At 43.2% G+C, this 72089-nt stretch overlaps 1 pseudogene; it reads right to left on the reverse strand.

Annotated features, from left to right (window-relative positions):
* Positions 1–42547: 42547 nt before the first annotated feature.
* Positions 42548–42678, reverse strand: LOC136121799 (U2 spliceosomal RNA; annotated as a pseudogene).
* Positions 42679–72089: the final 29411 nt, after the last annotated feature.

Raw genomic sequence — 72089 nt, forward strand, 5'->3', positions numbered from 1 at the left:
TGAGACCCTTTATGTTCTGTAAGCTCCACCTCATCCCCACATCATCCTCTTCCTTCATTCTCTGACTTTCCCTCCTATACTCCCCAGTTTGTCCACTTAGCTCAACCTTTTCACTGTTCCTGACCGGCTCCTGCCCCAGGGCCTCTCTCAGAAGGCACTTCCTTGTGACATGCTTCTTTACATCCTTCAGGTCTTTTGTCACATGTCAACTCCCAGGTAGAGTTTTCCCTTTATAAAATGTCTATCCACCTCCCACCTGCCAATACTCTCCATTCCCCTTTCCTGCATTTTGGGGTCTTCTTAGCATTTAGCAGTTAGCCTGCTATGCACTTACCTATTCACCTTGCTTCTTGTCTATGTCTTTCCCCTCAAGATCAGGCAGAGATTTTGTCTGTGTTCTTCAGTGCTGTATCCTGAGTCTGTAGAACACAACCTGGCACATAGCGGGCACTCAGTAAATATTTGTTGAAATAATGAATGAAGTAACTACCTGTAGGTGGGGGGGAAAAACAGATGAAGAGCTAATATCTTCACGGCAAACCCTTTTATAAGAAAGTGGGGGCTTGGAGGGGTGGAGGCTGTGGTGGGATAGGGGTGGTGGGGAAAACTGGGAGAGGTGGGTTAGCCTTCTCCCACTCTCCAGTGTGGACCATTCAGGTACGTATGAGGTCCCAAAGCCTATGGCTTCTTCTGAGAAAGACTTACTGTTGCAGAAGTAATTGGTGGGAGGGAATGCCTGATGAGGAAATGGCTAATTTGTTGTTATAAATCAGGGATGACAGATAGGTTTCGATGCCAGTACCAATTCCATTTGCTTGGTAGTGGTTGCTTGGAAGGCTATGTTGAAAAGGATTCTGAGGCTGTTTCTAGGTCTAATAGAAAAGGGTGTTGTGATCAGAGATGTCTTGGGCTTGGGAAAGGGGACATGGCAGCATTTGTATCATGCATTTTTATCCTGACCCCTAAGCTTGGAGTTGGTTCTGGTCTTTTCCATGGAAATCCAGGCTTACAGAGGGACTAATGATAGCCTCGTGTTAGTCTATTTGTTTTATGATTCTAGTGAAAGCTAAAGGTTAAGGTATTCAGGAGAGACCTAACAATCCAGACCCTTTAGGGATTTGGGTATATCCTTGGGTTGATTGATTTTTTTATTCTCCCGGGGATGAAATGGCTGAGCTATATTGGTGGTGCTTATAGCTTAGGTGCTCTAATTTGGAGGGCAGAATTCTTCTAGCCTCACTTCTTTAGATTGGCCATTCAGACCAATCCCCTGTTGCTAAGACAGTCTGCAGAAAATGACCCAAGGCAGACTGTTATGTAAAATCTTGGCCTGAAGGAGAGACTTGACCCTAATGTGATTAGCTCAGCACACCAACCCTGTGAGCTCACTGGCCCATAAAAGCTATCGCTTCCACTCCCAGTGCTGCCATCAACCTGATCTCAGCTCCCCATTCTACCAATTGTAATTAATGACATTGCTTCTTTTCAGCAAGGCTTCCGTGTCCCTACACTGATACGCTTCCCTTCTCTGAACATTCCCTTAGCAGAGCTGCTTCCTTGCATTTATCTCAGCATGTGTCTGATCCAGTTTCTTATGCTAGGTGTTTATGTATTTTTAGTATTTTGAGGTCTCTTTTCTCTCCCTCACTAGATTTAAGCTCATTAAGAGGGACCATTATAAAAATGTCTAGGGTCTTAGCACATATTTTTGTTTAAAAGGATCACTGTTCAATACACTGTTGGCTGGCTTCAATGGGTCACCAGTTCAATGGTATAATTGGTGTAATCTTTTTTAAGAGTCATATGGCATTATCTATGAAATTTTTGAATATGTATGCCTTTTCCCCTAGCAATTCTACTTCTTGGAGTTTATTCTACAGAAATACCATAGGAGTTTGCAGATATCTATATCTACATGTAAAAGAATGATTAGTACAGAATTATTTGTGATGGTGAGAATGTTCATCCTGGGAGAGACTGTGTTATAAATTATGTAATATACACACAATGGAATACTGTGTAATCATTAAGAAGTAAAGTACTTCACTATATATTTACAAGCAAAAATGTCCAAAATACCATGTATAATTGTGTAAAATGGTAGTTTTTTCAATTAACCACAAATACATGTACAAATGTACATATGTGTATAGACATGTGAATATATATAGTACATAGAAAAGGACTGGAGGACATACACCATATTATTAGTGAGTTATCTATGGTGGGTAGGAATGGGAAAACCGAGGTTTTTTTTTAACTTTTAATGATTTGGAAATTAAAAATATTCCCCTCCCCCAGCTTTACTGAGATATAATTGACATATAAGATTTTATAAGTTTAAAGTGCATGATGATTTGATACATTTATATATTTCAAAAAGATTACCACCATAGCATTAGCTAACACCTTCATCCCATCACAAAATTACCATTTGTTTTTTATGGTGAAAACATTTAAGATCTACTCTCACAGTAGCATTCAAATATGTAACACAGTATGGCAAAAAATTTTAATGGACATGTAATCATTCTAAGATGAAAAGATATTTTTAAAAAGAGTTGATTATAAACAGGGCATGGCAGTTGTGTTTCCTAAAATATCCTAGAGTTCAGAGATGTTTTCAAAACAATTCAGTAGGGAATTCCCTGGGGGTCCAGTGGTTAGGACTCAGTGCTCTCACTACCAGGGCACCAGGTTTGATCCCTGATCGGGGAACTAAGATCCTGCAAGCTGTGCGGTGTGGCCAAAAACAAACAAGCAAACAAACAACAACAATTCAGTAGCCCTCTTAGTTATCCACGGTGCTTAAATATTTCTTAGAAGCATTAAATATAAACTAAATGTGGTGTTTATGTAACGAAATTGTCATTTTTCCCCTTCTCACTGATATGAAACTATCAAGCTAGACTGTGTGACTTGCTCTAGTTAATGAAATGTGAATGAAGGTGATATGTGTAATTTCTGAACAGAAGTTTTAAGAACCAGTTCAGGGTTTGCCATGCTCTCTTTTTCTCTTTGTCACAAAACCAGCAATATTCCATAAAAGAGTTTGTCCATTACCCTGGGTCCCTGGAGCAGAACTTCAGCCAACCCTGATGGCCATGTTACAAAATAAGAAAGAGAAACTTGCTGTTGTAAACCACTGAGATTTGGGGGTTGTTTCTTACTGCAGCATAACCTAGATTTATACAGCTATTCACACACTTCATCAGTCCTGTAAGTAGAGGCCTTCACTGGCCTGGAAATCATGACAGCTGGTTCTAATCCCAGCTCTGCCAAAAACTTTCTGTGATTGTATTAGCTAGGATGCTTCAGATTGCAAGAAATTGAGAGTACGGTAAAAAGTAGCTTAAACAGGGCTTCCCTGGTGGCGCAGTGGTTGGGAGTCCGCCTGCCGATGCAGGGGAAGCGGGTTCATGCCCGGGTCCGGGAAGATCCCCCATGCCACGGAGCGGCTGGGCCCGTGAGCCATGGCTGCTGAGCCTGTGCGTCTGGAGCCTGTGCTCCGCGATGGGAGAGGCCACTGCAGTGAGAGGCCCGCGTACCGCAAAAAAAAAAAATAAAAAAAATAAAAACGGAGCTTAAACATCAAGGATACTTCCTATCGTGCGTAACAAGTCCAGAGTTGCAGCTTCATGACATCATTGAGCACATAGCATCTGCCATCTTTGTGCTTGCCCTTCCTGTCATGGTTGTACAGTGGCTATAGAAGTTTCCGGTGTCATATATAGACCTTATAGTATCCCGTGAAGAAGAAGAGTGTTTCTTTTTCTTCTTTCTTGTTTTTACTCGAGGAAAGTACTTCTTAGAAATTCCTTAGCAGACTATCTCCAGGTCCTATTGGCCCGGATTGGTCATATATCTGTGCCTAACCAATCACTGCTAAGGGTATTGAGAGGCTATGATTGGCTTTGACCAGCCATGGTTCATTTCCTCTGGGGGTAGCAGTGGACTCCGATTCTGAGCACATGGCTGTGTGGCAAATGATTACCCAAACAAAATTGGGGTTTTGTCATCCAGGAAGAAGGGGAGGATGGAATTAGTGTTTACTTCAGTGACCTTAAGCAAGTACATCCCGCCTTAGACTTTATAGTTCCCCCATCGATAAACTGAGGGTATTGGACAAACTGGCTTCTAATGCAGGGATTATTATCATAGAGCCCACAGACTTTATCCCCTGAAGAAATGGAGTCCAAACTTACTTACAGGGCCTTGGGTATGGCAGAGCTATTGTCTGTGCCCCAGGGTGCCACAGACTGAGGTCATCAAAAGTCTTGTTTTATCAGCTTCCTGACAGGCAGACATATCATGTGTTCCAGCGCCCATGAAATCTCGCATTTTGGATTTTACATGCCCAGTGTGAATGAGGTCTAGGTGTAGGATATACATGTGCGATTTCGTTAGCTTTTAGTTAGTTACATGTCAGATTGACTTTAAAAGTGCTTTGAAGACTTACAAAGTGCTTTGTATTTAGAGATTTCTTTCTAATAGCTCCCTCTTCTCCCATGCTCCACACTCCCAAATCTCTGCATTCCCTTACAATTTACCTTGACTCAAGGCACTTTATTGGCCAATTTAATATAAGCCAGTCCCAAGTGTTCTTGAGCCATGAACTTCAAAAATAATTTGTCATCATCATTATTAAAAATAATGGTCAGAAATTATTTGGGGGCAGGGAGCTACAAAACCAAGTGGGTAGACCTCATGGGATCAAAGCCGAGGTCTTCACTGCTGCTTTCAAGGCACCAGTTCTCTTGCATCCAGGCATTGGCTGCCAACTGCCTGAGAATGAGATGGGCTCATCTGAGGAAAATGCCAGAGCTCTTATTTTATTGGGCCAAGTAGACACATATGCAGCCAAGGCCTGCTCAGGCAGTGAAAGGGGGCTGGATAGGGATCTGTAGAAACTGATACAGTTGAAGTCATCCTGTCTCCCCTGTTCTTCAGGGTATTTTAGCACCAACCTCCCCAACCCTACTACATGCCCTGGAAGGCTTTTATGAACTGTTTGTAGCTTTGCTACTTGGTACTGGAAGCAGGAATCCTAAACAGTGCTTAATTTCTTGACTAGCTTTTATGAGATCATTTTTCTCATCTTGATAAGGTACTGGGATGCTGACATCACTCTCCTTTTCCCAACAGACACATTGCCACCACACTCTGGTCCGTGGGAGGGAGGATTGTTAAAGACAGTAACTTCAGCCATCTCAAACTACCGGTCCTATTTGTCACCACTGAGATATAAAGCCTAGTAGGTCTCCTGAGTTGGCTTTGTATTTCTGGAGGACCTCTTAGAAATGTTGCTTTGGGGCCAGAGTAGCCCCAAGAGGTGTCAGTCAAGGAGAGACCCAAATCACCAAACTAAAATGGACATAGCCCGTCATGTAATTGTTCCAAAATATTTTGACGTTGGGCAGTGATTGGCTGAGTCTCTTATAATAGAGGGTGTCAAGCCTTCCTCAGGCCCAGGTACCCATAAAACAAAGCCAAAGAGAAAGAGGAAGAGTAGATTGCCCATTCTGCAAACCCTTGATTGTTAAATCAAACAGATATAAAAAGTAACACAAAATAGCTGTGTAGTTTAATGAGTTAGAAGGCAACACCCTTCTAACCACCATGAGGTCAAGAGATAAAACTATGTCACTTACTGCAGGAAGCTCTCTATGTGCCCCATCTGATCTTTTCCCCTTCCCCCAAAGAAACTACTATCCTGACTTTTATAGCAATCTCTTCCTTGCATCCTTTATAGTTTTACCATCCAAGTGAGCATCGCTAGACATTCTAGTTTAGTCTTGCCCATTAAAAAATTTGACATGTCTTTCAAGCCTCTTGTAATCTACAGGTTTCTCATACATTCCTTTCTTTTTCTTCCAATTTACCTTTTCATCTGTAGATTTTCCTATACTATGGATGTTGCTGATTATATACTCACTGTACAGTTCCTATGTTCTCTGTATTTTCTCAAATTGGGAACTATATTCAGAGACCCCATTAGATTCAGGTTCAATCCATTTGGTAGGTGGCATTGAGTTCTTTCACCAGGAGGCACATGAAGTCTGATATTTGCACTTTTTTAGATGTTAACATCAGCCAATGCTCAATGCCTGGGAATTGCTAAATGGGGATGTCTAATTCTATCATTTCCCTTTCATTTATTAGCTAGAAAATTTATAAACAGATGCTTCCCCTCATCTACTCTTTGATTACCAAATTGTACGGTTCATATAGGAGATGCTTGATTCTCTTTATCTACCATAAAGATAATGAATTGGTTCCTAACATCCTCTGTCTGTAACCAATTTGTTTTTTACAAAATGTCATTATAAATTCAAGGACTTGAGCATAAATTGCTGGATTCCTAGATTGCACTTTTAATCTGTCTTTTGTGTCTTTACTGTTCTGAATACATGGATCTGTGCTTATGCTTGCGAACTTGGCTATTTCCCTGCCTCCAAATCATCTGGAAAGGAAGCAGCTAAACTTTCTGTGGACTGCTCAGAGACCAGTGGAAGATGCTTGATTTTAGTTTTTTGTTTCTTTATGTTTGGTTCTAGTGGCAGGTTAGAGCTAGTGTGGCAATGAACGTAAGGAGCTCTAGCTGAAGGGCTTTGACAACGTATGGTCCATTTGGCAAGATCTTTGTCACTGTCACATGGAGGCCATTAAAGATCCCATTTATCCAGCTTTTTCCCTTATGATTTCATGAGCTCCAGGTCCCCTTCTAATCCCCAAGTCTGACTTTCCAAGTGGCTTGATGGCAGGAAGAGAATGCCCCAATCACACTGGCACAAATATTTTCTTTTTGCTCAGTAGTTAGGTTTTTCACAAGAAATGGATAAATTGGCATTTTGTTGTCAAAATTATATTTCATGTTCTTCTCTAAGGAAATGTGAGCCCTGGAAATGCTTTCCTTATAACCTTGCTTCTTTACAATTGGCTTTGTCCAGTTTTAGGGTAACCCTGTACTAGATTGTTCTTTCTTTTTGTTTTTTTAGGTTTCTTCCGAGGCAGAGACTTACACTTATTCTAGGTAACTGAAGAAAAGCACATTCTTTTCAAGCTGAGTCCACTCACCCACATGGCCCTGAGGCAGGCCATTGATTTCTCTCGTTCTCTCATTCCAACTAGAATGAGGTACTACTGTTAGAAACCAGGTACCTTTCCTTGGCAACAGTAGCTGCTAACTAACAAGTAGGTCATTTACTAAGGGTAATGATGGATATAACCAGACTGCTTTGTTGGCCTTTAAAACTTTTTTCCCTTTGGAATGAAGGAGAATGCCATCTTGATACTTGAATCTGTAAATCAGCATTTAGAATCCACAGATGAACTAAAACACATTCTCACCCCATCTCTCCGTGGGTGGAAAAACAAAATTTGTGTTTCACTTTCTTGCTCTTCATTGTTTGCTTGGGGCGTACCTAGGCCCAGTTTATGAAATTGCTCACTCCTGACAATGAATCTAATGCTTTCTTTTATCAGTGGAGAATCGGTTTGTAAAATTTCAAAGCCCTATTCTCCTAGACTGGCTGAGTCATATGGAAAATAAAAATTAATAATAAATATTAATTAATACTGATTTTCTGTAGCCCACTAAGCAAAGTCCAAATTAGATGACTTCATTTAAAGCTTTGGTGGCAGAGACCTAATTAATGAAAAACACCAGGCTTAAACAATTGGCTATCCATCTTTAAGCATAAGGAAAGGACAGAATCCATATGACATTTCACTGAGGATGAAAAATGAACAATTGCGTGGGTCCTGGATAATCCCGATTTGACAGGGCACTCTGGAGACTTTTAAATATCCCACTTTTCCTGAGACATATGGACTCTACACCATTGTCATATTTAACTGAGAAACTGGGTTCCCATGCATTCTGTTTGTTTCCTTGCTTGAGGCCTGTGGCTGGGACCTCATGAGTTTGTAGCCATTGGAGTCAGCTTTTGTTCAGCCTTTAAGATGAAAACCATAAACATGCTACAAAACACCAGAATATAAAGGGGATTATTGGTCCATAATTAGAGAACTAGGAGGTGGTTATTCTAGTTGTCCCTTCACTCTCCCAACCACATGCCTGTCTGCTAGACCAGGAACAAAAGAGATTTAAAAATCAGACAGCCTTGGGCTTCCCTGGTTGCGCAGTGGTTAAGAATCCGCCTGCCAATGCAGGGGACACGGGTTCGAGCCCTGGTCTGGGAAGATCCCACATACCGTGGAGCAACTAAGCCCGCGAGCCACAACTACTGAGCCCGTGTGCCACAGCTACTGAAGCTTGCGCGCCTAGAGCCCGTGCTCCGCAACAAGAGAAGCCACCGCAATGAGAAACCCATGCACCACAACAAAGAGTAGCCCCGCTTGCTGCAACTAGAGAAAGCTCGTGTGCAGCAACGAAGACTCAACGCAGCCAAAAATAAACTAAATAAATAAATTTGTATATATATAAAAAAATCAGACAGCCTTGAGTTTATTTTAATGGGAGCCCTCATGTCTGGGCATAGTTGGAGGCCATTTAGTTGACAAATAAAGAACGCTTATTCTGTCTTGGAGCCTCAGAAATCAGAGAATCATCGAAATAAATCAGCCTCAGATAACCAAAGAATCTGAGCATCTTGTTATGCAAACCTGTAAGTTATGTGAGAAAACACACCCACCTATGTGCATATTTCCTCAATTATTTGAATGTCCAGGTCCTCCCTTCAACTCTCATTTCAGAAGAATGACAGCTGGAGGGAACTGCTTTCTCCAGATCAAGTTAGTTGTCCATCACTGGAGGTGTTTAACCAGAGATCCAAGGGCCATCTGTCAGGGCCACTGCACCGAGGATTCACTCATCACAGAGGGTAGATATTTGAACAAGATAACCGAAGACATTTTCCAACTCTGAGAAGTTATGTGTTAGAGTGCAAACATGCAAATTTAAAGGGAAATTAACTTTTGAAAACCATAGCAAGGAAATATTTTCCCAGGGAGTGAGTGCTTTTCGAGACTAGGATAAAGCCTAAGACTTGAAGCAAGTGTGGTCTTAATGGGAATCAGTTGGTCATTGAATTAAGTTTTAATATTTCTGTGTACCTCCTGTTCCTACCAGTTTCTCTTCCTGTACATTGTGGTCATTTGACAGAGCAGCCTTATTTGACCTTCAGTGCAAATGAAATAACTGTACAAAAGATATATTTATATATGCAAATGTGTATTATCAGTCTTGACTCCCAGGGAATAGGGAGACAGGAAATGCAAGTGTGCACTGTATAGGCAAATGTTGATTTTTCTACCCTTTCTAAGCCCCTTTGCTTAGTAAATTATTCAGAGAGATGTGATCTCTTTTTAAGACATCCTGAGTTCTTTCAGGATACTGCAGTATCTCATAAATTGCTTTACATGGTACACTGGAAACTGGTTTAAAACTATCCAACTAAAGTATATAATTTAATAAAACATCCTTTTATACTCAAGAACATCTAGATGTTGAAAAACTAGCAGTTTATTGGAACAATATTAAATTAACTGTTAATGAGTGCCTCAAATGGATGATAGCATAAAATGGTGTGTAGAAAGTATGGAATGAGTCACTATATATCCTGGAACAAGAATAGTAAATATGTATAATAAATACCACAGTTTTCCTATCCTGTACTCATGGCAGACATCACTAATTGAGCACAGCACTCTTTGAAGTTGGGCTTAACTTCAGAGTCTTAACCCAAAACTTCAGGCCATTCTGTTATTCAACTGGAGTTCCCCTTCTGCCATTCTTTCGTGAACTCTTCCATGAAGGCTTTTGTCCCCACCACTGACAAAAACAGCTCTTGTTAAAGTTGCTGGTAATTAAGTTCCATATTGCCAAGTCCAAATGTCAATTCTTAGGGTACATCTTGCTCAATTGATTAACAGTTGATCTTTCCCTTTTTCATAATATACTTCCTTTACCTGGCTTCAGGGACACCATACTTACTTGGTTTTCTTCCTATCTCCTTATTGTTCCTTCTCAGTATCCTTTCCTTGTTCCTTCTTACCACCTACATTCCTAAATACTGGAGTATTCCCAGGCCCTGAATTCTCTGTCTACACTCACATTCTTGATAACCTCATCAGACTCACAGCTTTAAATACCATGTATGCCAATAACGACCAAATTCATGTCTTCAGCTTGGACCTTTCTTTTTAACTCCAGTCCCAACTCCCTATTCAAAGCTCCATTTAAGTGTCTAAATGTGACTCAAACTTAGCACGCTTAAAATTTAACAATTTTGTTTTTTCCCTTAAAGCCATCTCTCCCCATAGTATCTTTTTTTTTTTTTTTTTTGCGGTACGTGGGCCTCTCATTGTTGTGGCCTCTCCCGTTGCGGAGCACAGGCTCCGGACGCGCAGGCTCAGCGGCCATGGCTCATGGGCCTAGCCGCTCCGTGGCACGTGGGATCTTCCCGGACCGGGGCATGAACCCGTGTCCCCTGCATCGGCAGGCGGACTCTCAACCACTGCACCACCAGGGAAGCCCTCCCCATAGTATCTTTTATCTTAGTTGCTCAGACTAAATCTTGGAGTTATTGTTTACTCCTTCCTTCCATCTCTCCCTCCTTCCCTCCCTATCGTTCCCTCCCTCCCTCCCTCCCTTCCTTCCTTTCTTCCTTCCTTCCTTCCTTCCTCTTTTTCAAAACCATGTCTAATCCATCAGCAAATCTTGCCACTACCTTAATTATATATATCTGGAGTCAGATTACTTAGCACCTTTGTAACTATTTTGTCCTTGGATCTTTTGGTAAATACCTGCTGTGATGGATAACTCACTTCTGGAGAAAGTAGTTTCCTCCAGCTGGTAATCTTCTGAAATGTGGGTTGAAGGGTATAATATTGTGATTTATAATAAAAAATGTATATTTGGTATTTGTCCCCATTTCTGGCACAGAGCTTCTAAAACCCTTGGAATTTCCTAAGTGAAGAGAACATAAAGGTGTCTTTCGTTAGGTTAATGAAGTGACTTTTGGAATTCACTTAAGGATGGGGGCTGGTTGCCAGTGAAGTCAAAGGTGATTAGAGGGTTGAAACTGTCAGTGTCCCCCCAACCTCTGGCGATAGAAGAGGGGCTGGAGATGGAGTTCAGTCACCAATCACCATTGACTTAATCAATCATGCCTATGTGATCAAGCCTTCATGAAAACTCAGAAGGACAGGGTTCAGAAAGATTGTGTGTTGGTGAACATGTGGAGATTTGGGGAGAGTGGCATGGAAGCCCCACGATCCATATACCTTGCCCTATGTGTCTCTTCCATCTGGATGTTCATTTGTATTCTAAGTTATATACTTTTTATAATAAACTGGTAATCTAGTAAGTAAAATGTTTCTTTGAGTTCTCTGAGCCACTCCAGCAAATTAATTGAACCCAAAGTGGGTGTCATTGGAACCTCTGATCTGTAGCTGGTTTGTCAGAAGCACAGGTCAGTCAGAAGCATCTGGGCTTGTGAATGGTCTCTAAAGTTGAGGGGGCAGTCCTGTGGGCATGAGCCCTTAACCTATGGAATCTGCTGCTAAGTCCATGTAGATAGTATGAGAATTGAGTTGAATTGTAGGACACCTATCTGGTGTAGGACACCTATCTGGTGTTGGATGTATGGAGGACTCCCCGCTACCCCACCCAATCCAACGCACCCACACACCCACACACCCACCCACCCCCACCACACACAAACACACACACATTAGAAGTGGTGACCAGAACCTTTAAAGGGGGACCTGAACTTTTAACTAACTGGGGCATGTACACAGGCGGGTGTGTTTTCTTGCATAACTTACAGATTTGCATGTAAGAAGATGCACAGATTCTTTGGTTATCTGGAGCTGGTTATCTCTTGTCTGAGTATTATATTAACCACCTAACTGGTCTTTCTGCTTCCATCCTTGCCCCCTGTCCCAATCTGTTTTTCATATAGCAGCCAGAAGAATCATTAAAAACATACCATACAACTTGTTCTTCCCTTCTCTTTTTAAAACATTTATTTATTTTTATTTATTTGTTTTTGGCTGCATTGGGTCTTCATTGCTGTGTGTGGGCTTTCTCTAGTTGTGGCGAGTGGGAGCTACTCTTTGTTGCCGTGCACAGGCTTCTCATTGCAGTGGCTTCTCTTGTTGCGGAGCACAGGCTCTAGGTGCCCGGGCTTCAGTAGTTTAGCACGTGGGCTCAGTAGTGGTGGCACATGGGCTTAGTTGCTCCACGGCATGTGGGATCTTCCCGGACCAGAGCTCGAACTGTGTCCCCTGCATTGGCAGGCGGATTCTTAACCACTGCGCCACCAGGGAAGCCCCTCTTCCCTTCTCTTACTCTGTCCAGCCACTCACGTTTTTCTCACTATTCTGCAAATACGCTAAACACATCTCCTCAGGCCCTTTGCACTTGCCTTTGCCTCTGCCTGAAATATTCTTTCAGATATCGACATGCTTCACTCACTTCATTCAGGTCTCTGCTCAAATGCCCCTTATCAAAGAGGCCTACCCTGATGAGACTACCAGAAAACAGCACCCCCTTCATTTTTCATTCTCCTTACTTTGTTTCATTTGTTTTCATTGTATTTATCCGTGACATATTGTATTTTTATCTGTTTCTGTTTCTCTCACATATTCCCTTCGTCTTTCTTCCCCTCAATGTAAGGTCCATGAGAATTCTGTGTTATTCACTGCAGTATCTCTGACACTTAAAACAGTTCTGTCTTAGGTCAGATTTCCTGGAAGTGGACTCCGTGACTAGTGTGCAGGAGATTTCCTGGGGCTTGTTCACGGGAGCAACACATGTGAGGCAATGAAGAGGTGGGATGGGGTGGAGGTAGGTGTAGAACTGACTGGTGATCGCAGCAGAGTCTGCGGCCTCAGCACTAGGATAGTCCTTGGCTTGCCCCAAATTAAGGCCAGGAGACTAAATCCCAGAAATGAGCAGTCATTGGATGTGGGCTGCTACTGGAGAACAATCAAAATTTGGGGCAAGGCAGCTTCCTTCTGCTGAGAGCAATTCTCAGAGAGGGACTCAGCTTAAAGCTTTTAGTAGCCAGTATTCCCAGCGGCTATGGGAGTGAATACGCTGGTCCTGAAGAAGGAGGAGGGCTGGTGTTCCACAGCACCCGCTCCATGTGCTGAGTGCCTGGATACTGAAAGCTTGAATACCATGCTTGCTCTGACACTGCTGCTCGGTCTGAGGTGTCCTCTCTGCTATCCCACTGCTCTCAACCCTGAGAACTCAGTGCATCCTGTGGCCCCCGCTGATACCAACCAACCACTTGCAACAGCTTCCCAAGGCTGGGAGATGGAGAGGGTCAGCTGAGGCCCAGCCCCAGAAGTCAGAGCCGGCCTTTCAGCTTTGAAAAGCTGATAACAGGCATGAAAGTAGGAGGCATCTCTGCTCTGTGTCCTTGGGGACAAGAGCAAGAAGAGAATGCTTTCTAAGAAGACAACACATTGCTTTTGGGCAGATCTTTCCTAGACATTGGTAAAAATGGCTAAGGAACCATTACATTTGATACAAAGCAGCTGAAAAGTCTATGATTCTAAAAGTTACATCACACCGCAAGCTGATTTTCAGTGTCTCAAGCCTCTAAGATTTATGCCTCCTGGGATACTCAAAGCAATAGAGGCAAAGCACTTATTCATTCCTCCATTGTCTCACTGATTCATTCAACAATCTATTATTAAAGACAAGATGTATTCTAGGTGGGTGGTGAATATGTAAAACTAATACTACTAACTTCCTTAAAAAATTCTTACATTGTGCTAGGTACCGTGCTAAGTACTTTACTACATGGATTATCTCAGTTTATCTTACAACATTTCTATAAAGTAGGTATTATAGTACCTACTATTTGTCTTAGTTTTTTTTTAATAGAGTGGTTAAATACTTGCTCAAGGTCATACAACTAGTAAGCGGCAGAGCCTGGATTCCAATCAAGATGTTTGAGTTTGTAAAAGACTCTAGTATACTCTCTCTCCAAACAAGGAATGATTAGACTCTTAAGAAGCTTACAGTCCAGTAGGGAGACAGATAAATAAATCAAGTTGAGCTACTGAGGGAGTTAAGATGTGCATCCAAGGTCCAAGTATCAAATCCGTGTTCATTCTTCTCTACTTATTTGTATACTTTGAGAATGGAAGATTGTAGCATTTCTAGCAATTTAATCAGGGTGCTTTGGCTGCGTGTAACAGGATATCCAATGAAAAGGGGTTTAGATAATAGAATTATTTGCACACAAGAACAGTTCTGAAGGTAGGTGATGCCCTAGTTGGTTGATTTGGTAGCTCAGTGAGTTCAAGACTCTGGGTCAGCTTCCCCATGACCATACTTGCCCCAGCTGTATATTCAGCCATTATGAAGGATAGAGCTCTGGGCTCCATAGACCTTGGTGAGGTCTGTGAGGGGCAGCAGAAAGGACCCCACACCGAAGACCCTATATATGCACAGGAATTGAGTAGGGTCAGCTGCCTCGGTTAATTTTACTTTTTACCTGAAACCTCCTCTCCTCAAAAATGTTGCCCGAACTTCAGACAGTTGGAGTCCTTAGGCCACTGGGCCTAGGCTCAGGTTCCATGGGATAGGTTGGGAGTGACCCAAGGGCTGTAGAACAATCCTAAGGTGAGTATCTGAGTTAAAGCCAGACTGAGAGCTAAGCAGAGAAGTTGACCAGAGCCACAACCTAGGGAGCTGAAGAGCAACACATAAATGAGAGAAATTAGCGAGACTGAGGCCAAGCAAGCAAGTGTGGAGCAGAGTTAGGAAGTGCCTGGGGTCATTCCTGGAAGTGGGACCTCTTTGAGCTGGCTTCCTTCGATGGCTAGGGAACAGAGCTGCACTAGTTCAGACACAAATAGAATAAAGAAACAAACGTGAGAACAAATGACGAAGATGTCTTCACTTTCCATCTCCAAACAGCTGGTAGGAGGGATGAGGCTACCTGGGTTTGGTTCTTTAAAATGTTCAGAAATGTAACATAGATTGTCCACTGCCGAGACACACTACTTTTAATGGAAAATTATTTTTGATTAAAATATAGGGTAGGGCTTCCCTGGTGGCGCAGTGGTTGAGAGTCCACCTGCCGATGCAGGGGACGCGGGTTCGTGCCCCAGTCCCGGAAGATCCCACATGCCGCGGGGCGGCTAGGCCCGTGAGCCGTGGCCACTGAGCCTGCGCGTCCGGAGCCTGTACTCAGCAACGGGAGAGGCCACGACAGTGAGAGGCCCGCGTACCGCAAAAGAAAATAATATATATATGGTAATATATATATATATATATATGGTAATATGTAGCATTAAAGCACTCTTTTTTAATATAAATTTAATTAATTAATTAATTTATTTTCAGCTGCATTGGGTCTTTGTTGCTGCGTGCGGGCTTTTCTCTGGTTGCGGCAAGCAGGGGCTACTCTTCGTTGCCGGGCGCGGGCTTATCATTGCGGTGGCTTCTCTTGTTGTGGAGCATGGGCTCTAGATGCGTGGGCTTCAGTAGTTGTGGCACATGGGCTCAGTAGTTGTGGGGTGCAGACTCTAGAGCTCAGGCTTAGTAGTTGTGGCGTACAGGCTTAGTTGCTCCGCGGCATGTGGGATCTTCCCAGACCAGGGCTCAAACCTGTGTCCCCTGCATTGGCAGGCGGATTCTTAACCACTGCGCCACCAGGGAAGCCCCCGTCTCTTTTGTTTTTGAGGGTTTTGATGGAGTATGCAAAGCATTTGCCCATTAGTCCTGTAATTACAGACACGTAATTGCAGACACGCTGTTTCTAGTACTTACTGAAGGCAGTTGCCCAGTGTTTCTTCTTCCTGGAATAAAGTGTTACTTACCACTGTGAATATCTTTCACTGAGTTCATGAACAATGTAGCAGAACTGAGTAATAAACAGAATGCTGTCAAATATATATCTTCCCATAATATATCCTATACCTTAAAATGCCTACAGGGAATCACTTTTTAAAGTCTATAACATGCAGTAGTTTTGATACGACTGGTTGAGCCATGCAGAAATGATTAAAAAAAGAGTAATAAATTCAGATTTTACACCAGGCACCGAGCATTAAGCCAAAATGAAACTACCATACTCAAATCTTCTGCAGCTTAGAGCTAATTAGACCTACATTTCCGGATGGCATGAGCATCATGCAATGCAGCAATTGTTATAATAAGTATATTCTCATTGAGTGCCGTGTGGTGATTTACACCAGCGATGCCTGCCAAGGCTAATGGACTTTCTAGGAGGAAGTCTCTGGGGGCTCTGGAGCAGGAATGGGAGTTTTGCCCCTGGGCATCTCTCCCCGTTGGATTCCTGATGATAGTGCTGGATGTTTGGCAGGGCAGAGATATAGCCTAGGGGGCAGTAATATCCCTGTGCATTTTAATTACCTCTGAAACACACTATTTCAGATAATGCCTGGGTTTTGTACAGATTTGAAGAGAAGCGATAGTTTGTACTACCACTGGGGGTTGTTGGGAGGATAAAGTATGACTATGTCTATTAAATTCTTAGCATAGTGCCTAGCATATAGTAAGCTCTCAATAAATAGGTGCTTTTTAAAAAAATGAATGCTCCATCTATGGCTTGGAATGTATGGTTTATCCTAGATTGACTTTTAGCTCTAAAAGCAGGCACTATGTCAACTGATGCCGGGTGGTTAGTGATTTTAATGCCCTGGATTTCCCCAGAAAATTACATAAGCAAGGGTAATCCAGGGTCACTGTTGATACTGGCTGATGTTTCACACGTCTAAGTATGCTAAGCTCCCGCTTGAGAAATACAGGCTTGATTCAGTGGAAAGCATGTTTGAACTCTCCAGTCCCCACTCCTACTTCATGAAGAGAGCCTATTGTGCTCGTGGGAAGAGCTCCAAGTTACCTGCCAAGGGGGTGGCGAGAGGGCAGAGCATTTCCTGGAGGGTCATGCTAGAGGCCAAGTGGGAGGAGAAGAAGGGGTTCCTCACAAAAGCTACACAGGCATGATCCAAGGAGGATTTGATATGGACTGTCTTCCAGGAAAACCAGATTGCCATACGATGATGACAACAAAATGCTGATGTTATTAGTACTTTCTGAATTCTTTTCAAATTCATTATTCATATCTTAAAATGAAACTCAGATGCACTTAATGCTGCTTCTCTGCCCAGAGCTGGACCAAGTCTTTTATATGTTTGATTTTTTTCTAATCCTCTCAATGATCCTGCAGTCTGGATATTGCTAGTCCCATTGTTTTTGGACAGGGAAACTGAGATTTAGTGTGGTTACATGACTTGGCCATAAGGCCACCCATTTAATAGGTGGGCTGAAGTCTAACCCAGTTTTGTCTAACTCAAAAAGTCACGATCTCACCACTGTCCCCATGTTCCCTGCTGAGAAGGTTGTGGGATTGCATTTGTTCATTGTCCCCAGATGCTCTCAGTTTGTAGTACATGACCTCATGCTTTTTGGCTACCAGTCAAGGAATGAATTTCATCCTCCTACCAGCCTTGATTGATCCCCTGCCTTGTGCTCAGCACCACACTAGAGTGGGACAGAAATAAAAAGCATGAGATGGCGTTCCTGGTTTCAAGGGAAGAGCACACATGGAACATTTAGTGAACAGTCCAACACATTGTGCAATCAAAGAGTAGGCATCACAACCACGTGCCAAGTAGGTCACAGCACTTACTTCTTGCACCCTTGCCAGAAACTCTGATTCTTATGGCACTCTTGCCTGCTGATTCTGGACCTGGCCTCAGTCTCAGAATTCCTTTCAGCGCAGCACCCCAGGTGGCCACAACTATTGGATGGCCACACCATCTCTCCTGTAAGGGTTGCTGTCACTCAGAGGAGCAGGAGATCTGGAGGGGTTCGACGAAGCCTTACTGGGGGTGATGGGTTGAAACCCAGCTCTGAAGGGGTTAGAATTTAGGAGTGGGATCGCAAGAAATGAGGGTATTCCAGGTGGAAAGAAGCACATTAGCAAAGACCCTGAGTTGAGAGTGAGGGAGTAGCCTCCTGGGGATGGGGACAAGAGTGACTTTCCCGATGTGGATGCTCTTGGGGCAGAAAGAATGAGATTGAATAGAACTTTTTTTGACCTATTTATGAACGTCATAGCCTCTCTCAGAGATAATAAGATAGTAAGAATATTAACTCCTATTTATTGAGGTTATTGTGCCAGTTTTACTGCTACTGCATACATGCATTGTCTTTTTTTTATTCTTCAAGCAAAGTAGGTATTGGTATTCCCATTTTATAAGTGAGAGTAACCAAAGATTAGAGATAATAGGCTATATAGCTAGTTACATAGCTGGTAGGGAATGTTACCGAAATTCAAAAACATCTTAAAAACTTTCCCAAACTTTATCTTCCCAGCATGTTCTTCCCTGCACATGTGCATGTGTACATATAAACACACATTACACGTCCATATCCAACAATCTCACACATACAGAATCATACACATATACCAGATACAGATGTAGCTACACATACGTACGTAAATGCACATACATGCATGTGCCATACACACATACATATTTGTGCATACTTATATACCACATACATACATATACACACATATACATAGACTGTATACACACCATTCTTCTGGGAAGAGTCACTGCTCTTGGATCTCAAGGGTAAGTTTATGACCCAGAACAGGCCAATCAGCCTTTTTCTCCCCAGCATTTGAATCTTGAGCAGAGACACATCGAGATAGAAGAAAGCTGAGTCGTCTGATAGCAACGCTCTTGAGAAAACATCCTGAGTGACTGATATCCCTGAGCTGCCTGGTTCTTGTCCTTCTTGTGCTCGGTTAACCAACTCTTCCTTTTATTCTGCAAGCTGCACAATAGATTTACAATTGCTTTTTTTTTTCTCCCCTTAAGTCAATTTCTGTTGCTTTCTACCAAAGAGACCTGATTGATACAAATCATCTCTTCAGTTTAGCCAGTGCCAGTGAGCATTGTGGCCAGAGAAATGCTGAAAGCAAGGAAGGAGCTTTTTGTTGCTTTGCTACAAAACTGTCCATGGGGTAGGGTCATGACATAAATAAGACTGCTATATGAGGGCCTTCTAGAATTTACAGTAATAAACCACTTACAGGTGGGGGCCAAGAGAGAGTGTCCTTGTTCTGAATCCATGAATTACAGTGTCGTGGTCTGATGTTAATTTTCTTGGTTGTAGCTTGCCTTATGTTTTCCCCACCCCTTCCTTTCTGGCACTGATATGATGGCTAGATAATATATTGTTTCTTCACCCTTCAATCCTTTTGCGGATATTTATTGAAACACTGCACATAGTGGTAGATACTTGGGAATACAGAAACAGAAATTTAGAGTTTGAAGATACATTTGAAATGGCGTAGTCCAACCCTTCTTATTCTCATAGAAAACAGAGGTTTAGAACAGTTCAGTGACTTAAGTAGGATCACAGAGCTTAGTGGTAAGTGTATGTTTTGGGACCTGTGATGTAGGTCTTGTCTCCTAGGTCCATATATTAATGGTTCCTGATCAGACTCTTCGAATTTAGATGGAGAGATGGGACATGCAAATAGGAAGCAATTGGCAAACTCAGCCCTGCATCAGGTAACCTTCCTCTTTCTCGACTGAGTAGTTCTACAGTAAACAAATAACCCCAAACACAAAATTAACAGTGGTCTCCAGTCTAAGCTGGAAACTTAGTTTGGAAACTTAGTATGGGAGTCCTTCTATAGCATCACTAGGTACCTCTGTCTTTCATTCCCAAACTGAGACTTTTGAAGGTGATATCACCCAAAGGAAGAGTAGGATCTGTTGTGCCAATGGTACCCCAATGAGCCACATAAAGTATGGAGCCCTGCTTTTACTCTGTAGGCACAGAAAACCCCAGTAGTTGAGAAAAAGAGCTAGGTGCCTTGTATTCAGTGACTTTTGATGTATTAAATCTACCCAATAGAGAAATGTGGACCAATGGATGTCAGAATCGTGCCATCTCATCAGTCAAATAAAGACCCTAGATTTTAATTACTACCTTAGGCTACCTTGATCTCTGCAGCATAGGCTAGAATGGGCCATTTCTTCCTCCTTGAAATTCGATTTTTCCTTGACTTCTGTGACACCCGTGACTTGATTTTCTTATTTCTATTTGCTTCTCACTATGTGCTTTGAGGCTTCTTCTTCACCCACCTTTTCTTTCACTGTTGGTGTCCTACAGGATTTCTCTTTGATATATCTCTCCTCTTGGTTTATGAACACTTCCTGGTCAACTTTACTATGGCGGTCATCAGCTGTTTTTGTTCTCCCAGTATCTATCCACCCTTCCTTTAGTAAAAGCAAATTGATTACTTTTGGTGGAATGAACAAAATCTCTACCGCTCTCAGTACATGTGATTCTGATGTGCTGGTAAATATTTAACAACCAGCATTTGGGGGGGAAAACCATAATTTGTGGCATTTCATTGGTGTAAATACTCTCACTGCGATCAGAGCCTATTAATTCAGTGCATATTTAATGAGCACCTAATATGTGCCAGGAGGTACTGTTTTAGAGACTGGGAAACCACAATGTGAATAGGACCAAAATTATCTCTGAGCTCATGGAGTTTATATTCTAGTTGTGCAGATATGTAATAGATAAAGTAACAAGATAATATCAGGTAGTGATAAAGTGGAATAAAGGTGAGATAAGTGACTGAGGTAGGGAGCTATCTTAGACTGTGTGGTCAGAGAAGTCTTCACTAGAAACTGATATTTAAGTCGAGACCTGAGTGAGGAGAAGTGAACCACATAAGAGCTAGGGGAACAGCCCAAAATTTCAGCTATGGAACTTTTGCTCGATCTATTTGGAAAGAGATGTTGTTTTCTTATGGAGGGTACTAAACTTGTAGGATGTCAGCCAGGAGGCGCTGGTGTCCATTTCCCCACCTCAAAGGGAGAGAAACACTGAGATGAGAGATGGAGAGAGACTGATTGCTGGTAGTAACATTTGGATGGTTGAACATTTGAACATTTGGACATCTTTACCCAGCTGTATCTAATGCCAGCATATCCTGCACTTTTAGACATATGAGCCAATAAATACCCTCCAGACAGTTTGTGTCTTAACTAATGTCTTAACTAATATACATATCTCCCGCCATGTCTTCAAATACTATTTATATATGAATGACTCCAAAATCTCCATCTAGGTTGGATCTGATTCTAAAATCCAGGCACATGTGCATACATACAGCTGCATAGCTGCCTAGTAGGTATCCTCACCTGCAGATTTTTGCAAACATCACAGATGTAATATGTATACATTTCAATTCATCACCTTTCCTTCCCAAACTGCTCACTCTATTTACTGTTTGTACTCAACAAGCCAAAACCGTGGGTGTAGTTTTGTACTCCTTCCCCTCCTTCAACCTCCTTAACAAAGTAACAGGGAATTCCCATGGAATTACCTAGATTACAGATCTTTTACTGTGTCTCTTTGAATCCACTCTTCCTTCCCTTTATTATTAGTTTCCATTTGTGGCCAGAGTAAACACTGTCTTTTTTTATATTAAGTTTATTTAATAGTAAATGCGACTTTAGACGTTGTTTAGTCAGGATTCTCCAGAGAAACCAAACCTCTAGGAGGTACCAATAGGAGTTATTTTTATATATATATATATATATATATATATATATATATATATATATATATGCATATGTTTGTATATATATGCATGTATATATGCAGATATAAATACATATATGCGTATCTGTATAAATATATATACATCTGCATGCATATACATACAAATATATAAAAGATTTATTTTAAGAAATTGGCTCATATGATTATGGGGGCTGGCAAGTCTGTAATGTGTAGGGCAGGCTGGCAGGCTGGCTGCTTAGGCAGGATTTCTATTAGTCTTGAGTCAGAATTTCTTCTTCTAGAAACCTTAGTCTTCTCAGTCTTTGCTCTTAAGACCCTCAACTGATTGGATGCATCCCACTCATAAAGTGTAATCTGCTTTACTTAAAGACAACTGGTTTTAATAGTTAATCACATTTACAGAATGCCTAAACAAAACATCTAGATTAGTGTTTGACCAAACAACTGGACACCATAGCCTAGCCAAGTTGCCACATAAAATTAACTGTCACGGACCAAGACTAGGCATTATGGAGTTGGCCACCTCCAGACAGACATTGAGAATTCCTGGATGATGTAAAGTTTCTTTTTTTTTTTCCTTAATTGAATTGCCTTTTTTTTTTAGTTAATTTTTTTATTGGAGTATAGTTGATTTACAATGTTGTGTTAGCTTCTGCTGTACAGCAAAGTGAGTCAGTTATACATATACATATATCCAGTCTTTTGTAGATTCTACTCCCAAATAGGTCATTACAGTGTATTGAATAGGGCTCCCTGTGCTATACGGTAGGTTCTTATTAGTTATCTATTTTATGTATAGTAGTTTCTTGAGAAGGCAAGTTGAGGCAGCTGAGGGTTGAAGGCATAGTTTTTTGTGTGCAAGAGAACCATTGGGGTACTTGTTGTCAAAACTGTTGGTTCCCTGACTTCATTCTGAGAGGATTCTTATTTCCAAGGTCTAAGGTGGGTATGAAGTTAATTTTATGGGTCCTCACCAAGATTTTTTTTTTTTTTTTTTTTGCGGTACGCGGTCCTCTCACCGTTGTGGCTTCTCCCGTCGCGGAGCACAGGCTCCGGACGCGCAGGCTCAGCGTCCATGGCTCACGGGCCCAGCCACTCCGCGGCATGTGGGATCTTCCCGGACCGCGGCACCAACCCGTGTCCCCTGCATTGGCAGGCGGACTCTCAACCACTGCGCCACCAGGGAAGCCCTCACCAAGGTTTTTTTTAAAAAGAAAATTATAAGAAAGTATCAGAGGACATCCCATGTGGTAAAAGTGAGTATTGTTTCAGTGAAAATTTTGTTTCACTTATGAGTGTGTGCATGGAGGTCTGCAGCGTGCTGTAAAATGTATTTCTAACTATGGGGTATAGTCAAGGTCAGAAAAAGTTCGAAAGCCCTCAGTGAGAGATGTGGTCAGTACTCACCCTTGTGGCAAGTGTCTCTTTCTTCTTATTACATGGACTTTTATTGCCACTGACAGCTCCATCCATCCTTCCTTGGGCAATTTCTTCATCTTCTGGTCTCATTGAGTCCAGTGTGTATGGAGTAATGAAAGGTTAAGGCAGAGAGGGTATAAAACAAAGGTACAAAATCCCCATTTCCACCAGCCCCAGCGTCCTCTTCCTTCTTGCCACTTCCTCTTCATTCATCCCTGGAGTCCCTCTTTGCAATTTGTACGACTTTCTGTTGCCTGTACTGTAGGGACAGCAGAAGCCTGAAGTCAGATGTAGGGTCAAGCACCTCACAGAGCAGTTAGCAATAGCAAAGTATACTTTAATAACTCTCAGTTCCCACGCAGCTCTGGGAACTAAGAACGAGATTTCTACTGCCTTTGCTCCTCGGCTTCCTGGCCTGGGGGAAGACCTGACTGATGGCTTTGAATATCCATCAACAAATAAATAATAATAATAACCTGCCTGCCGCAGGCTTGTTGGAGCCAGGGAGGCTGGGTTTACTGATGCTTTCTTGCTTTTTAATACAACCTCAGAGTCACTTTTAAGCAGAAACCCTAGCAGCTTTGCACTGCAGGAATTTCTCCTTGATGCTGTCCTTAAGTCTGATTCCCAGGGTCGGGACCCATCTGGGGGAAATTGTGAAATGGGTGGTGTGTCTGTAGTGATGCGGGATTCTAAGATCTGCAAGTTTTTTCTTTCCTCAGGTGTGCCTCGCAGGTACCACGGTGTTCTCAAATGTCCCCACTTCCCTCTTTTCTTCCAGGTTATGGGCTGGAAAAGGACCAGATTGAGGAAATGAGTCCTGGGTTGTAAGGAGATATCCTTTCAGAAAGACTTGCTCTCCATAATGATTAAGATCGTGGGCTTTGGGGTCAGAATTCCTGGGTTTGAATTTGAATTTCTGTTATTCTGTGTGTGTGTGTGTGTGTGTGTGTGTGTGTGTGTATGTGTAAGATCTTAAGCATATTAGTCAACTTCTCTGAGCTTCAATTCCTCATCTGTAAAGCACGCATAATATTAATAGTGATAATTATAATTGGTAACATTTATTTAGTGCTTCTTATGTTCCCAGCAGTGTTCTGTTTTACCTGCATTATTGCCTTGAATCATCCTAACAACCCCATGAGGGAGGTGATGTAATTGTCTTTGGCTTACAGATGGGGACACTGAGGCAGAGAGTGGTGAAGGAATGTGCCCCAGGCCACACAGCTGCTAAATGGTGGGCCAGGATTACTCACACAGCTGAGCCTCTGCTCATGTCTCCCGCATACTAAGTGGCAGTAAGCATGGCCAGGCTTAGTTAAAATCCAGGCTCTGGGACAGGGGAGGTTTCCCTTTAGGATTTTGATTAGCCCAAAGTAAACATTTTTAATTCCACATTTTCAGGTCCAGGGAAATCATTGATGTAGATAATTACCCTAACACCACCCGGAGTTGCTACAGCAACTGTTCTCTGCTCCACTCACCCTCCAGACCAGCCCTGAGAGCCAGGTGTGGGCTTTGCCTCTCCAAAATATCAGCTCATTGACAAGAGAGACCTTGTGCTCTGAGATCTTTACAGCACCCGGTGTGTTGAAAAGCTTATCCTTGATGTCCAGAGAGTTTTAAAGTCCACTCAGCGTGATGAATGGGCTCTTGTGTGAGGGCCCTGGCTCCCAAAGCCTTCTTTCTCTCATCTCTGTAAAGAATGGCCTACCCGTGGTGATTCTTTTTTAAACGGCAAATACTCTTGACTGGAGAAAATTTTGAGACATCGGTTTCTTAGAGTGCCTTCACGGATCAGATTACTTTCCTTTCAGTCACGAGGAGCCAGGTCCCCCCTGCACCCAGGTGGAGGGGAAGTTGGAGTTAGGCATTGATGGTCCGAGTTTACCCTGGACTGGCTACCCTGGGCTGGGCTAGACTGTGGACTCCATGTGGAAAACTGCTCTAGGCTGTGGCAGAAGATGATATTTCTTTGTTACTCGTGATCAAATACTGAGGGGGCTCTTCTGTATTTTCCATAAGCTGGGATCCAGCCTGGGAATCTTGTATTTTCCACACTGTCTGCTACCCCATCGCTCACTTCTGAATCTCCCAGAGATGAATAATTTAGCTGGCACAGGAATAAAAATCTCAACACTCTCATCTCACTTCACTGTGGATTCATATTTAGCAGCTAGAGGTGGAAGGGGATGGGGAGAGTGACTGAAAAAGACTGTAAACCTGCAATATGTCACAGTCCCCTTCACGAAGGAAGTTTGCAGTGCCAGCCATGAAATGGCCAAAACCCTAATGGTGAGAAGCACATTTCATTGGACTCCTGGAAAACGATTCAGCCATACTCACTCCTAATCCAACTTAATGATCCTGTTTTGATAGCATTACATGTTTATTTGCTGGTTAGGAGAAAAACCACCACCTCACAAGGTCTCCCTACAGGTGCTCTAAAAACAGGGCTACTGGATGAGCCACTGTCCTTGCTCCATTCCAGGGGCCTAGGGCTTTAGTGTGAGAAGTGGCCTTCAGACGGGCTGGGCTGGGATGTTTGAAAGGGCAGGAACCAGGATACGGGGGGTGGTGGCAGTGCTAACAGTTCTAAGCAAGCCAGTTGCGGTGGTCGTGAGGGAACATTATCTGGTGTGATTCTTTGTTTTCACGGCATCACCCCCTATTCCTCAGGCCAACAGAATCACCAAGCTGTAAACGGCACACCTTACAAATCAGGGTTCCCTGGCGTGGCTGGAGCGTTCATTACCAGCCGTAAAGGCACACCAGCGAGAGAGGTTGCTGTTCTGTAGCCCAATTTTCCATTGCAATAACCCAATTAACTGGTGTGTGTGTTTGTTTTACAAAGCTCCAAGCTACAATAAACCATACAGATATGCGGGCTGCAGAAAGCTCTGTAATTAGGACAAGGTGTACAAATTAAACTACTCTTTTTAAACTTCAAACCAGCTAACTTCTGACATACTGTACTGCTGGGGCTTCTGGGACTGAACCCAATTAACATCTTAGTATTTTATAAGCATCGCTTTAATTGCATTTGTATGCAATCTTCTCTCCAAGTGCCTTTCAAGGTGCTAGTCCTTGTTCAGCTTTTATTACTTTGGTGATTTAAATCTTCTCTCTTAGAGGTTCCCGTTAATAATGCCTACTGCTACTTCAAATGCTGGTCCAACATAAAACTCGTCTCTCAAAAGAATTAAGCTTTAAAATAGTTACATTTAACTTTATTATTACATTTTTAATTTTTTTTTTCACTGTTTGAACATTATGCCTTTAAACGTCTTACCAACCTGTCAGCTCTTGTAATGGCTAGGCAAGAGATTCTTTTCAGAAGCTGGGATGGTGGTTCCCCCACCCCCTTCCTCTGCTCACCATTAGTGCGGCGTCAAAGTGTTTGGTGCCGTTGGATGCCATGATCAGGAGGCGGTATTTGAATGAGTAAATTTAGGGTTTTTAAATTCTCTTTTGGGTTTCAGCATCATTGTCTGCATTTTGAGAATGGGGCAGGCAAGTGAGGCATTTTCTTCCCGTACGATATTTAAAGAGGTACCAAAACATGCAGGGATCGAGATAAATAATATTCTCATGCAATGTTAAAAAATAAAATCAGTAAAATATGACTTGCAGACCAGCTGTCATTTTTGTAAATAAATCTTTTGGCTGCCAGGGCCGGTGTTAGGGTGAGGCAAGTGAGGCAGTGTTGTACAAGTGCAGACTTGGTGTCTGTTTTGTTTAAAATTCTGATCTTTTATTCACTATTGATTTTTTTTGGCGTTCATTTGTATTATCAAGAATATTGCAGTAAAATATTACTTATTTTGATTTCTGGGTTTTTTGTGCCCCCTTATATTTTGCACCCCGGTGAGTGAGCGTCTCATTCACCTCCCCCTGTTCCAGACCCTGCTATAAATCTAAGGGCAAGGAACGCTTTAAAAGGGATTTAAACATGTGGAGAAGTCCTGAAGGAAAGTTTTCATCCAGTGAGTCAAAAATGTAGGGAAAAACTCAACCCAATGTACGGTGGACACAGAAGTCCTCACTTTCCGCTTAGAAACACCCAAATGCGGGGCGATGCCTGAGTTTATGGGAACTACCACACGGCAAACTCTTCTTCAAAACCCTAGCCCATAATTTTTTGTAATTTTCCTTTGGTACTTCTTATTGCAAGAAGGAGTTAGGAAAAATGAGTACTAATGTTGTGCTCAGTTAGGATTTCTGTTATCTGGATAAAAATACACAGTCTTGAGCAGGCAGTGGGATCCTCCTGGAATATTTTAAACCTTTTTGCTTGATTGAGTGTCTTGTCAAACAAAACTGGCAGCCTCTCTCCCAGAGCTGCCTGAATCTATGCAGATATGATTTCTATCATGCCTTTATTATGTGTAGTCTGTAATAAGGATGAGCACATATAAATCATCTCTGGATGGCAGCTAGGCTGCAGTACTCAAAGGAGAAAGACATTTCTGCTTTCAAATGTCTAGTGATTTCAGATATTATATAGCAAGTCTCCCCCGAACTGCACAATCTTCAATTCTACTCAAGCCCTTCTGTGGAAGAATGAGACTTTCATATCTTTCTTTGCAAGAATCGCTAGCATGATGAGAATTGTGTCACTAAGACGAGACCACTGTATCTTTTTGGCTAGTCTGATGTCAAAGTTGCATTTGAAAAGAGGATCCTTCCGTAATTTGATTTAAGAAGCTGGTCTTGAGAGATAGTGGGGAGACCGCAGAGTTGGGGTCTGCTTTTCTCTAATGGGGCACAAGTCTTGGAGTGGGGAAGTGTCAAAATTCTGTTGATCTGAGTCTGCAGCAAGAACAAAGTGCACTTCTGGTGACATTTCAAAGGGTCATTCTTTCTCCTGGATCAGGAACTGAGCCATAAATATCTCAACCTCCTCTCCGTGACACAAAGGGTAATTTGGTAAGGGAAAAAACAAACCAACCAACCTCTGCCACAAAGCCAAAGGCAAGAGCTCCAGACCTGGCTACTGGTATTGTTGAGCACTTACTGTGTGTCAAGCATTGAATATCTCCTTGTATTACCTCATTTACTCTTTGGTGGATTGCAACAATGCAGGGACTATCCAGATACCCATCATACAGACAAGGGAAGGGAAGCAAGCTAAGTAATGCCCCTTTGGTCACAGGTTTGTTAGGTGGTGGGCCAGGATTCAAATCCAGACACACTGGTTCCTGATACAATTTCTCATCCCCTCTGTTTTCACGTACTGTGTGGTCTTGGGCCACTTTACCTCTCAGATCTCAGGAGGAGCAGGACAAGGGTGAAATAGCTGGCTAGGAAACTGAAGCAGGTAAGTGGTTGGAGGGTCTCTGGATCCCACTTCAGTTGCCATTACAAGACAGTTCAAAGGAATTCTTTGGTTGGGTTGTGGTGAGTGTGTATATGGACTGGGGGTGGCAGTGGTGACAGTGAGTGGGGTAAATTCCTGACATGTTGTGAAGTATCATTGGTCTTTGAGACCCCCAATTCTCTGGCCTGAGGTCTTCTCCCCCTTTCAATGCCTTCCCTTCCTCCCTCCAAGAGTCTTGGATTTGACTGCTGTAGGTCCACCAGACCAATGCTCAACCTTTCTCACACTGCAGCACACGTGAGAACTTCATTTGGGAGGTCAGGCTGCCCTGCCCCTGTGTCTGCCTCCCAGCTGCCTGGGGATTGAGAGGGTTCAGGATATATGGCAGAGCTGGGGGAAGCCCCATACAAAACCACGAATACCATGAGGCCTGGGGATGTGTATCTCTATGCCTAGCATAGTTGTTGACTAGATACATCACTCCTGATGCAAAGGGAGACATCGTGGTAAAATAATTACCACCAAGTTGTCAGAGATTTAACCAGCCAATATACACATGTAAGACTGCCCCTCCTTTTAGGAACATGAGCTCTTGAGAGTGGGAGATCTTTGGGGGCAAGGGCTTTCCCCAGAACCCGTCATCATGTCAAGTGGCTTCTTTGCCCTGCAGCGAAAGGTGAGAGGTGAGGACTGTCAAGCCTCAGGGAGAGGGAGCAATAAGATAAGGAAGGAGGCTTGGGGAGAGAGAGCAAAGAACAGGGAGAAGACAAAGAGACAGGAAGAGAGGAGCTTTTCATGACTGGAGTCTTTTTTAATGGGACTGAGGGGGAATGGTTGTCTGAACACAAACCCAGGAAGTTGCTGTGACGTGCACTCTTTTCTACCTTATCTACAGGCAGCTCCGGCCAGATAAGGGGTGTCACTGTGATTTCTCATTCTTGGCTGCTCTGGTTGTGCGGTTGTCCAACCCCCGTCCCAGATTGTCTGAGTAAGGGCTTCCCTGGGCTTTCTCAGAAACCCAAATGGTTGGCGCAAGGATTCAGACCTTGTCAGTTGAGCTGCTGAGAGCTGAGATCCCAGCTGGTTAAGATGCATGGCTCTCCATAGCTGGCTGGAAAAAGCATTGCCCTGTAAGGCTGTCATTCTTCATCTATAAACTGGAGATGGTAATTGCCTGCCACACTACCTTCCAGAATTGTCAAAGGTGATCCAATCTCCATAAAAGTACTTTGAATACTGTAAAGTCTATACAGGCCTAAGACATTACTATGATTTAAGGTGGCAACATAATTTCAAATTGGGAAGGGAGGTCTATGTAGAGGTCAGCTGATCTACCCCTTTAACTCAATGCAAGGTGATTTGCCCTTAAGTGATTTTGTTCTAGGTGTTGCAAATCCCACTCTGAAGCTTTTGAGGGGGGCACATTCTACAAACCCGTTCACCCTTGCAGTAGGGAAGTCCTTATTCACACTTAACCTAAAATGTGCCCGTTACAGTGGGAGCTGTTACCTTTTTTTACCTATGATACAGATGCCAAAAAAACGAGTGTATATCATCCATAGCAGCACATCTCTTTATGTACTGAAGTGCCTTCTACAGACTCCCTTTGAGCAGGGGCCCCTGCTCTGACAGGTCCTTTTAACTCACTTCCCAAACTCATTTTCTTTCCTTCAGTTATCTGAACTGTTCTTTGCGGAATTTGATGTTCCAAGCCTTCACCTTCTGTCGTGCCTTGAGGCTCAGGAATGAGGACCCAGCTCACGCACTCTTGGGAGACAGGAGGTGTGGTTGAGATGTTCCAGTGGCCAGCATGTGGTGGCGGAGGAGGACTGGGCCATTTTGGGCCACTGTGTTTCTGACTGTTGACCCAAGAGAGTCCTAATGGCAGTCCCTGGCTTCATTTAGCCTGGCTTGGGCAGCTGGAAGCCTGTGGCAGGTGATACTTGCTGAGCAGATGAACTTTTCTAGCTTGGTGCAGACAGACTCTGAGGCATGGCCCGGACAGGCTAAACTCAGAGTGTGCTGATGTCTGCACGTAGAAGACATTTAATATGGGGTCCAGTAATTGCTTCTATGGCAGTGTGAGGTCAGCAGAAGAATGCCGGAGAAGCAGAATTCCGGGGTGCTAGTCTAGCCTTTGACAAACAGTGTGACTTGGGCAAGTAACTTGGCCTCTCTGAGCCTCAGCTTCCTGCTCTGTAAAATGAGGGTGATATCTATTTCACTGGATAATGTGTGAAGACTAGAGGAGCTCATACGTGTGAAAATGTGGAGGACAGTTTAATTTGAAAATTATGTAGGGGATTATTATTATTATCATATTAACATTATTCACCTCACTAAATGAATTTCTGTATCTCCTTGGGCAGAAAAGAAGGGAAGCATAAATTCTAAGTAGCCAGAAAAGTCATTGTGTCAGATTTCCCATTCAATGCCTAAAAGCCCCACCAAGCAGGGACATTGCCTTTTCATGGTGGGGACTCTGGAGGTTGGCAAAGTTTCCTTCTCTGGCTGGGCCTGGAAGGGCCAGGCTGGTTGAGGGTCCACTGTCTTGGAAACTCCCCGAGGCTAAAGAAATGGCTCTGACACTGACCCTGCACTCAAGGATTCCAGGGGTCAATCATTTCTTCCTTCAACAGGCATTTATTATGCTACTGTGTGTCAGGCACTGTGCTAATTTTGGGGACGCCATGGTAAACAAGGCAGATATTGTCTCTGCTCTCCTGGTAGCTCCACCCTAAATGGTTGTGCATGGTTTTTAGGGCATCTGTGAATTTTGGGAAATTGGATACAAAATAACATGTGTTTGTGGAGTTTTTTGTTTTTTATTTTCTCCTTAGGGCAAGTGTTTGTATCTCTGATAGGATGCTGAAAGCAGCTCAGAACTCCTCTAAAAAGGTTAAGAACCATAGTCTGGTGGGAAAGATTAGCTATTCACATGAAACAGTAACTACAAGGCAGGAAGTGTCTTGTAGAGAGTATACGGTGGGTACAAAACAGGGAGTACTTCTTGTCAGCTGGGCTCTTTGTGGAAGGCTGGGTGGAGAAGGATGTATTTGAACTGATTCTTAAAAAATGGGCGAGTGCAATTCAGTGCCTCTTTATTGCATGACACCTAGAGGAACCATTCACATCATAGTCTGTGTGAATAGTACCCCTTGGAGTTGAGCAGTGCGCAGCCTGTGCATCTATACATGGTGACCCTGACTTGGTTGGGGGAAAGAAATCATCCTTGTTGGTGAGTTATGGATTTCTTGAGAAAGTTATGATAACCACTCTTTTGTTACATCACGCCAACGGGATAGAAAGACCAATCGGAGAAACCCTAAAGAAAACCTCAGCTTGTGGAGCAACCTCAGTGTGCAAAATAGAATTGGTTTTCTTATTTTCTCTTTTAATTGCTTGAAATCCTCACATGCCTTATTAAAGGAAGTTCAGAGTCTCCCACCACCCCTTGAATTATCCAAACCCCAAGGGCTTGCTGAGTTAGCCCACAGGGTAGTCAGTCTTTATTGGACATTTGCTGAGGAGGGAAGTGGAGTATGGGCAATCTTCTAGTGACGTGGTTTCTCACTGGCCCGTGTGTGACTTGGAAAGCATCGCTCTGCACCACTCTTGGGCGAGGCTTCAGCTCAGGTCCTGTCATGGTTGCACCGGGACCTCAGGGGCTCTTGTCTCACCCTCACGTGCTCAAATGTCTTCCAGGGATGAAGTTGTCAACAGCATCATTGCTGAAGGGCTGGCTTCAAAGTCCTCCCCTTCAGCAGCCTAGAGCATTGATTCGGCTTCCTCCCCCTCCTACCCTTTCCCCTGGGGTAGGGCTCCTTCCTTCTCAGACCCTCAAAAGGCGTAAGGTTTTATTACATCCCTGTCTGAGAACAGTCGTGTACTCTCGCAATACCTCCCTTCTGAGGAAAGTTCTCTTCAGGGATTTATACAGTGACGCAGCTGGTAAGTTCTGTTAAAGAAAAAGAAACTTAGCTCAAACATAGTCTCCGGTAGGCAGTCCTCTGATGGGCTCCCTCTCCACAAACAAGTTTTATGGGCAGGTAGTACAACGGGAAGGTCACAAGCTGTAGAGTAAAAATTTGGATTTGAATGCTGCATCGGATCTGGGACCTTGGGCAGTTTATTTAATGCTCTCTGAACTTCAATTTTTTCCTCTCTGAAATCTTTATATATTGCCTACCTCAGAGCGTTCTTATGCAGATTAAACAAGATAATGCGTGTAAAGCACTTAGCACTGTGCCTGGCATAGGGGTAGAACTCAAAAAACTTTACCTAGAACTAGTAGTAAGAAGTGAGGAAGAAGATGAGAAAGAGGAGGCGGAAGAAAGAAAATTGGACATAGGGCGAGATTGGAGGGGCAGGAGCAGATAGACAGCCAGCACCCATGATCACCCTACTGTACCCCTGTTGTATGCACCAGCAACGAACCCCCTCCCGCCCCCTCCCCCCCACCAATTCCTTCTTTTCCTTAGAAGCAGAAGACATTGTAACCAGGGCTCTTCCCCAGCTCCGGGCAGTGTGGGTGTCATTTTTTCACTGGGAGCTTTTACTTCCGGGCTTTCTCAGTGGATGGGATTCCTCTGAATCCCTGAGCTAACCGTCTCAGCTGTGAGGCCCCCGTTATCACCAGCCTCTAGGCAGCCCAATACATCCTCTCCCTTCCTCCATAGGCTGTCCCAGCCAGCCTCAACTCAGCTTCTCACAGCAGGGCCTGCCTGCCTTTGCCTTGGAGGCATTATTGGTGACCCTGGGCCCACTTTCCCTTAACCCTGTTCTACCAAGGCTCATTGCAGGGGTCAGGGAGCTCTTCCCAGGAGCCCTGGGCCCTCCACTGGGATGTCCTGTGAGACTGGGGCTTCTGGCCAAGGGGTGGCCGCAGGAACTTAGCAATGAGTTAGGCATGTGTTCTGTGCTGTGGCTGCTCCCCAATCCAGGCAGTGACCGGGGGTCTGTGTCATTGAAAGTTGACATTTGCATATTGAGCTCTTCTTGGCATGCACTGGACAAAGAGTGATGTGCTTAGGCTGTGATCTCCTGGAAAAGGGCCAAGAGACCCAGAATGTTTTGTGCCTCTCTAGGGGCTGGCAGGCTGGACTTAAGCAGGGTGCTATCCTGCAGCCTTAGTCTAGTTCTGGGTACAGCATTGTTTGGTGCCTCCGTTTCTCATGGGTCTATCCAGACCCCAGGATCATTAGAAACAGTTCCAGCATGTCTGGGGGTGGGGATGAGGGGCACTGTCCATTTCCCTCACTTACACACCAACGTTAGTTGTGTTATCTTGAACAGGTTACCTCTTTTCCCAATGGGTTTCCTCATCTGCAAAGTGGCAATAGTAATGGCTGTTGTGATAAGTCAAGCTTGTAAGCCCTTGGCACAGTGCCTGGCAGGTAGTAAGTGCTTAGTAAACATTTGTTACTGTTTTTCTTATTTGCTTGAATAGCTCTTTTAATTTCCCAAAGCTTTCACACAGCTCTTACTTAAATTTTTTTTTTTTTTGGTACGCAGGCCTCTCACTGTTGTGGCCTCTCCCGTTGCGGAGCACAGGCTCCGGACGCGCAGGCTCAGCGGCCATGGCTCACGGGCCCAGCCGCTCCATGGCATGTGGGATCTTCCCAGACTGGGGCACGAACCCGTGTCCCCTGCATCGGCAGGCGGACTCTCAACCACTGGGCCACCAGGGAAGCCCGTCTTACTTAAATTTTAAGCATTATGGAATCTCTTTGTGGGTCATCAGTTCCATTTGACATTTGAAGAAATAGCCACAGAGAAGTAGGATGACTTCACTGAGGTGACACAGCAAGCCAGGGTCAGGTCAGATCTCCTGACTTCCAGGGGTGCTCCCTCCTGGATCCATGGAAATAAATCGAGGGACTTTAACACCTCCAGGCACAGCCCACACTCAAAGTTCCCAGAATACGCTTTGTTCCTCTGGCATACGTTGATCCCTTGGTGAGAACTTGTAGTAAAAACTTATTCCTTCCTCAAGGTCCTGCTCAAATGTTATTGGCTATGTAAAGGAAATTCTCTAGCTTCCCAGACTGAATTAATCCTTCTTGCCTTGTATTTTGGACAGATATCCGGCTAGGCACTTGATATTGTTGTACAACTGAATTGTAATTGACCATGAATTTTGCCAAGTAAAAAACAATGTCTTATGCATCTTTGTATCCCAAACAGTTCAGAGTAGGTGCTCCTTAAATATGTGTTGAATTAATAGTACAAGTAAATATGATCCCATTTAATTCTTACAACAACCCTATGAGCTAGGTACTATTATTGTCCCCATTTTCCAGATAGGAATACTGAGGTTTCGAGGAGTTAAGTAACTTGTCTGAGGTCACACAGCTAGAAAGTGGCTGGACTGTGACTTGAATCTAGATCTTACTATCTCCAGAGCTGAGCTCTTAACCGGTTCTGGGTTCTCTCATACCCATTCACATGGAGCTTTTTCTCCAGGTGATAAATACCTATCCTAAAGTTTCTCAGAAGCTGACCCAGGCCTGCCTGCCAAGAGGGAGGAGTAAGAGGCAGCTGGGGAGTTGCGGGCTGAGCTGGAACAGAAAAACGTGAATAAGGCTCACTGCCTCTATGAAGTTAAGAGGCAAATGTCTTCGACTCCCCTTTCCCTGAGCAGCTGCGTGGGTCAGCCACATATAATGCTGTGGCATGCTGGAAAGCCTTTGCGAAATGGTATCTATTCTCTTGTAGTTGGCCTTTTCCAGGGCCCACGAGTCAGTGGACCTTTGCATGGCCCCTCGCCTGCAATTGCCTCAAGGATGACGCTTTAGGAAACACTTCTTGCCTATTGCTGCTTCAAGTAAGTGGAAGTTACCAGTGTTCATCCAGCACCCAGAGTTGGGTCTCACCAAATGACTCTGGGGGGAGATTTCTACATGGAGAAACACCAGTGATAACTTCAGTGGGACTGAAACTAAAGATGTGTGTATAAAGGATAGCTGGAGCTTCTGGAACAGCAGGCTACACAGAAGGGCCCATGTGACCTTGCAGAAGGTCACATAACTGTGTTTGGGCATTGGGATCACCATGACATGTCTCTTAACCCAGTTTTCTAGTTACTTTCAAGGAAGAAACCCATGGCTCCTGCTCAAGGCTCTCATTACAGAGTTTTAGGATTGGAAGGGACTTTAGAAATTAGCTAACCCAGCAAATATATAATATTCATCTTCCTCCTACCCAATCCTGTGCCCATAGCAATGCAGACATCACTAATTGATGGCAGTGTTCTCTCCAGAAAAGCCTAAATGCAGCCTCAGAATCCTTTAATACTTAGTGGTCCAAGCAGTATGGAGTTGGCCATAGACTCCAACCAGAACCTTTAACTTTTAGCTTAGTTCTCTTCACATGGTTCCTTCCTGGGTCTGAGGGAATGGGGAACTTGAGGATCCTGCCTGGGAAATATTGGAGCTTCTGTTTTTATTGGATGTTAATAAGGGCAACCGAAGTCTTGGACAGGATGCTAGATTAAAGATACCAAGTCAAGTTCTGGTCTTGATGTTGCCACAAAGGAGCTGAGTGATCTTAGGCAAGTCGTAACCTCCTTGGATCTCAGTTTTGCCTCATCTGTAAAATAAAGGGCTTGAGAGGGGACCACATGATTGCTATGGACCTTCTTTCAGAAGTATGGCTTTGAGATGTTTTGGTATGTCGAGATATGTCGCGGAGATATATGTTTCTTGCTCCTAGGAGGCAGTGTCTGTATGCCCTATATCACCAAGGGCAGATGTGTGACAATCATACTGCCACTTCCCACTGCCATGCCTGTAGCTTATATTGGCAATGTGGACCCCATGTGGACTCAATCTTAGAATCCTCTTCTCAATCTTGAGAATCCTCTTCATCCCTCTTGGTGGGGTGCGGGAGTCTAGGCAGCCACTACCAATTGATTAAAGTTTGTGAGGCAAATAAAAACTATTTGCCATCTGTTATGGGCTGAATCGTGTCCCTCCAAAATATTCATGTTGAAGTCCCAAGTACCTCATAATGTATTTGGAGAGAGGGTCTTTACAGAGGTGGTTAAGTTAAAAGGAGGTCATTAGGAAGAGCCCTAATCCAATACGACTGGTCTCCTTATAAGAAGAGATAACTCGGACAGAAATACGTACGGAGGGAAGATGATGAAGATGCCGGGAAAGGATGATCATCTACAAGCCAAGGAGAAAGGCCTGGAACAGATCCTTCCCTCATGGTCTTCAGAAGAACGTCACCTCCTTGATCTTGGACTTGTAGCCTCCAGAACTATAAGAAAATAAATCTCAGTTGCTGAAGTCACCCACTCTAGGGTATCTTGTTAGGGTAGCCCTAGCAGACTCATATATGGTCACTTGCCTACATGGAGTCTGGCAGGCAAGATGCAAACAAAAATACAAAATTGTGAGAGCAGTTCACTTTGCCCTCATTCACCTTGTAAAGCCTGGCCTTGAAGACCTGATAGGGTTTTATTGTCAAGGAACCAGGAGAGTAAAACTTGGAGAGATATTCCCCTAATTCTATGGCCTTGGGTGAGTCCTTAAACTTCTCTGGACCCCATGTCCTCATCTGTAGAGTGAGACATTTAGATTGGAGCAGATGTCTTCAAAATACTTTATTCAAACAAAATCTTAGGCAGGGGCTTCCCAGGTGGCACAGTGGTTGAGAGTCTGCCTGCCGATGCAGGGGACGCGGGTTCGTGCCCCGGTCTGGGAGGATCCCACATGCTGCGGAGCGGCTGGGCCCGTGAGCCATGGCCGCTGAGCCTGCGCGTCTGGAGCCTGTGCTCCACAACGGGAGAGGCCACAGCAGTGAGAGGTACCGCAAAAAAAAAAAAAAAAAAAATCTTAGGCAGAAACCAAAGAAGTAAAACCTGGATAAACATGAAGCTGTTTGGATAGAGGTGGAAGTGGGGGACCTGGGACTGTCTTCTTTCCTCTATCCCCTGGATCCTTAGCACAGCTAGGGTTACAAAGGCCCCATCCCAGATCAGAGGTTCTGCAAAGTCAGGAGTCTAACATCTGAGTCCATTGGACTGTGGGACCCTGGGGAGAGGAGCTGTCTCTTAATTAACTTAGCATAGTGCCAGGTTCACAGCAGGTACTCAATAAATGTGAAAAGAAGGGAGGAAATGAAATGATAGAAAAAAGGAAGAGAAGAAAATATTGCTACAGAGTTCTAGAGGGGGCCTGAGCCATTCAGATAGCCTCAGGATGTTCCTTTTTCGTTTTGCTTTGACCTAGAACTTTCTTGCCTTTTCTAGAAACTAAGGCCACAAACTGAAACTCACTCAGGCACTGGAGAAGTAGAGGTGATTGGAAATGGACTTAAATCTCCAACGAGGCCAAAGGGTTAAATCGCTCTTTCAGACCAATTGGGGATTGATTGGCTGAGAGTTAAAAAGGGAAGTTGGGAACTGGTTGGGAGCTGGGGAGGCGGGTTTTCTTCTGGGCTGCTTGCTAAGGGTTTGGCATTTCACCTGCTAGATGGCGCTGTCCTCTAAGGAAAGACGCCAGCTCTGCTCTAACTGGGCTCAGTCAAGGAAACAGGAACAACTGAAGTTGAAAAGAATTGATGGGCAAGAGGCAGAGGGGATGGAGGATAGCCCTTTCTGCAGCAGCAGCATCTCCTTTTGTGGTGGCTCTGGTTCCCTTTATAGATCTTGTTTTTCAGCGTGTGTGTTCATATACCACACCTGAAAAGTCACAGGGCCTTTTGCTCTGAACAAAAGTGAATAAGAAATATATGTGTGTGTGTGTGTGTGTGTGTGTGTGTGTTTTGTGAGGAAGGGACAGGGAAGGTCACTGAGCCTACAACTTATAAATGACATGCCCCAGCCCTGGTGTTTGGCCTTGACTTAAACGAGATCAGTGGGAAAAAAAAACAGTCAGTCCTTTCTCCATGCTGCCCGCCAAGCTGGACGCCTCAGACTCCTTGAGCTTTACTCCAAAGCCTCTAGCTCAGCTCCAAATTGCAGGGGCATACTGCTTGTAGGGACCGAGGCTCTCTCTCCCCGGGCACTGTTAGTGTTAGGCTGATGTGCTGGCTCTGGGTCTGCTGAAATCAGGGATGTGGCCTGCAACTACTCCCGCTCTATCAGCAGCCAGAAGGAAGGAAAACAAAGATAAGGGCTGTGGGGATGGAACCAGCAGGGGACCTAAGAGGAGGGACGGGAGGGTTGAGGAAAGACAGGGGACAAGGGAACAAAGAACAGAGGTGAAGGGTGAAGGGGATGGGGGTGGTGAGAGAGGGACACGTAGGACCAGGTGTCCAGAAAGAAAGGAAAGGGCCATGCAGGGGAGCCAGTGGAGGAGAGAGGATGGACCAGTGGAGGAAATGAGAAGACCAGGAAGCCGGAGTGGAGCTTTCAAGTCGGTGCTAAAGCCAGGAAACTTAAAAGGCAGGGGAAGGAGGTTCTGTCAGGAAAACAGGAAAACAGAGGAAGAGGAAGCCTAGTAATTAGAGAAAACCTGACCAAGGGCCCAAAAGGAGAGGAAAACCACTGTGATGGGGAGGTTGCAGAGAAGCAAGGCAGCAGGTAGTGGTAGCAAGCTTTGAAGCAGGAGGGTGGAAGCAACGGAGGCAGAGAGCAGTGCTGGGAAGGAGAAAAAGAACGAGGAGATGGAATGCGCAAAACCCAGCACGGTGGAGAGCAAGGGAACTGGGAAGGAACCAGTAAAAGAATGCTAACCTTATGGTCGTAAAAACCAGAATGTGTGTATTTTGGCCTGCAGCCATGGTCCAGGAGACACAGCGTGGCTTTTAAGCAAGTCGTGGAGTGGTTGTGTCCACACGTTAGTAGCTTGTCCTGGTCTGCTGCTTTGAAATGCAGCTGCTCTGAGTTGCCCACTTGTTGGCTGGTAGCCTGTTACTGGGGACATCAGATGAAACCCACTCTCCACACCAAAGGTATCCCCGCTCAATTTATGGTGCTCTAAGTTCAGAGACACCAACTTTTCTTCCAGGGCAGTCGCTGCCCTTTGCAGGCCAAGAGTTGAGATGTGTATCCTGCGGGGTGACCTGCTCGCTGTCTCTTGAATCAGTGGTCCCTTGGAGGATGTTTCTCGGTGAGACTGGTGCAGAGGCTCTGGAAGGGCAGAGGGGGTGATATGTTAAAGGTAATACAGGATGGAGGTTAAGGGAAGGGACCCTGGAGTCTGATAACCACAATTTGGTTCCTTGTTTTACCATTTTACTGTATAAACTAGCATATATTTCTTAGCCTCTCTGAGCCTCAATTACTCATCTGTAAAATTGGGCTCATAATTATACCTAACTCATAGGGTTCTGATGAATCTTAAATGAGATAATCTGTGGGGCTAGCAGAGTGGCTAGATCATATAGATGCTCATTAAATGTTAGCTGTTCTTTTTATTATGGTTTAAAGACCAGATAACTCTGTGTGTGTGTGTGTGTGTGTGTGTGTGTGTGTGTGTGTGTGTGTTTGGGGGGGATCAATCCTTGAATGAAGAGTAAGGGGCTTAGATTTTTTTTAAATTTAATTTTATTTATTTTTTTATACAGCAGGTTCTTATTAGTTATCCATTTTATACATATTAGTGTATATATGTCAATCCCAATCTCCCAATTCATCCCAACACCACCACCCCCCTGCCAATTACCCCCTTGGTGTCCATACGTTTGTTCTCTACATCTGTGTCTCTATTTCTGCCCTGCAAACCGGTTCATCTGTACCGTTTTTCTAGGTTCTACATATATGCGTTAATATACAGTATTTGTTTTTCTCTTTCGGACTTACGTCACTCTGTACGACAGTCTCTAGTTCCATCCACGTCTCTACAAATGACCCAATTTCATTCCTTTTTATGACTGAGTAATATTCCATTGTATATATGTACCACATCTTCTTTATCCATTCATCTGTCGATGGACACTTAGGTTGCTTCCATGACCTGGCTATTGTAAATAGTGCTGCAGTGAACATTGGGGTGCATGTGTCTTTTTGAATGATGGTTTTCTCTGGGTATATGCCCAGTAGTGGGATTGCTGGGTCATATGGTAATTCTATTTTTAGTTTTTTAAGGAACCTCCATACCGTTCTCCATAGGGGCTGTATCAATTTACATTCCCACCAACAGTGCAAGAGGGTTTCCTTTTCTCCACACCCTCTCCAGCATTTGTTGTTTGTAGATTTTCTGATGATGAAGAGGCTTAGATTTGAAGGTATTTTAGCAAGAGAACGATCTGTGCAAATCATTGTTTGTGAAAATAGATCCAGCAGTGACATATGGCTCCTTTGGGGAATAGGAGAGACCATTTTGGTGACCAGAGCATGCATGAGATAGTGGCTGCCTGGACTAGGGATGGGGGTGGTGCTGAAAAAAATGTAAAGGGTATTTTGAGACGCAGCCCAAACCCCAAAACCTTTATGATTGGATGGACAGGTGGTGGGAGAGGGACATTTTAAGCATGACTCCAAGGTTTGGGGGCCTAGAACAGGGGTCAGTGGGAGCTCTCAAGCTAAGAATGATTTTTTACATTTTTAAAGGATTGTTAAAAAAAAACAAAGAAGAACTCATGACAGAGAAAGGATGTGGTCTGCAAAGCCTAAAATATTTCCTATTTAGCCCTTTACGGAAAGAGTTACCCTATCTCTGGCCCAGCCTATGGTATCAGAAGATGACTTTTCCCCAGAAATCAGGAAGCCTGGAGAGGTACAATGTCCCCCAGAAAATTAGAGCATTGGGACTAAAGCTGGAGCGAGGTTTGTGTGAAAAATATACAAATTTGGGTCATATATTCATTCCACAAATATTTTTTGAATGTGGCTCAGGAGATTGACAGACCTGGTTGAATGCTGGCTCCATCTTCCTACCTGTCACCTTCACCAAGTTATGAATGTCTGTGTGTCTCACTTTTTTCCACTTGTAAAATGTGGATGACAATTATACTTGCCTCCTGGAATTTTTTTTGGAAGATTAAATGTGATAAGACATGTAAAGTCTTTAGGCAGTGTCCGGCACACACTGCATAATAAATATTAACTTTTATTGTTATTGGGAACCTAGAAGCCCGGAGATGGAAATGAACATGGCGTGTGCTAAACAACAGTAAGAGGGTGAACTGGTTTGATAAATAACAGTAAGCAAATATCACTTGCCATTATTATTATCATCAATATCATCACTCTTTTCCTGTTGTTAGAACTTGGGGTCTGGTCTTGGGACCTCAGTGTTCTCATTCGTAAAGCATGAGGTTTGCTAAGATCCCTTCCAGCTCTGTCTTTTTAATTTTTTGTCAATTCCTTGGTCCTTCCCCATTTCACTTTCTCCCTTCCCTCTGTGCAATGACAAACACACTTAACTCTCTTTGACATTTCTGACAGCCAGGTCATCTCTTCCCCATCCTCTTTAAAAATCCTGATCATGTAAGAGCTGATTCTGTTTTCCCTCCATTCCCAGTGAGCTCTTCCTTTTGCAGCCCCTCCCCCTTCGGGCATTTCCAACAAAAGAGTCTGGTCATTTTTCATGCAGTATCAGCCACACGTTAGCCTCTGAAGCATTTGTCCTTGATTCTCTGAGTGTCGGAAGTTCTCCGTCTTCCCACTAGGACTTTCTGAGAGCATGGAGTGGATCCCAGAATTTCTAATCCTCCCTGCTGCAACTGAGCCTCTTCCCACACTTTGAGAAAAAGGATTGGGAAAAAAATGCCCGTGGAGGAGTAAGGCCTGGCCGGCTCGCTGCTGCGCGGGGTTTGTGCTGGCCGGCAGCTGTGCCCCGCCGGTTACCTACTGCTGCTTTGAGAGGCCAGTCGGGGGAGAGAGATTAGGGCCATCAAGATAAGGCAGAGAATATTCAAACTGGAGGCAAAAAGGGGCTTGTTTTTCCAATAGTAAGTAATCAGGGAACGGGAGGAGGTAATTTGCAGATTAGGAAAGTGAACAAAGAACAAAAAATTAACTTTATAGCAAAGAGGAGCACAGTCTGTTTGAAGAAATAAACCTCCATAAAGCATTATTGTTGATAAAATCAGACTGTTGATTTAAACTAAATAGGAAATATGACCAAATCAGGGTGAGGAGGGGGGTTCAGTGGAAGCTGGGGTTGAAACTTCAGGAGGGGATGGAAGGCTGGTTTGGGCTTGAGAGACCTGATGTGGCATGGTGTGTGTGTGTGTGTGTGTGTGTGTGTGTGTGTGTGTGTGTGTGTTGATGTGTGTGTATGCACGTGCATGTGTGTTGAGGGAGAGATGTAGTATTAAAGCAAGGATGGCATAGATAAGAGGAATGTGCCTTTCCAAGTCACCTAAACTGCCTTCATTTTGGGATTGCCTTTATTTCAGTGGATAAGAACAGATACTACACTTGATCTTAGCCAAAAGGCCAAGAAGTGATAAGATTATCTTTATTTTAAAAGTGGCCCTGACTTCCAAGCACTGGTAGACAGCACATATGCTCTTGCACAGAGCCAGTCCCAACCCTACCTCCTATTTTTAATTCTCAAATACCCACCTGAAACACCAGTAACTCTCCCTGTGAACACCAGTACTGACCTAGGTACCAAAGTCCAGGAATTCCAAGGTCATGCCTTTGATCCCAAGGAGGTTTGGGCAGGGCTTCTCTCCCCTTTATCACAGACAGGTTGGCCAAATTAAGGTAATACCCCTGCAGCGGGCAGTGAGAAATCCACCTCTGTGCTGTTAGCTGCCCTATAGTTCTCTGTGCTGAGCCTTCCTGACCCCACATGGACTAGGAGGGAACACTTACATGGTTTTTGTTGTCTTTGATTTGCTGAGGAAGGACTCTTCCCAAGGACCGAGTTGCAGAGAAGCATCCCTGTGTAGCAGTGTGTACAAGTCTTCATTTCCCCCTCTAGGTCCATTATCCTCTTTTGTCCGTCTTGCTCTGACCCCTGGAAGCCACAGCCTGGGAATTCCCTATTTTCTGGCTTTCTGGATGGTCCAGCTTATGAGAGGCACCTTATGAGAGGCTGGAGGAGAGAGAGAGGGCAGGCTGCAGACTGGCAGTGGCTTTCTCTTCTGAAGTCCAGAGCTCTCGAACTATAGCTTAAGGCTCAGCTACGGGTTTCTCTGGGTTCGGGGCATTAGCCTTGTCCCTTCAGGCACAGAGGTGGTCCTGGCCCCCCTGCAGCTGCTGCACCTGGAATGCATCACCAGCCTTTGTTGGCTTCCTTTAAATGTGTCCTTGTTTTTAACAATCTTTTCATTATGCTCTCCTCTAATACTCCTACTTGAGTGTGCCATTCTTGTAGGACCCTGGTGGATACAAGTGATTGCAAGTTCTTGTCTGGAAATGAGAAAGCCTGGGTCATTGTAGGTCATTGGGCAAGTTGCTTCTCCGTACTCACCTCAGGTTCTTCATCTGTGAAATGGGCATGATGGTGAGGTCATCTTTCAGCTAAAACATGCTAAGATTCTGTTTCCGCTAGTGGTGTAGTGGGCAGGGCTTTGGAAGAAAGAGAAACATAGGTTTGAATCCTGGTTTTGACACTTACTAGGTGTGTGGCCTTGGCCAAGTCTTAATCTCTTTGAATCTTTGTTTTCATCATCAGTAAAACAGGGAAGATAACCCTTTCCTTGCAAGTTGAGGGGGAGGGTTAAAATTACATGTATGGAAGCAATTAAAGCAGTTCTCATGATACAGAAGGCATCCAATCCACGTGAGAGCCTTTCTCTTCTTTCCAGGCTATCTTGAAGGGAAAATGCCTGAGCACGAGGGGAAAGAAGTTTGTAGCTTCTGGAGGTTGCCATTCTTTTCACCTCTAAGTCTGTTTATTTATATTTGCTGACATCTCAGGTTACAGACTCCCATTCATTTATCCTTTCCAATCTGTCTAGTCCTTAAAGATTTCTCCCTGGAACCATTCCTTTAAAAGGAGGGCAGGCCTGTGGTTAGCTGGAAGGAGGGAACCAGAAGAAGCAGACCCTGGGCACGAGGCCACTCTCTAGCCTGGCGTTCTGACCAGAACAGGGATTTCTTTCAGTTCAGAGCTCTCTGGGACAGCTGACACATTTCAGGGACCTTCCTTTTCTTTTCCTTCTTTATGCAGATGTCACCTTTATAACTGAAGGGCTGGGACTCTTAATTTTTCATCGTAATTGCTTATACCTAGATTTTAGGACAAAATGAGCTCTCAACCAACCCAATCCGTAGTCCTGCACAACCCCAAACTTGCCATGATTTTTTTTTTTTTTTTTTTTTTGCGGTACGCGGGCCTCTCACTGTTGTGGCTTCTCCCGTTGCGGAGCACAGGCTCCGGACGCGCAGGCTCAGCGGCCATGGCTCACGGGCCTTGCCGCTCCGCGGCATGTGGGATCTTCCCGAACCGGGGCACAAACCCGTGTCCCCTGAATCGGCAGGCGGACCCTTAACCACTGCGCCACCAGGGAAGCCCTTGCCATGATTTTTGTATAGAGATTTTTTTAAAAGTGTATACAGTGGAACTTTTGAAATTTTTGCTTGAAGTTTCAGTATTTAAATGTGTGCCCCACCACAGATAGATCCAGATGTGGACAAAGCTGTGAGTGAAAGGAAGTTTATCTGTAGTTTCTTCCATTCATTCTCAGTGTTCACTTTTTTCATTTCAGCATCTCAGTCTCCAGACACTCAACATCTATAACTGACCATAGCTGACCAGAGATCCTCTGGCCAGGATCTTTTCCAGGATCAAATAGACCCTTGTAATTCTGCCCTTATTGAATATAAACTTACATATCTTCGGTCTGTCAATAGCCACTGAGTGCTTTCAAGTATATGATAATTTGACCCATTCTTCTGTCTATCCATCCATTCATCTACCTGCCAACTTAACCAGCCAATTGACAAATATTGGTTGGGAGCCTCTTATGCACAAAATGTGGTAGGCTTTCTATAATAATTTTGTAAAAGTGTTAGTCACTGTTCCAGACTTAAGAAATACAGAGTATATTAGCAGACTCAAAACAAATAAAGGTAAAATGTTCACTCACAATACCAATGCAAGCAAGGGCTAAGTGTCCACTAGTATTGGGGAAAGCTACCAGAGAAGGTATGGGAGCAGGGGAAATGGGAAAAAAATAGGACATAGAATTCTAAAAGTAGACCTGTTTGGGTGGACTGGAGCATTTGAATAAGTAGCTGTGGTAAGATTGGAAAGACTGATCAGGACTGGTTTCTGGAAAAGGGGCTGGAATGTGAAGCTGAGAAGTATAAGCATTTTCTACATGTCATAGGGAGCTCCTGAAGATTTTTCTAGCTGGAAGAGTTATCTGTTGAATAGTAGAAGTGTGCAGAGTGTTTTAGAGTTTGGAGTGTTTGTATTATCTATTGACTCACTGATTCATAGATTCATGCAACAAAAATTTAGTGAGCTCTACTGTGTGCTAAATTCAGTGATCGTGGCTGGACGCTAGTTCTTATGGCTTAGTTCCCAGAGAAATCAAAGGAGCCCTTGTTTTGGGGAGAGTTTCTTATTTATCAAGACCAAATAATTAACCTAGAGAACAAAACCATTGCAGTTAACTTTTTTTTTAAAAAAAATTTATATTGTAGAATTAAACACAGATACAGAAAACCAACCCAAAGAAATGTGTGACTTAGTGAATTATTATACAGTGAATACGCTTATAACTACCACCCAAATTAAGAAATAAGAGTGCCAGCCTGCCCTGTAACTCCTCCATGTGCCTCATCCCAACAGAGTTCCTCCCTATCTCCAGAGGTAAGCACTATCCTGACTTTTATAGTAATCTAGTCCTTGCATTTATTTGCGGTTTTGTCACTCAAGTGGGCATCCCTAAACCCTATAGTTTAGTCTTGCCCATATGTTTCTTTTTTAATTGGAGTATAATTACTTTACAATGTTGTGTTAGTTTACGCTGTACAGTGAAGTGAATCAGCTGTATGTATACATATATCCCCTCCCTCTTGGACCTGCCTCCCTCCTCCACCCCCGCATCCCACCCATCTAGGTCATCACAGAGCACTACAGCAGGTTCCCACTAGCTATCTGTTTTACACATGGTAGTGTATATATGTCAATCTAAGTCTCCCAATTCATCCCAGCCCCCCTTTCCCCCTGTGTCCATGAGTCCGTTCTCTACATCTGCATCTCTATTCCTGTCCTGCAAATAGGTTCATCTGTACCGTTTTACTAGATTCCACATATATGCATTAATATATGATATTTGTTTTTCTCTTTCTGACTTACTTCACCCTGTATGACAGACTCTAGGTCCATCCACATCTCTACAGATGACCCAATTTCGTTCCTTTTTATGGCTGAGTAATATTCCATTGTATATATGTGCCACACCTTCTTTATCCACATTTAGGTTGCTTCCATGACCTGGCTATTGTACATAATGCTGCAGTGAACATTGGAGTACATGTGTCTTTTTGAATTATGGTTTTCTCAGGGTATATGCCCAGTAGTGGTATTGCTGGGCCATATGGTAATGCTATTTTTAGTTTTTTAAGGAACCTCCATGCTGTTCTCCATAGTGGCTGTATCAATCTACATTCCCACCAACAGTGCAAGAGGGTTCCCTTTTCTCCACACCCTCTCCAGCACTTCTTGTTTGTAGATTTTCTGAAGATGCCCATTCTAACCGGTGTGAGGTAATACCTCACTGTAGTTTTGATTTGCATTTCCCTAATAGTTAGTTATGTTGAGCATCTTTTCACGTGCCTCTTGGCCATCTGTATGTCTTCTTTGGAGAAATGTCTATTTAGGTCTTCTGCCCATTTTTGGATTGGGTTGTTTGTTTCTTTAATATTGAGCTGCATGAGCTGTTTGTGTATTTTGGAGATTAATCCTTTGTCAGTTGCCTTTTAGGTCTCTTTTAATCTATAGTTTCCCCCTCCACCTCTTTCTTTTTCTTACAGTTTATCAGTGGATAAATCTGGGCCATTTGACTTGTCAAGTTTTTTACAGTCAGGTTTGCTGACTGCTCACTCATGGTACAGTTCAGTGTGTTCCTGCAAATTGGGAGCTGGATCAAGAGGCTTGAAGTGATAGAGGTTTGAGCCCTTTAACAAGGTTATAGGTGGTGGTATGCCTTGTATCTGGTTCATGCTGTTTTTTGGTGTTAGTTAAAGCAGGTGCTCAATGTCTGCATTCAGTAATTCTCATTGGGAGTTTAACATAGTAATATTTTAATCCTATAATTTCTTTTTATTTATCACCTGGGATACATTTTAAAAGTATAAAGGGACACTTTCTCTCATCTGCTATTTTGTTACACAGTACTACAGTTCTTGTAGGATAGGTAGGATAAGGTAGGATTATTTCCTTTTATTTACCCAGTTTTCAGGATAACAACTGGATCATTGTTTTCTCCGAAGTTAACCAATTATTACTTTAAAAATATGTCATGAATTCATGGATTTATATGTATTTGATGAGTTTCAATCTACTGCACAGCTCAAATCTTTGGCCAGTGGGAAACTCTTCAAGGTGCTTCCTGAATTCTTTTGGCATGACCCAGTGGCTTTTGACACCTTCCTTCTAACTTTATGTCAAGATGTTCCAAACTCATGGATATTTCCCGCTGCAGACCTGGAATTAGCCATTTATCCAAGAAATCCTGGTTTAGCTCAATGGGATATGTCATTTGAAGATCAAATATGAGTGCTAGGGCTTCCCTGGTGGCGCAGTGGTTGGGAGTCCGCCTGCCGATGCAGGGGACACGGGTTCGTGCCCCGGTCCGGGAAGATCCCACATGCCGCGTAGCGGCTGGGCCCGTGAGCCATGGCCGCTGAGCCTGCGCGTCCGGAGCCTGTGCTCTGCAGCGAGAGAGGCACAACAGTGAGAGGCCCGCATACCGCAAAAATAAATAAATAAATAAAAATAAAAAGTTAAAAAAAAAAATATACAAATAAACAAATATGAGTGCTAGAGATGTTTACAGCTATTGGATCAATTTTGTTTCTAAATCCTTTTAGTGGAAAAAGCTGGAATAAACAAATACCTCATGAGTTTGTACTGATATTTCTAATTCAGATTTATATTTACAGGGTGTTTACTTAACATCTCCTATTTTGCCTTAGTAGCTCCTTTCTTGTACCAGAAAATTCTTGAAGATGCAAGGGGTGGTAGAATTAGAATACCTCACTATTAGCATTTGCTTTTTTCTACTTCACATATACAACATTCTGAGAATAATAATAGTTGTACTGTCACTGAAAAGAGATAAAACATTTCTTTGCATATGCTAATCATCTCTCCATTTTTATAGTTGTAGTATATTTGCATTTTAAATCATATAGCCATTATGTACTAGAGTCTCTACCTTTTAACCCTCATTTAGTCATTTAACTACAAGTAACTATATATCTAATATTCACCAGCAATACCTGTCTGAAACTTGTTCTTTAGTAGACTCCTTAGGAGGGGCTCATGGGAATAATATTCCTTGAGTCTTTGCATGTTATTAGCAGTTTGTGATTTCCTGGATAAAAAATCCTTAGTTCACATTTTCTCTCCTTGAATATTTTAAATACATTACTGTAATTTCTTCTGGCAAAAAGCTTTGCTGTCAAAAAAAAATCAGAGGAAAATTTAGTTTGATTTCTCTTACATGTTCCTTTTGCCTAGATATCCAGATTTTCCCCTTTTCTTTTAAATACAATAATTTTTCTAGACTACATCTTGATTTTGGTCATTCTGGGTCAGTATTCTCAAGTATATGCTATGTTCTTTCAACAAATAGTTCAAATCATTTTTTATATTGGGATAACTTTATTGAATTACAGTTCTTGGGTTTTTTTGGTTTGTGATTCCTATTTTCCCTTGCTTTCTTCTTCAGGGTCTCCTGTTAGTTGTGTACTGGATCCTCTTTGCCTGTCTTCCAGTTTACTCTTTTTAATGTAAGTTCCAATTGTTTGGATTTTGTGATAATGCATAAGAGGTCTGGACAAATGTATGTCTTTTTAAAAGCTGATTTATGATTTGGTGTAATGAGTGACAATTTTTTAATATTGTTTTCATTTTATTAAGGGGCACTGGAGAAACTGAACTATAGTCTCCAATGAACAGTATGCATTTACAGTACAACAGCAGGCCAGCAGAAAAAACAGTTTGGTACCCTGATATTTCTTGTATTACACAGTCTAAAAATCTGAGACTGACACTGGAGCTAAGAACTTCCTACCTTTATGGGATTAGAAATATTTTCTTTGGTTTTACCGATCATTAAGGCCTATTAGGAGCACAAAACCTCACTTTCATCAAACATATGCATTTAAGGAGATTTCATTTATTTGTTTCACAATAGAACCTAAAGTAGGAAGGATGAGGGTGGCTCTCAAGGCAGGGGGAATGATATGAACAAATGCATGGAAGCCAGTCTGAGCTAAATATGTTTTGTAGCTTAGTAGAATAATTTTTAATGGAGAAGGGATAAGATAAATATCCCTCAGCATCCTATGTTCTATGTGGTTTGAAGTAACATCATTCATTCTAATAGTATGAAGTTGCTGATCCACATGACCTGGACTTTTATATTAGTTTCCTGTTGCTGCTGGAATGAACTAATTGCAAATCTAGTGGCTTAAAACGATACAAATTTGTTCTCTTACAGTTCTGGAGGTCAGAAGTCCAAACTGGGTTAAAATCAAGGTGGGTTAAAATCAAGTGTTGGCAGGGTTTCTTCTTACGTTCTGGGGGCAGAATTTGCTTCCTTGCCCTTTTTAGCTTCTAGCCGTCAGTATTTCTTTGCCTGTGGCCCTTTCTTCCATCTCCAACTTGTATCACTCCAGTCTCTGCCTCCGTCATCACATTATCCTCTCCTCTCTGTAGCCAAGTCTCCCTCTGTGTTCCTCTCATAGGGACACTTGTGATTGCATGTAAGGCCCACCTAGATAACCCAGGATAATCTCTCCATCTCAAGATCCTTGACTTAATCACACCTGCAAAGTCCCTTTAGCCATGTAAGGTAAGATTCATAGAGTCTGGGGATTAGGACATGGATATCTTGGAGGGGGCCACTATTTAGCCTACCATATGCGTAAGCTTTTTGAACAAAAGAATGCCTAGTGACAGAGAAAAGTAAACTCATTTCCAGGTTAGTGATAGGGCTGAAGCTCAGAATAGTCTCTGGGAAGCCTGCAGTTTCTTTGAGGACTAATGTTTTACCTTAAGATTTTAAAAATGTTTGAATTTTCTAGTTTACATTTATGCTTACTAACTAATAAGAAGAATAATCTCCCTAACCTACTTCCCTGCACCAAAAGGAAAATTGATCTGAGAGGATGTGCCCTGATTCTTCCATGGCTGTAAGGACTCTGGAATACTACATTACACCCTAGTAATAACTGTATCTAATTTGGGTGGCATGGCATCACATCATAGGAAAGAGTACAAATTAAAAGCTGTTATTAGTCCCAAATATAGCTGAGTCAGGCCTTGCCCAATAATTTGCGGGGAGAGTATCCTCCATACATTCTGACTGTCTCTTGTTCAGAATCCCCATTCATGCCTGAGTCCCTTGAATGAGGCAGGAAGTCTCCGTGGGGCGTGAGATAAAGACAGTCAATAGGACTTGCTCTTCAATTAGAAAGTGAGTCCCTGGAGATGGTTTATACCCCCTTCTCCAGTGTTGAGTCAAGAGCTGATCCTCATGGTATGCTCATCTGTGAACTGAATCTCAGAATGAACCTTCCTTGCTTTCCTGACCCAGGATTCATGCATGGGCTCTCTTTCCCACTGGAGGGCTTGTCCTGCACAGAATCAGCATCCTGGGTGTGGTTTCTACTGAAGAAAGAGTGAGGAGCCTTCTTTCTGCCCTGTAGCTCTTTGCATGATAGCCCATGCATAGTTATTATGCATGCTTTCCTTCCTCCTCCTCCAGCACCAGCCCCTTCTGCTCTGTAACGGCTCAGGGTCCCAGGACAGTTGAAACGTGACCAGCAGGGTGCTATTTTTAACTTCTCCACACATCACAGCTGAGGCCTTGGCCCCCATACAGTTGTATCCATGGCCACTGTTTCTTCCTCTCTGAGGAGGCAGATCTAAAACCTATGCCTGTGCCTGGAGTGGAGGGGGCAGGAGGTCCAGTTGTTGTCTCCCAACCTCCTGGTCTACCCGGCTCTGCTCGCTGTGGTGTGTAGTGCACAATATGGCACTTCATAAAATGTGGTACAGACCAGCTACATCACCGCTGCTTTTACGCTTGTTTCCAGACATCCTGGGCTTGAAATAAAGGTACTGTACTACTGTACTCTTTACCGTACTGTACAGTAAAGTACACAAAAGCACAACCGCTTGTAGAGGACTCACGCAGGTGACAATGTACACCAGACACATGAACTAACTTACATGATTGGACGTGCGAACGCACACTTGCATCTTTGAAAGTTCGCAACTTGAAGGTTCGTATATAGGGGACTTACTGTATTCGTGTGTGCGGCACACTGCTATTAGCCTGTTTTGTTCCATGATAAAGACTACATCTGTCAGGCCCTATGTGCTCATGTTGAGGCCAAGAAGAGAATTATATTGTCCAGAATTGCTCTCCCTTTCCCTCTTACTAGAGCCAGCCTTCCTCTCCCTCCCTCCAGAGCCAGCCGAGGGTCCTCTCTCAGGGGAGGGAGTGGGTGGACAGAAATCCATGGTGGATAGCCTAGTGGATAGCCCAGGAAAAGAATGGATCAGCTTCTAATTATTTCTCTCTTTAAGGGACTTGCCCTAGAATGTCAGAGAATCTCTGTGACCTATTAAAAAACTAATGCATTACATATATATATATATATATATATATATATATATATATATACACACACACACATATATATACACATACATACATACTATATATGATACAATATATAGTAAATATTACATATACATGTGTGTAATGCATGCATATATATATATATATATATATATATATAAACATTTTTTAAATCTGACTTTAGTTTTGAAACTTTTCACCAGGTATTTTTGTTTCAGTTAATCACGTTTCTATTGTAGCCTGGGGACTTTTAAAAACATTTCTAGAACCCCCTATCTTGCTCCCAAAGGCTTAAGCATTATTTGATAATTAGCCTTCACAATTATGTTGTACATTTTGGAGAGAAGTGTGGGCTGGAGGAGGGTGGGAGGAAGAAAGTTGTGTGTGTTAGTTAACGTGGGAGGAATGAGGGGTATTATCTGGGGATTGGAGGAATGCTTATAAGAGAAAGAAGTTTACTTTGTCAAAATTGTGTTGGTTGCCAGTTCTCTGTGAAACCCTCACTTAAACACAGGGAAGGGAAGTGGGGGAACATTGGAAACATTCTCGCCTTTCCTAATTAAAATGATGCCAGAAAACAGGATCCACATAGAGGCCAGCTCCATGCCACTTAAAAAGAAATATGCTTCATTACATTTTTCTCTCCATTTCCTGGAGCTCACAATGGGAACAAGAGAAAGGAAGAAGACCTGTTAAAATTTGACCTTAGTATTTTGGTACTTATCCAGCTGTAAGCATGGTATCACAATAAAATAATTCGTGCTAAAATGACAGGTTTTCTCCCTTTCTTTCTGTTCATATACAAGAAGTGTATGTGTTCATATACTTTCTGCCTCTCAAAGTCCACACATTCACATAAGTAAAATGCAGTATCCTGTACTCCCAGAGTCTGTTCCTTTGGTTCATACTCACTCTTATTCTCTGGAGGAAACCATCACATTTGCATCTTTGAAGAGATCTGTTTGCTTTGTGTTTTCATTTTATGAAAATTATTTTATTTTCTTTTTTAAAGGGAAATTTTTATTTTGTCTTTGATTGAATCAGATTTCAACAAGTTTAGGTATGTGGCTGATTTCGAGAGTGAGAGAGAGAAAACAAGAGAGGAGACCGTGTGTTGTACTGTGCATTGTTTGCGTGTGTGCATATATGTACATACAGAGAGGGGCTGAGAGTTCTTATAGTCGAGAATGGCCCTCAGCCAAAATATTAAAATAGATGAGTTGTGTGCTGGGGGCCACTTCTTTCTTCATCACTTCTCTTCCAAATCCAAGATGTAGAGGATCACAACACTTAACCCAATCTACAGTGGAATTCCAGGCAGTGCCAGACAAAGGGAAAAACTTGTTTGCCTGCATTTTATTACTTCTATTATTAGTTTTTGGTGGAGAGAGGAATTAATTTCTTGTTCCTTCTAGAATCACATCACATATGGAGCTGCTTGAGGCTAGCCATGCTAAAAGTTTTTGCTTGGCCAGGGCAGGAAGCTTGCTGTAGAGCAGGGCTTACCAGTTTAAAAGCCTACAGGAGCCATGACCGTGATGGAGATGAGGGAACCCAGCTGGGTGTGAGATAACTGGGAGCGAAGGGGGCTGTGCAAACAGGGGATCATAGCCACCCAGCTCCAGCCACAGCTGCTGGTCAGGAATGTGAGTGAGCCAAGTGTTGGCAGACCATTGATTTTTTTCTGGATTATTATGTGAAATTTCATGGTTTTAAAATGTCCATCCCTCATTCAAATTAAGAGGGAAAAAAAGCACTCTACAGATCAAATGAAACGTATCAGAGGTCTGGCTTTCTCTGCCACAGAAGAAAGAAGGTTGAGTGCATTATGGCCCATGAACATGCTGCATGACACTGGAAAGGTTTGTTTACTCCTTTGTGAACCAAAGGAGTTGGGGTAGATGAGCCCCAAAACTTCTCTTTGCTTGGACCCATTAGGATTTCATGACTCCTGCGTCCTCTGTACAGACCTTCAAGATCCCCTTCAACTCCTAGTATTTCTTGAAGAGTTGGCCAGAAGCCCAAAACAAGAAAAGAGAAGCAGCATATGTACAAGAGGGTCGGAAAGGACTAGGTAACAGGAGATATTGCCAGCTCTCGTGCCACCACATGCTTTGGCAGAAAAGCCTTCCTTCTTTGAATTCTTTATGAGAGCCATCTTTCCCTCCCCTGAACACCTGTAGTCCTTTTTCAACCCTCTCCTTCGAATGTGTTCACTCAGTATATTTATTAATTGTCTGCCTGGGGCCAGGCATGCTCTTACGGCTTCTCTCACTTTCCCGCTTTAGTTATTTGAATAAAAGGATAGAGAAAACTTGATTCTCCATATTTCTGGGATACCAAGGAAGGAAGACTGGTCTGTGGGATGTGCTCACTGTGAGAGAAGCAGGGTGGGCTTATACTTCACAGAGGAATACACACGGTGAGACAGGTCATCTCTTGGAGAGCCCTGACTTTGTGGAGAATGAGGTAGGGGGCCACCAACGTGGCAGAAGACCGTGTGGTGCGTGATGCCACTCCCCTCCGCTCCCCTCAGTTCTTCCACAAAGCTACCAAAGTCATGAGGTGCTTGTGCCCAGTCATGGCAGCAGGCTCAGGTGCACACAGAGAAGGCGTTTGCGGAAGTCATGGGGCGAAGCGTGGGTTGCAACAAGCCATGATGCTGTCTGAGAGAGTTTCTGAGATGCAGTGAGGTCTCCAAGTAAAGATCTTAGCTCAGCCGGTAGCAGTGTGAGAACAAGATCCTTGTCAGTTACTTCTGTATGCGACATTCAGTCATCACAGAGCTTTTGCACAGAGCTGATGCTCAGTAAATACTTGCTGAATAAATGAATGAATGAGTGGAGAAAGCTGTTGACTGCCAGTCCCAGAACATGGAATGCAGGCATTGCATGGATACAACAGGCTAGAAATAAAGCAGTCTGGAGAGGGTTAATTTCTGCCTTTAGCATTCACAGGAAGGATAATGTATGCTGGGAGGGAAAGCACTAGTCTTTCCCTTTTGAAACCCCCCAAAAAGATTTGTCTGAAGCATGTATTTAAATGGCCAGCATACAGGTGTTTTCAGAGCTGCTTCAGCCCCAGAGAAGGCCTCAGGGCAAACCAGGGAAGACAGTACTTGGTAATGAGAAACACTCCTCACCTACTCCACATGCTTCAGTGGGAAAATGCAAATCAACTCATTTCCGCTTTTGAGGACAACTTCAGATAGAGGGGTCCCCAGGCAAAGTAACCCCTTCAATGTGCCTAGCTGTCTTTCCCCATTGCTATCTTTTCCTGTGCTACCTGCCGAGAGCTATGGGAGGTGGGGAGGGGGCTGTGGATTGGTGGCAAGGGGGATGAGAGAGGAGACGCATAGTAATGAAGAGCTGGGGAGCTGGGGGAGCAGAGGGAAGGAAGGGGGCGTTTGTGTGCAGGTACAACTTTGTGGAAAACGCCTTGAACCAGGAGGAAGAATTACCAGTTCTGACTCTGTGGTCACCAGCTGTGTGTGACCTCGGGCAAGAGGTGGGATTCACACGCAGTCAAACCGAAAGTGAATGTTGGAAGTCATGCCAATTTTACCGTTTAGGTTTTGTTGCGGTGTTTTTTGTTTTTTTCGTTTTTTTACATTGGCAAACTGACATCTGAACAAAGTATCCGTGGTAAGTGGAATGTGAAGATTAGAATACAGGTCTCTGGCTGCTAGAACAGAGCCCACCCGCCATCCCCAGTGTCATCCTAAAGGGTACCTGTAGAAAGAGGCCTGGGTATCCATGTTTTACAATTTGGATGTGAATGTTTGGGTGTGGCTCAGGGCTCAGTTAAGATTTTCAAGACCTGAATATCTCAAAAATTATGTTGATCTCTGCGGACCCCCAACATAGTTTAACTGGAAATAAAAACAATGCAAAATTGTAACTAAAGTGTAAGGAAATAGAATAAAGAAATATTTTTTCCTTTTAATTTCACTCTGATGATTTTCAAATAGCAAATTCTTTTAAAAATTTTTTGCGTGCTCCTGTTTTACCAGTGTATGTAAATACAGCACATGTATTTTCTGCCTATTGGGAAATCCAGTCTATGACTTTGAATGTCATCAGGTACTTATTTTTGAATCAGTGCGTGAGAGGGTTGTGTGAACACGTTTGGGCAATCGTCTGCTGTTATTTTTGTGTTTATGTGGTTTTCTATGATATTAAGTGCATGTGTTTTGAGGGGTGCATATGTATGTATAACAAATGCAGGTTTTTACTTCCTTTTTCTACAGAGTGGGGCAATCAAGTGATTGCTAAACTTGGCAGGCTGTAGTTTGCTAAATGAGATGACATGTAAATAGAGCCTTTCATATGGTGGCCTGTACTCAATGCAGAAGGTTACTTTCTTCTCACTAAGTAAAAGAACCACTCCAAACCTTTAATAGTCTGGATTAGAAAAGCATCAGGACCTGAATTTTTAGAGAAAGTGATATGTCATAGGAATCAAGGAGTAGGCAGGTTGGTTTTAGGCTTTATTGATTCCCATACTTTGCTTTTTATGGGTAAGGGTTAAGTAACTTTCAATTTTCCCTCAATCAACAGAGTTTACTGTAGTTCTTCTGTGCTTATATATCAGAAACTTAAGTGTGTGATATATCTATAACTACAACTATATGTGTATGTACATTCATACACACACACATACATACACACACTACGTGATACTGGTGGCCTTTGGTTTTGGCTTGGCTTGGCTCTCCAGGAGCTGGATGTGAGATGTCTCCCGCACATTTTGGTGTGTAATCCATAACCTGGAGTCAGTTTATGGCAAATGCTCCCTTCCTCTCAGGAGGCTTTGGCCTCCCCTGAGAAGAAGTTTCTGCATGACAGTGGGAGACACTTACTCAAACTGAAGTCTGGAATTATTCCCAGTAATCATAACAAGAGTTGGACAAATTCACTGTAGAACACCCTACATTTTTTTCCCCTCAAGTGGTTTTCTCATCTATCCTGCTACTCGATTCTCAGAAAAGATCATCCCAATACTAAGCTAGTGTTTACTGAGTCTTTAGTGTAGGCCAGTGGTTCTCAGGGGTGGCGATTTTGCCTAAGGCATCTACCTCCCCTTCCAAAGGGTGTTTGAGGATATCTGGATACAATTTTGACTGCCACAACTGAGAGGGGAGGAGTGCTATCCAACCGCCAGAAGCAGAGATGCTTCTAAACAGAATACAGTGCAAACAACTCTCCCACCCAACGAAGAATTATCAGTCCCCAAATGTCAGTCTTACAGAAGTTGAGAAACCCTGGTGAATACCAAGCTCTGTGTGCCTTCATTACAGGCATGTCTCCATCAGTCTTCTCATGGATCCAATGGGGTAGTACTGTTGTCCACACCCCATCTTAAAGATGAAAGGTAACATGGCGAGGAGAGAAGAAGTGATGTGATTAAGGCCACCAAATCCCACGTGCAGAACTGCATGTGAGCAAGATCCGTCTGCTTCCAGACATGCAGTTTGAAAGCACCACTGTGTGGCAGACATCCTTAGTCCTGTCTGACCAGCATCCCAGAGAACTAGCTCCTCCCTCTCAAAACACTGGCCCCCCTCACAGATCTAGGTGAATTGCTCCCACACAGGCGAGACCAGTCTAGATTTTTGTCACCTTCTCCTACCAGGTGGTGTGTTCTGTGTTGAAAGTCGAAAGTCGCCTGTAGTCTAAAGTTTGTCCTTGTTTAGCCCCTTTTCTTTCTTTCCTTCATCTTCCCCTTTTGGTTTTGCTTTTCTTGCATCAGTAATCTAGCTCTCCTTCTAAACGGTAGCCCTTCTCATCCGATAGCCGGAGGGCCAGCTTCACTAATGGCTAACAGGGTGGTTGCCAGAGGTAAGGGTGTTGATTATACAACCAGGCCAGAGAAGGGGACAGTTTTCTCTGAAACTGGACAGTCCTTGACATTCACTTTTAAATCCTCTTGATGGGATTCTCTGACCGTTCAGAGGCTAGGAAAACAAACAAGTACCCCTGAATTTCGGTTTCAGATTGTGCCAGGATTTCACAGGAAAGCTTTTTCTTCCACAAAAGCCTTCTGAGGAATTCCTTTATCAGGAGAGAAAAGCATTGCTGGAGATCTCATTAGTAAATTACTCTCAGATTAACATATTTTATTAATTACCTATTATGAGACTCCAAAGCTAAACAATCATAAAAACAACAAGAAGAAGTAAATATAGTTCCCAGTGACTAATAGATGCCATGAAAGACATAATCAGTAAAATCAATTATATGCATTATTATAATGAAAGGTACAGTTAGTGCTTTAAAAAATAATTAGGTTATTGGCTAAGAGGAAACTAGCCCCTCTCCATTACCCCTGGAGCAAGCCCTGGAGGCTTCACTCAAAGGCTTTTAGTATAGAAATCATTGGTTTTACTGGCCAGGCAAATTAGTGACTCCATTAACTTTGCTCGTGGGGGACCCTGGTCTTCCTAAGTCACCAGGTGCTTTGGATCTGGTTGTGCATTTTCTCCAGTGGAAAAAATACAGGGCTGGAACAATGCATCAAGATGTGTACAAAAGTATCTGCCAGGCTAAATGTGTGGTGTTGGTAGGAACCAAGATACAAGAAGTAAAAGATGGGGTGGTGGTTTGGCTGTGTGTGTGGTTTGTGTGGTGTGCGTGGTTTGTGCACTGCGTGTGCTCTCCCACCCAACGCACACGTATGTGCCTCTTGAGAGCTGATTAACATTTCCAAACCTCTGTCCAGAGCTCAGTTTGTCCGTCTTGCTTTGTATATAAAAATACTACACTTCAACTGGTAGCAGAGGTACCTCCAAAGTAGCCACAAATAATATATGCACCGTTTTTTTTTTCCTATCAATATAAAGAAATGTGGAGTTGTAAGGCTGGCGAAAACTCGCATTAGACAATGTAATGAAGCAGGAATTAGAACGGCGTAGTTCCTCTGGCCATTATAAATGAGGACGGCAGCTACCTGGAGAACGGGAAAACTGATGAGTACAGTCTGTTGGGGAGAGCAGGAGGAAAATTTCCCTCAGGAACACATTTCAAATTACTTATTTATGAACTGATGAACTGGGAGACCACCTATCGAGACATCGGCGTAAGCAGTCTGCTGCAGACAGCTACAGAACTCCAGCTAATTGAGTGGCTGTTTTCTGTTAGAACTCCTGCTTATCCAGCTGGGCTTTGGAGGCAGGAAATTCAGGCTCTGACTAGAAGTTATGCTGTTGCTCTTTCTTGTCCGCCTAAATATACACATACATATTTTAATCCACTTGAATTGTTGGGCGAGAACTTGGGCAAAAGCTCTTACAGTTGGCCCAGGAGGGCCTGTGGAGGAGAGGAGGTTTTGGTGTTGAAAGGTTTGCAGGTTATGCCCCAGGGTCTGGGAGGGAGACTGAGTTCCGGGCTCCTGTGTCAGTTCGCAGAAGGCTATTGGATCAGGCCACGGAGAGCCACATCTTCTTCCTTCCCTTCGTGGCCTCTCCCGTTGCGGAGCACAGGCTCCGGACGCGCAGGCTCAGCGGCCATGGCTCACGGGGCCAGCTGCTCTGCGGCACGTGGGATCCTCCAGAGCCGGGGCACGAACCCGTGTCCCCTGCATCGGCAGGCGGATTCTCAACCACTGCGCCACCAGGGAAGCCCTCTTCCTTCCCTTCTTGGTCAGCATCCTCCTCCCCCTTCTCAACACCTTCATTGCCATGGTGACAGGGTATCCAGTGCTTCCTCTGTGCCAGACTTTCTGTTGTGCTTTACATGATCGATCTCACTTTATCCTCCTAAGAGCCCTATGAAGTAGGCACCATTGTTACCCCACTGCAGAGATGAATAAACTGATGGATGAGAGAAGTGCAGTGACTTTTTTGAGCCCAAGTCCATCTGACCCCAGGACTCAGACCCCAGTCACCTCCTGGAGGATTGTAAATGTTCACAGGAAGAGAAATAGCATCTTCCTCTGGGGAATGCTATGGACTTGTTCTTTGTGCTGCAGGCAGTGTAGTGAGGGGAAAGAAATCAAACAGGCAACTGGGGGACACGGGTGTTGTTGAGAGACAGTGTAGCTCAATGGTTAAGAGCTAAGTCTCTTATTATTATTAAGAGACTTAGCTCTTAACCATTTTATTTTTTATTATTATCTCCATTTTAGAGAAGAGGTAAGAGAGACTCTTGCAAGTGCAGCCAACTTGCCCTAAGTCACACATGGAAGTGGCAGACCTAGAATTTGAACCCAGACCTGGGTTGTGAGCTTCCCATTAGGTAGGGAGCTCCTTGACGGTGGGGTTTAAATTTTATTCAACCTGTAATTCCCAGTGCTTGGCAAAATATCTGTAGAGATGGACCTTCAGTACCTATTTGCTGAATTGAATTTTCAACTCCAAATTCGGTAAGCTAATGGAGCTCTTGCAAAGATCTCTATTCCTTGGTCAATACTGTAATAATAACAGCATATCATATTCATTGATCATCTAACTGTGTGCCAGGCCTTATGCCACACCAGTACGTGATCATCTCATCAATTCTCAGAATGTGATGAAGCAGATATTTTTATTATTATCGTCTCTAGATTGTAGTTGAGGGCATTGAAGCTCAGAGAGGTTAAGTCAGTGGTTCTCAACTAGGAGTGATTCTTGTCCCCCACCTCCCAAAGGGAGCAGCTGGCAGTCTGGAGATATTTTTGGTTTTCACAGCTGGGAGTGGGGGTTGGGTGTGCTGCTGGCATCTAGTGGGTAGAGGCTAGGTTTGCTGCTAAATATCCTCTAATGTACAGGTCATCTTCCTATAGCAAAGAACTTTCTACCCCCAAATGTCAGTATTACCCAGTCAATATTGCCCTACTTGTCAAGATTGAGACCATCCAGGTTAAGAGCTTGCCCACGCTGTTACGTGGCAGAGCCAGGATTCAAATTCCCATGTCTCACTCCAGGGCCTGTGTGCTAATCGTCCACTGGATGATTCTCCCTATCCCTTCCTTCTTGGGTAGCCTATGGTTTGCCCAGAAGACATGGTTACATTATAGTATGAGTCATGGGGTGGTAAGTGACTCCAGGCAATGAACTGGGAGTCTCTGGTGTGGATCTCTATGCAAAGACAGTCCTTAATCTCACCCTGAGGGTTGGGTCCTGACTATATCAAATAAGTAAATGCTGTCCACATGGCAATTCTGTCAGGGCCAGATGTAGCTGGAGACAGCAGGACTTGGAGGAAAGACTACAGGGCTAGGGGATCCCAGATTCTAGACTGACTTTCACCCTTCCCAGTGTGTAGCCTCTGGAAATTCCCAAACACTCTCTGAGCCTCTGTTTCTTTAGCTGTGGGACAGAGAAGGCTCCACTGTGCCTGCTTCTCAGAACTGTTTACAAAAACCACATGAGCAAATGGCCTTCCAAGAATTTTGAAAAGGTTAAAGGGGTACACATTAGCGTGATTCCCTTCATTACTTCAACAAACACATAATAATGTGACAGCTTACACCACTACTACTGAGTACTTACTCTTTGTCAGACGTTGCTTTGAGGACTGGAAATGCTCTTCTCCTTTATTCTTCATAATATCCCATGGAGAAGGTGTTAACTTAGAAGGACGCTATGCTTGGTCCAATGCTCTGATATAACCGTAACTCTGATGTAAATTCTTAGTAATATTTGAACAAGGGGCCCTATTTTATTTTGCACTGTGCCCTGCAATTTATGTAGCTGATTCTTCCCTTTAGACACGTCTGCTTCTAGCCTAAGTGTGTAATAATCCCTCAGTTGTGAATCTGTCAGAAATGGCCTATACCTGCTCTGGCTTTAGAAGAATAAAGGTTATTAAAGTTGATTGTGTCCCTATGAAAAGAAGGAGTAACATTTACCAGACTTATCAGTCAGTCCTATTTACACACTGTTCAGGCAGAAAGGACAGGAAACTAGACCAGAGGCAATCCGATAATAAAGACGTGGTTAAATAGTCAGGCTCTGGGTTCAGACAGTATCACAACAACAACAGCCATAATAATAATGACAACAGAAATAGTATTATCCACAGCAAAACCTTCTTGAGTTCCCCATGAACAGAGCCCTCTGCTAAGTGCTTTGTTACGCATGATCTCACTTAATCCTTACAATAATTCTTGTGATATGCATTATCATTATTCTTATTTCCAGATTATTATTCATCTTAGCCCCCCACATCTTAGAGCTTGAAATGGAATCCTGGCTCCATTTGCTGGCTGTCATGCCTTGGGCAAGTAATGTAATCAGGAGGCATAAATCATTTTCTGCCTTGCTCTCCTTGTGTGTAAATGGGAATCGGGCTTACTTTATAAAGTTATTATACAGTTGGAATTAGGTAACATAATCTGGAATTCAAGAGGAAGGGGCTTGCCCATTTTGTTTATCATTATATACCATGTTTTAGATTAGTGCTTGGCACAGAGTTGGTGTATCAACTATCTATCGCCATGATGCTGTGTAACAACTCTTCACAAAACTTTGGTGGTATATAGTAACAAGCAATAATGTGTGAGTTCATTGTTCACATCTCAAGTATCAGTTGGATGTTGGCTAGGTAGGTCTGCTGGTCTTGTCTGGGCTTGCTTGTTGGTCTGAGAGTCAGCTGGCTGTTGTCTACAGTGCCTGTCCACATAGCTCTCCCCCTGCAGAATACCAGCCTGAGGACATTCTCGCAGTAATGGCAGAGGTACCGGAGTGCAGGTGGAAATGCACAAATGCTTTTTCAAGCCTCTACTTGTTTCATATCTGCTAATATCCCACTGGCCAAAGCAAGTTGCTTGGCAAAGCCCAGAGTCAAGGTCAGGTCACTTTGCCCAAGATGGGAGGATTGAAGAATTGGGGCCAATTTTGCAATCAATCTACCATAATCGACTCTCAATAAATATTTGAGAAAAGAATTTAGAAGTGCTTAACACATAATAAAGGATCAGAAAATGAGAGTTCACAACTATCACAATAATTATCTGATAAACTATGGATTTCATAAAAGGGTTAACCCAGAAGAGGGACTTGACCAATCATGCCTTGCTATTGTTGTTTTTCTTTCCTTAAGTTTCCAAAATATTTTGGGGTGTCAGATGGCTCTAGTTTAACTGATAAAACAGTTTCTCCAAAACCAAGGTAACCACAGGGCTCTTTGAATTTGTCAAAATAAATCACATTCTCAGCAAATTTCCCCTGACACCTTTGTATTTCATAGCTCCATTCCTTTGTTTTAATCCAACGGGGCATAGACCTGGGTTTCGAGAGTAATGATTATTTAAACATTCCTTCTGATGACTCCTGACAGCCCCTAGGATGGAAGCAGCTCACCTCAAACCTGAATTTGGCCCAGTGCCTCTTGGCCTGCCCTGTGTGTCTGTTCCTGAGTGCTTACTGTGGATCAACAGGCTCCCCAAATTCTAATTTCTTCTTAACGGGTTGGAGAGTCTGCTTCTGAGTGAGTGTGTGTCTCTCACTGTGTGTGGTGACGATGATGACAGATTGCTTTAATGCAGCTCTTGCCAAGATTAAGGGGTTGTCAGACAAGTATCATGGAAGACTGAGGGATCGCTCTGAAAAGCCATTCTGAATTGCTAACTAACAGAGAGCTGGCACTCAGGTGGGGGTGGGCTTTCTTGTATTTGAGGAGCTGCAGAGAGGCCCTTAGCAGAGCTGACCTCTTTCCTCACTCTGAGGGCTGATTAGGTAGGCTGTTGAGATGTCTCCAACCTGGGATTATAGGTCCCAGGAAGACCTAGGATTAGACATCAGAGACTCCATCAACCTTATAAAACTGCATGCAAAATATATCCTCATAAACAAACATATGACTGTTTTTTTTTTTCCCCCTGGGGGGAGGGGGCCATAGCTTCCATTAGAATCTGAACGGTTTGTGACTCCCAGATATTTGCCTGTCTTAGTTAGTGCCCCAGCAGGGCTCTGGGGGTAATTTTAAGGAGTTTTGTCTGGACGCTAAAAGTAAAATAAGGAGCCATTGAAGAGTTTAAAGAAGTAAGTTGATATGAGTAGGCCTGATTTTCGAAAAGCTTACTCTAAGTATAAAGTATAGCTATAGAAATTGCTACAAAATTGCTATATCTATTTTCTCTCACTTATGTATTCCTTACACATACATGTTGAGTATCTTCCCTATGCCAGAGACTGTGCACTAAGGACTATGCTCATGGAGGTTCTGGCAGTTAGAGTACCTGCCTTCATGGAGATATAAACCTAGGGAGAGAGCTGAATAATTCTAGTACAGATGGAAATTTTAGTACAATATAAGAAGTTCTGTTTGATCATCCATTCATTCATTCATTCAATAAATATTTATTGAGCCCTTACTGTTTGCCAGGCCCTGTGCTAGGTCTTGCGGGGCATCAATGAGTTTTAGACAGGCATTGTGTCTGCCATCATTGGATTCACAGATAGGGGGATGTAGACAGGTGAATGAGCCATTACAGCACACTGTGACAAATACTAACAGAGGGATGTACAAGGGCAGTGAGGACACAGGAGTAATATACCCAACTCAGCTCCCAGGACTCAGGGACAGTGAAGGCTCACATACCATTTCAAATAAAGAAAGAGGGAACATAGTCACAGACCCTGTGAATGCATTCCTGGCCAAGTAGAAACTTGAACATCTTGGATCAGTTGTCTCTCTTGCTTATCAATAGGCACATGGATTTGCTGAGGGCAGAGAGAGTGGAAAGGGCTGAATAGGTTTAATAGTCCAACTCCTGCACCATGAATTGAATGTTAGAGGCTTAGTTTCAATCTTGGTTTTACTTTTTAACCAGCCGTATGACCTTGGGCAAGTCCCTCACCTCTCTGAGCCTCACCATGAAACAGGGTTAGGAATATCTTCCTTGCCCGTGTCAAGGGGGATATTATGAGTATCCCTGCCCTTTTGCCCTGTGGAGGCTGCTAGCACTCTACAAAGAGAGACCATGGCTGTGTTTTCATAGCCGAGGAATCCCTACAGGCTGTGCCTCCAAACTCCCACTTCTTCTCTTCTGATCAGGATTTGCTTTCTCTGGATCCATCTTACGAACTTGTACTTAATTTCTCTCACCCTCTGTGACTTCTTCAGATCGGTGAGTTAGTTTTAGTTTTACTCTGGGATATTGCCTCTCAGAACACTCACCTCCATTTTACACTCTGTAGTCAACTCCTGACCTTATGCCCCAGGTAGACTCCTGGGACCCATCAGTCCAACTTGGGTCTAGACCCCTGGGCTCCTGCCTGTCTAGTAAGGGGAGTGGATGGAACAAATAAAAGGAGATGTGGCTAAGATCATGTCACACTCACTATGCTCTTTCCTCTTTGTGAGCATACAGGAAGATTGCATTTTCCAGCCTCCTTTACAGCTAGCTTGGGGCCATGTGACTGAGTCGGGCCAGTAGAATGTGGGCAGAAGTGATGTACGCTCTTTCCACGACTGGGCTTCTATATCCTCATGTGTGATGCTCTAGCTGTTTCCATCCCTGTCGTGAAGACCACATATTCCAGAATGTATAGCAACAAGGTGGAAAAGGGCTACCTAAGTCCTGTGGACTGTGATGAGAGTGAGAAATAAACCTTTTTGTGCTAAGCTTTTGGAGTTTATCTGTTGTATCAGCTTGTGTTAATAACCTCATATAGGTGGTAACATATGAAAGTCCTCTGTAAACTTTAAAACAACGTACGTTTTATGTTTTAATTATTATTCATAGTTTCTCACTGATAAAAGATGTCCGGTGATTGTCACATTCTCCTAATAGCTCTCATTTTTTACCTTTTTATGTTGCAAATGACAGAATCCCACTGAAATAAGCTCTAGAGAAAAAGGGAAATTTTTTTGGGGGGGGTGGATTCTTCAGGCCCAGAGTTCTAAATATTATCTTGAGGTCTGTTCTCTCTCTCTGTCTCTTAGCATTTCCTTCTTTCTGTTGACTTTTCCTGTATGTACACCCTCTCCACAGGATGGTCCTTGACTGCTCTAAGGTTATTTCTACCAGCTAGGAAGAGTAAGTGAAATCCGAGATCAGTTTTTCACCATTGGTTCCAGCAGATCTCCGGGGAGTACTTCTGTGGCCTGGCTTGGGTCACCTACCCATCCCAGAACTGGTCAGTCACTATTGATCAGGTTTAGCATGGGTTCACCCTTGGAGACTGCAGATGGTGCTAGTTCTTCACTGCCAACCAGATGGGTTGATATTAGTATAGAAATGTTCCTCAAAAGAAAACTGGAGTGTTAGTATTCAGAAGGGTAATAGATGTCCACTATAGTCTAATTACAATTATTAAAGCTGATACTCAGTAAGTGCTTACTCTGCATTAGAGACAGTGCTGCTTTTTATATATTATCTCATTTATATCTCACAACAGTCCTAGGAGATAGATTTTGTTATCTACAGAGTAATAGCAATGGAATCATTGATCACTTTTCATAATGTAAATTTGATGTGAATTAATACATAATTTTTAGTGTTAACATGATTGCAGGGGTGACTGTACCTATTGATAATCTAATTTCTCTTGCAGTAAAGGAACAATGGAATTACAAGGGAAGATCTGTCTGGCCTAGGGATGTTCTTGCTTTAGTGATTCAGGCCATTCTAATGAACAACAAGAAATATGGGGCTTACAGTGTATTTATTTGTGGAAAGGTATTCATATAACACGGTTCCAGTGTCATCAATACAACCGTAATTCATGATCCTGACAACAGAGCAATGCGTTCTGTGTGGTCTCACCATCGAGGAAACCTCACTTTGAAGCTAAAGCTGCCAAAACAAAAATAAAAGCCGTAAATCAAAAATATTCAAATTCTCCCTCCTGTTCTGACATATACAACTTTAGTGTTTCAGGGCTGAGGAGGTGAAAGGAACCTTTTGTTTCACACCTAAATTCTCCCCTGGAATTGGACTCAGGCTGTCAAATGGTCTGGCACATTTTGAAGCTGATCATGGAGGGTGGAGAGGGCATGGGGAAAGGGTCACAGCCGGGCCCATCAACAAACTTTCTGGGAGATGAGGATAGTTGGAGCGCCAGTTAACAAATATATAAGAAGAAACAGTGCAAACAGGGCAGCTGTCTCTCATTGACGAGCAAGGAGACATTCTCTCCTTGGCTCTGAAGGACATTTTGTCCTTAGATGTTTGCCACAAATTACCCTCTGATTTCCTGTTCAGAGAATTGAGTTCGGTGACACTTTGATTAATGCTGTTCCTATTTTCACTGACAGAGCAGTAGTTTTTACTTGGGGCCATGAATTAGGTGCTTTCCCCTGCTCAACTTCAGAATCTCTGCAGAGGGCTAATGCTGGCTGTTGCAAGGATAGGTAGCTGTCCCCCAGAAATTCGTTATCCTCTTTCCATAGTATGCAGCCATCACTGAGAGGCAGTTGTCTAGACAGGGACTACATTTCCCAGCACCCCTTGCAACCAGGTGTTGCCACATTCAGTGGAATATGAGAGAAACCCTTTCCAGCTGGGTTTCCCAAGAAGTCAGTGTGCCTTTTTTGCTTACTCTCTTCGCATGTACAGCCTACACATAGAGGCCTCTCAGACACTCAGGGATGCTATGGAGCTACAAGATGAAAGGGGCCTGGGCTCTGAACCACCACATGGAGAAAAAATGTCCTCCAAGTAGAAAAATCCAAGCAAACTTCTAGGAAAATGGCAACATTTTTGGCGAGTCCGCCTTCAGAGCCATATATCCTCACAGATCCTGGATTCTAAGAGCTCATATCAAGACTTGCCCACCCTGGAAACATTCCTAATTCTAGACTTGCACTGTCCAGTATGGTAGCCACTAGCTCCATGTAGTTACTTAGACTTAAATTTAAATTAATTAAAATAAATAGAACATTCAGTTCCTTGGTTGCACTAGCCACATTTCAACTCAGTATGTGACAAGTGGCTACCACATTTGACATCATACTTTTAGAACATTTCCATCACTACAGAAAATTCTATTGGGCAGCACTGCTCTAGACCAGTGGGAGTCTAGATGGTAAATTTATTTAGAAGGAATAGCAGGGAAAGTCTGAGAAATAATAGGGCTTCAGCATCTGGGCTACAATTTATTTTTCACTTGTCTCTCTTCTTGCTAGAGGCTTTAGAGCAGGGATTATCTCATGCATTTTTGTATCTTTAACATTTAATATGTAGTAGGCACTCGGGAATGTTTTTTGAACAAATGAAGAAAGGTTAGTTATCCGGATAATTTGAGAGGGAATTCCCAGGAGTTGGATACTGGCATTGCTTAACCTTCCCATCCATGTATGGTGAGGACTGATTGGTCCTAGAGATGGAGCTGAAGCAGATGATTTCAGGGACAGGGAGGGGAGATGCAGAGAGACCAGAAACTATACAGGGCTTGTTACTATGTGAATTTCTTTGAGGTTGTTAGTGACTGGCTGGCTAATCTGAAAAATTAAATTATTCTAATAACCTCCTGTGTAAACTCTCTCAGGACCTATGCTAACTTAGCACATAGTAGGCACTGTAATTGATATTTGTTGAATGGAGGCATTTTAACAATATTCTATTTATCTGTTAATTTCCTGTCTTGCAACCCTGCCATCCGTCTACCCTTCTGCCCCTCAGTGGCATGAATGCTCCATTGAGGGTAAGGTCTTTGTCCTGCTTACAGCTGTATCTTCAACACCTAGAACGGTGTCTAATGCATCTTAGCTCAACAGATATTTCTGGAATAAATGAAGGAAGGACCTTTAATAACTTCACCCAAAGGACTGCATAGAGGAGGAAATTTTAGAGACTGTCAAGATAGTGAGAGAAAGTATTTTGCGGACAGGAGAGACATTTTTGAGGGTTCTCAAATAACATCTTAGAAGGACCCACTGACTTGCCTATGTACTGGGCTAGGCCAGCCCTCATAAATGATGTGCCTCAATTTGAAATTTAAATCCCCTGAGGACTCTAGGTGCATACAAGGCATAATACTAAATGGCTGATAACTTATGACATTTATTTCCCCACATGAGGAACCACAGGGCAGCATCTCTTGTCAGGAAGGAAACAGATTTGTCAGAAAGGAAACCAGCCATCGTATGCTCTTTGTATTTTTATGATTTATGTATTTATTGGATGCATCCACCACTTAACAGCCTCTGGGTGCTTTTATATGTTTCATAGACAAAAGGCAGACACTGCCATGGTGGATTATGATGTGGAGAGGTACCAACAAAATAACCTCCATAAATCCCGAAGCACATCATAAAATCATCAAATGCTAAGTACAGAAGCTGTATTTAGGCTCCCTCAAGTAGCCAAGACACCTAAATGGAAAATTCTGAAGACCTGAGCTTTAGTCTGGGCCCTGGCACTTATTAGATTTCAAAGCCTTGAATAAATTTCTTAATCTTTCTTAGCCTCATTTGTTTGTCTCTAAAATGGGCATAATAATAACAGTAACTGCCTAGTTTGTCTTGCAGGTTTGGGGAATTAAATGCTCATGGCCATGCTCTGTGAATCATGGAAAAATCCCCAGACGTAATAGACTAGAATTTTCGAAAAAATTAAACTTCATGTCTGCATGAACTTCAATTTCCTTTTGTCTCTCTGTGATGTGAGTCCCTAAATAATGTTTTATCATTGCTTTGTGTTTTACTCTTCCCAAATATGACCTGTCACCCCTACCTTGATGACTTTGGTCATAATCTTTTCTCTGCTTGGAATTTTTCTTCCCAGTCATTCTCAGTTGTTAAGATTCTTCACAGGGATTTGAGTTTAGCCTTTGGATTTATATCCGAACTACCAGAGATAAAAGACAGAGAATCTGAAGCAAAAATTTCTCCCTCTTGACTTTGGTTGAATGGAGCTTTGATGTACTGTAGTTTCCCACATGAGGAAACTTTTGCTTTGGGGAGAGAGTACTAAGCTGGGCATTCCAGTTTCTAATTTTGTTTCTACACAGTTAAGTTTTCCATCTTTAGACACCTAATTTCATCTCTTTAGCCTCAGTTTCTCTACTTGGAAAGTGGCCGTTGACTGACAATTGAGGTTGTTTAGATAATCTGAGGTTGTCTTTATTTCTAATACTCTTAATTTGTCTTTAGAAAAAAGCAAAAACCATGCCCTCGACTCCTCCATTATGCCAAAATATTGGCAGCGTAACTGCTTTATTTTTTTAGGTTTTAGTGGAATTGGATAGCCATCTTATATCTGAGAGGTCAACTTGTTCTATCACTTAGACAATTTTAATAGCCTCCAACTGGTCTTCCTGCTTCTCCTTTTGCCCTTTATGGACAATTAACCACACACATAGCTGCTCGCCTTTGTACTAAACATCTCAGAAGATTTCACTATATTGTGTCTATCATTCTCTCCTTTCTGTCTAATTGTGCTTTAATCTTTACCACTCCACTGAAACCTTCTTGTCAACAGCACAGTGACTGCCATCTTGTTAAATTAAATGGCTTATGTCAGGCCTCATCTTGCTCATCCTGTCAGCAGTGTTTGTCACAGCTGACCACTCGTCCTTCTTGAAATTCTTCCTCCACATGACTTGTGCTACGCCACAGTCTCCTGGTATTCCCCCTACCTCCCTGGCTACCTCTTCTTACTCTGGTTGGCTGTCTCTGGAGCTTTCTTCAGCCCTCCTCTCTTCTCCTCTCCACCCTTACTCCCTAGGTAATCGGATCCAGTACCATGGCTTTGAATATCACATCTAGACTAATGACTCACAAATTTACATTTCTAACTTCAATATCTCTCCTGAGTGCCAGTCAGGCACTTGCCCTCTTCATTGGTCTATTTGGATGTCTGGTAGGCACCTCGAATTTAACATGGCCAGAACTCTTGATTTCACTATCACTCCCAAGAAAATTCCCACATCTCCTTCAGTGTCTCCTATCTCAAGAAAGAGCCCACCATTCACTCAGTTGTTTAATCTCCAAACTTAGGAATCATCCTTGGTTTCTCCTTTCTTCACATCCCCAAATGAATCCAGCAACTAGTCCTATTGGCTCTACTTTCATTGCTTTATTCTCCATCTGAGATTTAAAAAATTCTTATTTTATATTCTTCAATTTTGCCATATCTGGATCAGTAGCTACAGTGATTGTGAAGCAGACGTTAGCTGTTAGTATGAAGAATTTACTACAGGGAATTCTGAGGTGAAATGCCTGTAAACCTTTGAGCAATGTGAAGCATCCATATCATGTCATACAGATAAAAATACGATGGTGATGGGAGGAGGAAAACCTGGACGTCTTTCTTTCTCGTTGCCACATTCAGGTTGCTGTGCTAGTGAACAACAATATTATTTTCACTGGAGTGAATATTATTTTCACTGGGCAGTTTTGAAATAACCACCAGTTCACAGGTTGGATTACAAATGAACGGGAGTTCATGCTATTCTGACTATTGGGGTAGTCAGGGAAGGCTTTGTGGGAAGAGTGGAACTTGAATTAAGCCTTAATATATGGATTAGAGTCAGTTAAATGCAGAGGAGAAAGAAGAATGTACCATTGAGAAAGGAGTTCTGGGGACAAAAGTACAAAATTTAGGGGTATACGAGTTATATTTGGGTAGCCCATGGGAGGAAGAAGAAAGCTAAAGTGAAAGGTGTAAACAAGTTATAGGTGAGAAATTTCATTTGCAGATTTCATTTTTTTAACCTAAAATTTATGGAATATATGTTATATAAATAAGTACCCTATTAAGTGGTTTACATGCATTACTTTAATTACTACAACCCTGTGATGTAGGTACTAATCTCATTTTGTGTAACAGGGGACAGTGGCTTAGGGAGGTAGAGACTTGCCTAAGATCACTTTGCAAAGGCTAGAAGGGGGACTCAAATTTAGCCATTTGGATTCCAGAGGCCCTGCTTATCACTTTTCTGCTATGCTTTCTCCTGAAGCAGTATCACCCCATGGTGGTGAGCTTTGAGATATGCAGAAGGCATATATTTTTGTCTTTACTATTACTAAAAAGAGGTAAACATGCTATCTTCAGAAGTAGGAGTTTATTGCAAAGTTTAGTGACCCCTCATTGGGCAAGGATTCTGGTATTTTCAAGACTGGGATACACGGCAGGCCTCATGGAAAACTGAGAGCTAGCTCAGGCTACCTCACAGATGTGTCACACTTTCCAAGAGAGAATATC

The sequence above is a fragment of the Phocoena phocoena genome, chromosome 3, assembly GCF_963924675.1.
Source record: "Phocoena phocoena chromosome 3, mPhoPho1.1, whole genome shotgun sequence".
In the NCBI taxonomy this organism is placed as follows: Eukaryota; Metazoa; Chordata; class Mammalia; order Artiodactyla; family Phocoenidae; genus Phocoena; species Phocoena phocoena.